The sequence below is a fragment of the Amblyomma maculatum genome, chromosome 2 (assembly GCF_055883805.1).
Source record: "Amblyomma maculatum isolate TAMU_Amacu chromosome 2, ASM5588380v1, whole genome shotgun sequence".
NCBI classification, from domain to species: domain Eukaryota; kingdom Metazoa; phylum Arthropoda; class Arachnida; order Ixodida; family Ixodidae; genus Amblyomma; species Amblyomma maculatum.
The window spans coordinates 120,384,759-120,445,706 of NC_139345.1; the positions used below are offsets into that span (position 1 = coordinate 120,384,759).

The 60,948-nt window shown below is 46.9% G+C and overlaps 2 protein-coding genes across 2 annotated transcripts; one reads left to right on the plus strand and one right to left on the minus strand.

Moving 5' to 3' along the window:
• Positions 1-30,162: 30,162 nt before the first annotated feature.
• Positions 30,163-50,284, plus strand: ORMDL (sphingolipid biosynthesis regulator orosomucoid 1-like). The gene is made up of 4 exons (XM_084595218.1): positions 30,163-30,476; positions 33,415-33,592; positions 41,691-41,842; positions 49,675-50,284. Exons 2-4 carry the CDS (start codon positions 33,425-33,427, stop codon positions 49,808-49,810), a joined length of 456 nt encoding a protein of 151 aa, XP_084451344.1. The 5' UTR covers positions 30,163-30,476; positions 33,415-33,424; the 3' UTR covers positions 49,811-50,284.
• A 168-nt stretch (positions 50,285-50,452) lies between these two features.
• On the minus strand, positions 50,453-59,448 carry LOC146199721 (uncharacterized). Its single transcript, XM_084595217.1, has 3 exons — positions 59,132-59,448; positions 53,462-53,700; positions 50,453-50,838 (listed from the first exon to the last, which is right to left on the minus strand). The coding sequence occupies exons 1-3, from the start codon at positions 59,213-59,215 to the stop codon at positions 50,691-50,693; spliced, it is 471 nt and encodes a 156-aa protein (XP_084451343.1). The 5' UTR covers positions 59,216-59,448; the 3' UTR covers positions 50,453-50,690.
• Positions 59,449-60,948: the final 1,500 nt, after the last annotated feature.

Below are 60,948 nucleotides of genomic sequence, written 5' to 3' on the forward strand. Positions count from 1 at the left end.
CATGTGAGCGGCTTCCTAGCCCCAAGCTTGTTCTTTGTGTTCTGCGCGTTGGTCACTTCCCCACTTTTCTCACTGCCGTCCTTTCTAGGGCGTTTGCCTGAAGAAGCCTTCGTTTCTTCGTTTGCAAATCTAGCAAAGTGCCTTTTCTGACGGTTATTTACACTCAACTTGGGATTGCGGAGCCTATCCACTGCTGGGTTGCTGAATTGTCGGCGCGAAGCGTACTCCTCAATGACTTCGGCAGCTTCAGTTGCCGACTTAATGTCGCCTCGGTCCTGTAACCAATTTCTTTCTTTTTCTGGGAGGCAGCCATAAAACTGCTCCAAAAGAATTCGCTCGACTACAGCGTCCCTATCACTGTAGGAATCAGTGCTCTTTAGCCACTCGCCCAAATTAACTCTTAAATTGTACAGGAATTCAGGGTAACTCTCGTCCCTGGACTTAGTAGCGTTCCGAAAACGTTGTCTGAACACCTCGGCGCTAAGCCTATACTTTCTCAGAAGGCAAGCTTTGACCTTCTCGTAGTTGTCCGCGTCCTCCTTGCTTAGCCGCGCGACAACCTCCGCTGCCTCGCAGGGCAGAACCGTCAATAATCTCTGAGACCACGTGTCTCGCTGGAAGGACAGTTTTTCGCAAGTTCGCTCAAAGTTAGCCAGATACAGACCGATATCCCCTGATATCACATATGGCTGCATGTACTTTGACATCTTGAAATCTGCCTCCTTGTTGAGACGAGGTACCGCTAGCTGGGGACAATCGCCCGACCTCTTGCTCAACTCTAGTTCTAATTTCCGGAGCTCAATTTCTAGCTCCAGCTTTTTTGCTTCTCTTTCAATTTCACGCTCTTTCTGCTGTCTGAGCTGTTCCTTTTTTTGACCGATGAGGTTCCATGCTTCACTGAGCTCCTCATCATCGGTTCCCAGATCAGTGATTGCCTTTATAATCAAGGGTTTTCGTGCCAAACCACTTGTATCAATTCCCAATTCCTCACACAATAGCAACAGGTCCGGTTTCTGCAGCTTTTGTAGGTCCATGATCGCTCCGAGTGTCGGCTACTTCCAAAACAACTGTGCAAACTACCAACCTAAAGGCGTTTCCACACTCTCTTTACCAGTTCTAAAATCTAACCCTGTTCTAGAACCTGGTCCACATCAGAAGAAAAGCCAAGCACTCACCCACACATGCGATCGATGTTCCGAGCTGCCCTCTTGGCCGATTGTTGCTCCTGCTTGTTGCTTGAGATGCCACCTCCGATCACAAGGTGTTGTGGCTTGTAGCTTCAGATCCACCTCCAATCACCAGATGTTGTGGCTTGTAGATTCAGATCCCACCGCTGGGCACCAGTCGTTGTGCTGCTGGGGCTACGTCGACCCGGCCTTCACTTGGTAGCGTGCAGAGACTCGGGGTTGAAGTAGGATTGAATCTTCGAAGTTGGTGAAATATGTACAAGCAGGTTTAATGGCACTTTGAGAAACTTATTTACAAGATTATTTACACGAAAAAGAAGGGTACATCAGCAAAATGGCAAGCGTTAAGAGTTCATAGCGAGAAGCGACTGGATGAGCCGTTTACCCAGGGCCCAGAGCGACATTTCGTGCTCTGCAGCGTCCTTAAAACCCCCTATGTCCAGCCCCTCTCTGAAGATGCTGACCAACCAAATCCAGGGCACGCCCCTCAGGTATCGGCATCCAATCGAACACATCACTGCACTGATGGTCTGAAGCACTGACTGGTCCGGCATTCATTCGTTGGGCGTGATCACTTGTTGGCGGGAAAAGCTTGGGAACGGCGAGGAGAGGAGGTACATTTCTATTCTTCAGCAAAGAAACCACAGGCTGGTTCTGACAAGGGGTTTTACTTCTCAGAAACCCGAGTGCACGTGGCGCCGCATCCGCTCCCAGCATTGTCCGTTTTCGACAATTGCAAATCTTTCCTGCATTCCTGGGAAATCACTTAATGGCTGTATGCGTCATGCTCCTTTCTTGTCCTGCACGTCAGCGGACATGTCACTCTGTCGTCTCCTTTGAAAAGTAGACATTCCTCACTGGACGATAGCCCTTCTCGACTGGAAGGGTGAACAAAAGAAAGCACTTCCTGCTATTTCCCGCAGGGGGACGTTTCTTTGTGTTTTTCCAGACGTTCTCTTGACAGGGTCAATTTGGCATTTGCAGGTTGTCCACAAAGCAAAACAGGCTTACAAAACAGGATTCCTGGAAACAGGCTCACTTAGAGCCATTGGACCATCACCACATATTCACAATACTTTTCCATGCCCACAGGCGAACAATAGAGCGCGCAAATGCGGATGCACGGTCGTAACAATGCTGAGAATGAACACCAATGCTTGATGGTGCTAATTATGAAAATTTAGAGTGTGTTATTCATCAATCAGCTGACATATGAAAAAAAAATGGAAATTGAAAAAAGTGGGTTAAAAGATGTTAAAATACCCAGAATTAAAAGCCAATGCTTGATGGTGCTAATTGAGAAAATTTAGAGTTCGTAATTGATAAATCAATTTTTTGAAATAATTGAAAAAAAAAAGAAAATGCGTTCGAAATTGCCAAACTGCTCAGAATTGAAGCCAATGCTAGCTGATTAAGTACCTTGTATGAAATTCAAAATTTAAGAAAAATTATAAATAAATATACACCTCCTTGTGTGTCAAACTACCGTCGCTCTCGACACTCCCTTCCTCTTCCCACCTCCCGGAGCCATGGATTAGTTAATCCATGCCTACCGAATTACATCCACAGCCCAGGATTACTTTGACTTTGTAAAGAAGATGAAGAACGGAAAACGCTGCGGCATCGCCATCACCATCGCTTGGCTCCGGCGCCCATCTCTCGTGCTGAGGCTGTGCCCTGCGGCTGGCAATTCGACCCTGTTTTGCCCGAATTACTGGCAGCGCTAGACGTTCAAACCAAATATTAAATCCACATCTCACTTGGTGGAGGTCTATGTGGAGGACGACCCGCTACTCAGCCGGAAAACTAACCGCCGCAGTTCGCGAGGCACGAACTGCGTATTCGACAGAATTTCAAAGTCCTCGTCTTAATCCCGCGAATGTTACTGCTGTCATCGTTGAAGGTGTTCATACTCTTGCGCTCGTCGACACCGGTGCCGCTGTATCAGTTATCAGCCAAAAACTCTGCCGCTCCCTCCGAAAAGTGACTACGCCTCTCGAGGGACTATCGCTTCGTACCGCATCCGCTCACAGCATACAGCCGACAGCTATCTGCACTGCTCGCGTCGTCATTGCTGCAGCCTTGTACATCATCAAATTCGTCGTTCTCTCGACATGTTCTCATGACGTCATTCTCGGCTGGGATTTCCTGTCCCAGCATCATGCTATCATTGACTGCGCCAGTCCTCAAGTAGAGCTCATTGAATCGAGTGATGCACCGTCTGATACCCTGCTCCACGAGCCGTGTCCTCGTTTTGCGACCAAGCTCCTCGTAGCTCATGACACAACCATCCCACCCGTTAGCGCTGTTCTGGTTCCCCTCACTGCCTCTTTTACCACCGCCGCGACAGTCCTCTTCGTGCCCTCTAATGTTGTCTGCCGCCGCCGCCACTTACCGCTGCCGTTTGCCGTCCTTGACATGAACAACTTGACATGAACAACGGCGCTAGCACACTTCTGGTAGCCAATCCTCTTGCGTCTCCCGCTATGTTGATCGAAGGGGAGTGCCTTGGCCGCATCGAGCCCGTGGACCTTCTGTTCGCCTTTGATGATGAGTCATTTTCTGTTTGCCAAGTTGATGCCTTGACCCCAACTCGTGTGGCTTCCGATCCGCTACAGCGGGACCTTTTTGACCATTCTGTGGACAGCGCTCTAGAGCCGCGCCACCGCGAGCAACTTCTTGACCTTCTACACCAATTCCGCTCCTCCTTCGACATCCCGCAATCTTCCTTGGGCCGCACGACGGCCATTTCCCACCTCATCGACACTGGCGCTAATCCACCTCTCCATCAGCGGCCGTATCACGTGTCCCCGACTGAGCGCCGTGTTATTGCCCAACAAGTCGATGACATGCTCCAACGCGGAGTAATTAGAGAATCTTGTAGCCCATGGTCGTCTCCTGTGGTCCTAGTTAAAAAGAAGGATGGCTCCATACGATTTTGTGTTGATTATCGCCGTCTCAACAAAATCACTCGTCGTGATGTGTACCCCCTCCCACGATTCGACGATGCCCTAGACTGCTTGCAAGGCGCAGAATTCTTTTCCTCACTCGATTTACGCTCCGGGTATTGGCAGGTGCCCATGGCAGAGGCGGATCGTCCTAAGACCGCCTTTATTACTCCAGACGGATTATACGAATTTAATGTTATGCCATTCGGACTCTGTAACGCCCCAGCCACATTTGAAAGAATGATGGACACTGTACTGCGCGGCCTGAAATGGAACATCTGTTTATGCTACCTTGATGATATCGTCGTCTTTTCAACCGACTTCCCGACCCACCTGACTCGACTTCGCCAGGTCTTCACCTGCCTAACCCGCGCCGGTCTTCAACTGAACCTCAAAAAGTGCCGCTTTGGTGCCCGCCAGCTCACAATACTCGGACATGTTGTGTGTAAAGATGGAGTTCTGCCTGATCCTGAGAAGCTGCGCGCCGTCGCTGACTTTCCGAAACCGACCACTTTGAAACAACTGCGAAGCTTCGTGGGCCTCTGCTCGTACTTTCGTCGTTTTGTTCGGAATTTCGCAACCATCATAGCCCCCCTTACACAGCTCTTGAAAGGCACCCCTAACCTCTCCTGTTGGTCGCCAGCCTGCGATGATGCATTCGCGACACTGCGCAATGTTCTAACGTCGCCGCCAATCCTTTGCCATTACGACCCTACTGCACCTACAGAACTTCACACCGATGCCAGTGGTGTCGGCCTCGGCGCCGTCCTCGCCCAGCGCAAGCCTGGCTTCTCCGAATATGTTGTCGCCTACGCCAGCCGTGCTCTCACCAAAGCAGAGTCCAACTACTCCGTTACCGAAAAGGAGTGCTTAGCAATCGTGTGGGCTGTAACGAGGTTCCGCCCTTACTTATACGGCCACTCCTTCGAGGTAGTTACAGATCATCACGCTCTCTGCTGGCTCGCGTCTCTCAAGGATCCGTCTGGCCGTCTCGGGCGCTGGGCTCTCAGGCTTCAGGAATACGACATCCGTGTAGTGTACCGCTCTGGCCGCAAGCACTCTGACGCCGACGCTCTTTCTCGGTCACCGGTGTGCTCGCCTAACTCATCGTCCCCTCCTCAAACACTCTTGTCAGCACTCACCATTGAGGATATGCCTTTCGAGCAACGACAAGATCCTTGGGTTTCTAACCTGCTAGATATCCTTGGCACTACTTCCGCGGCTACGCATCCTCGGGCACTCCGCCGACAGGCCTCCCATTTCGCCATTCGGGACGGCCTTCTCTACCGAAGGAACTACAACTCAGACGGCAGAACGTGGCTTCTTGTCATTCCGCGCCACCTCCGCTCCGAGGTTTGTGCCCACCATCATAGTGATCCGCAAAGCGCTCATGCCGGCGTCCTCAAAACCTATGATCGAATTCGTCAAAGGTACTACTGGCGGGGAATGTACAATTTCGTACGTCGCTACATTCGCTCTTGTACCGCCTGTCAACAACGCAAGATTTCACGCCACCCTGCTGGCCCTCTTCAGCCTTTACCGTGTCCAGCTCGCCCGTTTGATCGCGTGGGAATCGACCTTTATGGTCCGCTACCATGCAGTGCCGCTGGTAATCGATGGGTCATCGTCGCCGTCGACCACCTGACCCGTTACACCGAGACTGCTGCACTTCCCGCGGCGACAGCCCGATAGGTAGCCCATTTTCTTCTGCACCACTTCATTCTTCGACACGGCGCCCCCCGCGAGCTACTGAGTGATAGAGGTCGTGTCTTTCTTTCCGAAGTAGTCCAAGAGCTCCTGTCGTCTTGTAAATCGATACATCGAGCTACAACTGCGTACCACCCGCAAACAAATGGCCTCACGGAGCGCTTCAACCGTACGCTTGGGGACATGCTCGCAATGTATGTTACATCTGAATCTGGAAGCTCCAACTGGGACCAAGTACTGCCATTCGTAACGTTCGCGTACAACACTGCCACCCAAGCAGCAACTGGTTTTTCGCCCTTCTTTCTCTTATACGGCCGTGAACCATCTTGTACTCTGGACACAATTTTGCCATACCATCCAGATGCCTCTGAGTACAGTGCTTTGTCAGACATTGTACAGAAGGCCGAGGAATGCCGTCAGCTAGCTCGCACGTTTACCTCCAACACTCAAGGCTATCGCAAAGATCAGCATGATACCGATACTCCTGCTCCCACGTTCCAGGCCGACAGCTTCGTTTGGCTATGCGTTCCTGCCACCAACAAACTAGACACCAAATACCACGGACCTTATCGCGTCTTGGAACGCACATCCCCTGTGAACTACGTCATCGAGCCAGTCACCCCTTCTTCCGACCACCGCCGTCGCGGCCGCGAGATTGTCCACGTTAGCCGCCTCAAGCCATATTACAACCCTCTGGTCGTCTCTTCTCCCTGAGTCGCCAGGATGGCGACTTCTTCACGTGGGGGAAATGTAAAGAAGATGAAGAACGGAAAATGCTGCGGCATCGCCATCACCATCGCTTGGCTCCGGCGCCCATCTCTCGTGCTGAGGCCGGCTGGCAATTCGACCCTGCTTTGCCCGAATTACTGGCAGCGCTAGACGTTCAAACCAAATATTAAATCCACATCTCAACTTTTTTTTTTTTTTTGACAATTTGATATAACTTCTCGCGCACGGTCTGCTGAATGCTGTCCCCCCTCCTCCAGGATTAAACAGAGCGATGTCCCATTAGTTACAAAAAAAAAAATGCTCGTTCGCAGGACTCTCATTCACTGCATTCAATGCAAAGAACGCTCAAGCGTTCGTGCGGTGTGCGAAGGCGCACCGGACATACAGTTACGTGAAACTTACGGTTACAGCCTCTTATTTCATCCTGCATGGCTTTCCGTTGGCAACGTCCTCAAAGTATACGTTGCTTTAGAAAAAAAAAAAAACTTAGGTTCACCTAGGATTTGAAACCAATCTTTTACTTCTTCTCATAGCACGTTATTTGCTGGCGTTCGCTGTAAGGCTCTTGCGAGTGCAGAATTGAAATCAGCTTTTTTTCTTCTTCTCATAGCACGTTAATTGCTGGTGTTCGCAAAAACCTGTTTCCTGCATCCTTTGCTGTATCCGATCATTTCTATACCCAATCAGAGACCTTTCCCTCTCTACTATAACCATTACAACGGTCATGCTCGGCTTGCGCGGGCAGAGCAGAACCACGGAGCGAGGAAGACACACCTGTTGTTCACACAACTGCGACCTGGCGACTGCTAGCTGGTTTATTAGCTTGGCTCAAGATGGATGGATGTCTGGTCACTGTTGCCAGACTAGCTGCCCGTTGCATTCACTAAAGTATAACTAAAGTATCGCGGGCGGCCTGCAGGTATATAATTGCGTAACTTATCAATGATGCCAGTTCATAATCACACGCAATCATTCATTTTCATGCAACATTCACGCTGCCCCTAACAACGTAACTTACAGCGGTGACTGGAGCACAAATGGCATGGGCTTAACATCACCAAAGTGAGTCGCATACATTTCACAACTGCCAGTTATTGATGCTGACTGAGATGCGCCACGGGTAGTCGCATCTCTGCGGCGGCTTTGACTGGACAAGCGTATAAGCGCACGAGATTAATTATCCAGAGCTATCGCAACCAGCCTTCCCCCGAATTCCTTATGCCATTTTCTTTATTATTTTGTTCTTACCGATTCAACCTGTTTGCGAGCGTTATGAGCCATCAAGTAAGGATTGACATGGACGCTTATAGATGACCTCAGGAGGAAGGGCTAGATAGTGAACTTAATCAAAATATTGGTTTAAGCTCGATTCTCTCACACCTCCCAATACATCAGATCTGTCTTGAACCCTTTCCACGGCACTCGTGGAGCGGGGAGTCCTCTTCTATCGTTCTCTACTGTCTTGGTCCCCCTTTGGTACGCGTAGAGTTGTTACGGGAGGAAAAACCAGGGAAGTTGTAGTCACACACACACACACACACACACACACACACACACACACACACACACACACACACACACACACACACACACACACACACACACACACACACACACACACACACACACACACACACACACACACACACACACACACACACACACACACACACACACACACACACACACACACACACACACACACACACACACACACACACACACACACACACACACACACACACACACACACACACACACACACACACACACACACACACACACACACACACACACACACACACACACACACACACACACACACACACACACACACACACACACACACACACACACACACACACACACACACACACACACACACACACACACACACACACACACACACACACACACACACACACACACACACACACACACACACACACACACACACACACACACACACACACACACACACACATGTAGTATGTTCATAGTCACATTTAAAACCTTAAATCAAGGTCGTGCTATCTATGACCGAAACGTCGAAATAAATATGTTTTAATTTTTTTAATGTGAGTCTCTGAACATACTACTTTTAATCAGTTGCCTTGAAAACATTTAATATTTCTTATATATATATATATATATATATATATATATATATATATATATATATATATATATATATATATATATATATATATATATATATATAAGACGCTTGCTGAACCGGAGTACCCTGGTTCGAAACCAACCGCGGCGCGGCCGGGTTTCGATGGAGGCGAAACGCAAAAGGTGTCCGTGGGCGGTGTGCTGTCGGAGCACGTTTAAGATCCCCAGGTGGTCTAAATTATCCGTATAGGCCTCCACTGTTGCACCTTTCTCTCTCTCTTCCTTCTTTAATTCCCTCAATTTACGGCACGGTTCATTTGTCCACCATGAAGTGTGACCGATATATACCCCACCTTTTCTATGAATTCCAATTTAGAATTTTACTTTGGGAATGTAAGACTGTAACATAGTGTATTATAGTTTCATATGTTTCCCCCTGTCGTTTCTCCCTCTTGCTCCTCTGACGGAGCCCCGGGCGCGCTCAATGCTTGGACGGCACCGGGAAAAAGACTGTATGCTCTCCTTGTCCAGGCAGGCCTGAAAAGGAGCTATACTCCGTTTCATACATCAGGTGTAACGCAGCGAAAGCTTAGTAGTCCGCAAGAAAAAAAAAAGAGAAAAAAGGAGGCGTATCACTACGGGCTCGTTTTGTGGCAGAATGGTTCCTGCGGAAACGTGCTCTATCCGAGCACGCATGTTTGCAATAACTTGCTTCGCATGCCTAGACATCTTCGCAGTGCGGATCTTATAAAAAAATGCGTACCAAAAAGAACCTTTTTCTCAAAGAGAGATGCGCAGCGCTGATGACTGATGCTGATGATAGTGTTAGCTAGCCCCTTTGTAACGGGGGGACACCAGATTGGCGTCCCAGCTAAAAAAAAAAAAGAATACCCCCCCCCCCCCCACACACACACACGCACACACACAATCGTCGAAAGACACAGCAACTAAGAAGTTCACACGCAGCACTTCACCCTGGCACACCCCACGACTGCGCCTACCCACACCACACACACACCCCCACACCCGGCCCAAACTTCATCACAGTTGGCGAACTATAGAGACATTAGTCTGCCAACCAAGATCCGTATAACTTGTGCCACGGCCGCTCGATGGAAGCGCACTGGGTGCGGCCTGCTGCGTCGCGCCGCCGTCAGTGGGAAAGCGCGTCCTTGGGGAGTTTACAGTTGCGCCCGCTATTTCTGCTGAGGGCGCCACTGTTCGGGGACATGTCGCCGCCGGGGTTGCCGGCTCTGAGCGCGTGGTTTGCTTCCTTTCTGGACGCATTCGCCTCGCGTCTGCCTGGTAAACGCAAACTTTTTTGTGTGCGCGTGTGCAAGCACGTTAATGATGAGACGGGATGCGTTTGTTTTTTAAGGCGAAAGCCGTTCTAGGCTCATGGAGCGAAAATCTGTCCGCAGGATCTGTGCCTGTATTCTGTGCGTCGCATCAGTGCACTGGTGTGTCAGACGCAAAAGCGGACGTACAAGGAGGGAGATTAAAAATGAAAATGATTGATGGTGATAGGTAATCTATAAAAGTTATAAATAGACATTGATAGAGGTAATGACTAATGCTAATGACTAATAATGGTTAATAATAATGACTAAAATGATTTATAATGACCAGCATATCAAACTACATGTAATGACCGCAATAGATTAGAAATGAGTAGAAGTGCTTAGCGATGTGTGATAATGACTATAATAGCATGACTCATCATTACTGATAATGACTACGAAATGACCACTATGTGAAACGACAACATGTAATGACCACTGCTGATTCTAAATCACTAACCTTCTTAGTTATCAGGTGTAAGGGCTACAATGACTACGCAGGCAGACTCATCATGACTGGAAAACGACCAATATATCAAACGACGACTTGAAATGACGAACTGTGGCAAACAATGAGAGGCAAATAATAGGAGAAGGGTAGGCTTTCGCCGTCCTCCGCTTAAGAGACATCTAAGAGACCCTCTAATTTTATCTGCTGAGCACGCGTCAGGCAAAGGCAGCAACGAGGAGTGGAAATGCATTCGCTTTCTCTGAAATGAAAGCGGCGCTGAGGTTAAAAAATCCAGATGCTGAAGCATAATGCCCTATCAGCTGCCATTGAATTTGCTACAAGGGACAACAGTTTGGACTTGTTGGTGATTAATTATAGGTTAACAGTGCAAACAACGTGACGGAAACACAGGAGAAGAAGACGGCACAACCGCGCTAGTTGTGTCGTCCTCTCATCCTGCGATTCCGTCACGTTAACCTATTTAGTTATAAGGGAGCTGGCCAGTGAACTAGGATTTTTAACGTTGTGTTGTGAAGCAGATGAACACGATGAGGTAGCATCAGAAGCTTTTCTCGCAGGATATGTTGCGAGGACATACCAGAAAAAGGTACGAAGGTTTTTATATATATATATATATATATATATATATATATATATATATATATATATATATATATAAGTATACAATTTGTTCTAAATTTTGCCGCGCTAGTCTGAGCGGCCTTGCAAGCATATAGGTGCCTGTACATACAACATTTGTTTATACTCTTGAGACTGTTTTAGCCGATGCGATAAACTGAAAAGCCATGTTCCACAGAAAATCCGTCGCCCGCTCTGTCGGCCGAAAGTCGGAAAAATACTTCTCTGGTAAGAGGCATGTTCGTTGGTAATATGGCCAGACACCTTTGGCGCAATGAGAACACGACATGTTTAATGTGGCAGGAGCTGCCAATCCAGAGAGAGTCAATAAGATGTAAGGGTGAAATGGGAATTATTGAAAGTGGGACCCTTAGATCCCAACTCAGGCACACTATACTCCTATAAGGCACGTTCGTATGGCTTCGGTAAAGAGGGGCTTTATATAGCTATGTGTAAGGTGCTATTTCACATAATGCGGTGGCTTAAGGCTGCATTCTTATGACATGCGACAGAGGCAGCAATTGCGGGATGCGGTGAATAAGCAGGTAGCAAAGTGCGGGTACTCTAACGAGGCTCTGCAAGGAGACTTAGGAACCCCAAGTTTTGTTTATCACCACCAGGCTGTTGCCTAATTTATGCGATATTTAGTAATGTTTTTGAGGCGACATGTCAGTCGTGCAAGAGCCTGTTGCAGGAAATGTGAGTCAACTGGACCAGTTACAGGTTAATAAAAACCAAGGACAAAGGAGGCTTGATTTACCCCGCAAAGGAAGTAATCAAGCTTTGTCAGCTTACGAGCACTTTCATTAACAGGGTGATGAAGTATGAAGAGTTCCGGCGAAGTAGCAAGCTATGTAAACTTTTGATTTCATCATTGTTTTCTCACTGTACACAATACCTGCCGCTAATCTATGAAAACAATGATCGTACCCATGCTGAGACGCTGATATCGTTAAGTTGCTGCACCCACTGATAGTGAGCTGTGCTGGAAATGTCAACTCAACAGTGGAGCGACGTTTATGGCTATGGCATAAACTTCTCTCAAGAAAGGTTTTCCGTCTACGATTGGTATTTTTTTTTCTTTTTTTTTTTTTGTGTGGCCATTTAGTTAGCGCACTCGGCTGCTCGCTGAATCTCAGCTGCAGTTGCGCTCTGAAGCGTGAACATTCTTGTGATCGCAGCTAAGAGTTTCACAGCAGAAACACTCGATGAGCGTTCTTCCATTGAAAATTGCAAACCAGTGAAATTGTATTGGTTTGCGAGCAACCAATAAAAACAGTAATAAGAACTTGCGGCGCATATACGTAGCACCTTGAGGCAGACCGGCTCTATGAAGCGCGCTTAGTTTGTCCGGTCATGCAAAATGCGGGAAGCCATGATAGCATTCCGGTGTACAAAGTTCAAGGTCCCCAACTGAGTCGAAGATCCCAGGTTATCATCTAGATTTAACCTAATAAACATCTTCATATTTCCACCGTAACATTTGTCACAATGAGATAGAAGGTTGGTTACATGTTGCATTTTCGCAGAGGTTGCTCATAGTAGGACATTTTTTTATTTGAGAGCGCTGGCAGCTTAGAACAGGTTGACATCAATTTGTGTATAAAAGCTGTATGCAGGAGTGAGTAAATGGTATGAAAATGACACACGGAATTAGCGACATAGTTAAGTGGTTATGCATTAGGCTTCCATGGCAGCTGAACAGCTTCGAATTGTTCATAGCCGGGTGACATTTTCATGTGACAAACAACTTGGACCGAATGCAACATCACGATAATGCGAGCTCTCCAATCAAGTGGCCTTGAACCACCGTCACATTAGGTTTTTCGGGGTACACTTCAGTATATATCCTTGTTGAGCAAGCGCTAAGTGCTGACATGGTCACACTAGACATGACAGTATATGCTAATTCGTGTTGCCAAACTGTGTGAAGCGGAGCTCTTATATCCTTAAAATAAAAGGCTTCTACCACACCGACGTCTCCCTCAAAACGCAGCCAGGTGCAGCTCTCCGCGCGTGGCTGTCCCCGAACGGTGGCGCCGCGGCGGTGGCGACGGGAAGTAGGCGCCTCCCGCCGGTTTCGGGCGACGTAGCAGGCCGCACCTAGCGTGCTTTAATCGAGAGGCCGTGCTTGTGCCATGGAGGAAGGAAACAACTTAGGAGAGGCCCTTGCCATTCCCTATGCATTGGAGAAAGTGTGGCGGAAGTGAGGTCAAAATTTAGGGTTAGCCAATTGTCGGGCCATTAGCAACGGCGACGCTGTTGCTATGAAAACTCGGACCACTAGCAACAGCGTTGCTAAGGGCCCTAGGTTGCCTAGGTGCGGGAGCGTCGCGGAGAAAGAGAATGCGGAGGTTAAAGGAGGAGAGAGACGTTGCAGCATCCGGTCGCGGCGCGGCCGCGCCGGCTTCAAAAAAATGACGTCAGGGCCTCTCCTAAGTTCTTTCTTTCCTCCATTACTTGTGCTATGGTCTTTCCAGTTGTGATGTATGGATGTGAGAGTTGGACTCTGAAGAAGGCTGACCGCCGAAGAACTGACGCTTTTGAATTGCGGTGCCGGCGGAAACTCTTGAGAGTTCCTTGGACTGCCAAAAGATCAAATCAGTCGATATTGTCGACCATAAACCCTGACTGCTAACTGAAGGGTTACTTTGGTCATCTGATGAGAAGAGAGGACTCGCTGGGGAAAGATTTGATGTTGGGAAAGGTTGAGGGTCACCGAAGAAGGGGTAGGTAGCGAACGCGATGGTTAGATGGCATCCTCGAGGCACTGCAGATGAAGTTATATGATGTTAGGAAGATAGTGAGAGACCGGAAAGCGTGGCGTGATATGGTTCATAGGGTCATGAAGAGTCGGACACGACTGAACGACTGAACTGAACTCCACCATTCGGCGAGCCTTCTCTTCGTCGTCGCAGTTGTCAGCAGCCGCGCTGTCTCCGGCGGCGACGTCCAGTGCTGCGGGTGGGGTTGAGGGAGTGTGGCGCCCTCTATGGCCAGCATGGAGAGACGAGGGCAGCGCAAGGCTATGTGCTCCACCGATTCGTCTTCAGTGCCGTACACCCTGCATAGAGTACACGACACTGCAGGATCGAAACGGCGCCGGTACAGCGAAGTTCGCAAGGCACCAGCTCGTGCCTCAAGCAGGAGGCCGCTGCCAATGCTATTGTCGTAGAACCGTACCGGGCCGATGCTCTGCTTGTGCTCCCGGTACAGCGCCAGCGTGGACTTGGCTTCCATAGCACTGGCCCACCTGACACCCTCAGCCTCCCCGACTCGCAGTCGCACTTCAGCAGCCCATCTGGATGGAGAGTCAACCGCCATAGGGTGGGTGAGAAAGCCAAACTTCTTCTCAAGTTGATAAACTCGCCTGGCCCAGTCCGTCCGCATGCAAGTGGCAGCCAAATACTCGAACACGCGCCTCGCCCAGCGCTCCCGTGGCAAGAAGAGCAGTCGGCCGCGATAGGCCAACTTACTGGCCGCCTCCCGTGCCTCGAAGGTGCACCAGCCTATGTCGCCCTGAATAGTCTCGATGGCAGCCTGGCCATGGCAGCCAAGGGCAATGCGCCCAACCTCATGTTGTCGCCTCTCAAGCCATCCGCGCGTAGCAGCCGACAGGCAAACCACAGAGTTGGCAAACGACAGCGTCGGCACGTGAACCAACTTCCAGAGGTCGCGCACCATCGAATAACGGCTGCAACCCCACAGGCACCGGCGGCAGAGGATGCACTGAGCCCGGAGAGCACTCTGGCGTGGCGCCGCTTAGTGCACAGAGTACATGTCCGCCCCATCGGAGAGGTGTAACACCGAGGTATTTATAAGATGTGCAGGTGGTCAGTTGGTGCCCGCCCAGCGTGACCTCGTCCTCGCCAGCGCGCTCACCAGCCAGCCGGACAACCGCCGTTTTCTTAGTATTGAACCGCAGCCCGAGCACGGAGATTTCAGCGTGGCAGATATCGACGAGCCGCTGAAGGTCCCTCGCCGATTCTGCCATCACGACCAGGTCGTCGGCGAAAGCAAGTCCTGGCAGTCGGCAGCCCTCGTCGACTCCGCTTGTGCTGAGCCGCAGGCAAAATCCCAGGCTTGATGCAAGCAGGGCCCGCTCCACGCTTGACACATACACCAGGTACAAGAGCGGCGACAGTGGGCAGCCCTGCCGAAGGCCTTTCGTCACCACTATGCGCTCTGAATGCACATCGCCAAAGCACACAGTGATGTAGTTCCGCCTGTAGAGGCGCCGGATGGTCAACACGAGTGTGCTTGGGAGACCGCGCGATAGCAGGCACGCAAACAAGGCCTCATGGAGCACGTTGTCGTACGCTTTCTCGACCTCCATGAAGCAGCACAACGAGCGCCCCTCCTTCCGCGCGACGTCTGCACACTGCGTGATGACAAATAAGTTGTCATTCAACCGGCGGCCTGGCCGGAAGTCATTCTGTAGCTCTGTCACAGAATAGGCGGTTTCCATTAATTTGCCCATGTTACATTTATACACGCACGGAATTGTTGTTCTGTAAACCCCATATGTTCACGGGACCTGTATGTGTAGTGTGACCATCGGTCGGGCGCGCAAGAACGCATACGTGCACGCTGCCTCGGAACAGTGCAGCTTTCCTTGTGTTAGCTACAACTCTCTCCATGCTCGAGCAGAATTGTACGTGCTGCCTGTGTCGTGCGTCCCCCACTCAAAGTCACCCCTACTACTTCCTTTGTATATCTGTATATTCTTTTTTCCCTGGCAATGTGACCCTCAGAAGAACCGAAGTTAGGGGCGTACATGACTGTTGTTTTTGTTGTGCGTTATGTTTTCCAAACCTAAGACGGCGACCATGCAGTGCTGAAGTGTGGTGTGTCGTGCGCCTTCCTGTGAGTGAACTACTTTGTACGCTCTATGTGTGTGTTTTGTTTCGGACCCCGACCCTGCGCACAAGGCATCGTCGACAAGGGTTTAAAAAGGAGCCGCCCGCCCAGTTCGCTCCCGAAGAAGGAAACCCGAGCTGCCGCGTGCTCCCAGGGGGTACCGAGCGCCGCCGCCGGCACCCCATTCTCAGGCCGCAAGCTGCACCGGAAGGACCGTCGCCTTCGAGTGCCGCCCGTCTGCGTCGTCTCAGTGATGGACTGCCGCCGCGCTCACCGGTCAATTGTATGTTCGAAACTGCTATGAACTTTCTTTCCCTTACTGTTGCTTGAATTGTTACTTCCATCCAGGAAAAGCGTGACCCTGTATACGTAATTCGCAGTATTTAATTCGATTGCTTCTTCTTTCATGTTGTTGCCTTTTATAATGTTAATTGCTGCCCTCTAAATGTTTGTGTATTCCTTGTTCTGAGCTTATAAACGTCTTCTTATTGTTGTTTCAAGTCAACGCGTCTTCGTCTCATTCTCCACGTTTGCTTACCGGCTACGCCGGGCATCGAACGACCACCCCCCTCTTTTGTCATGTCTCGGTGATGACCTCCAGTGATTACCGAGCGCGCGACAAACTCGCTGAGCACACCGCGCACCCAGCTACTGAGCCACTCCTTGTAGTACCCTGGCAAAGAACCGGTACATGACACTGATGACTGTAATCGGGCGGTAGTCAGGCAGATTTCCCGTCACTTCTCTATTTGGAATGAGAACGGCTCGCCCCCGCCGCCAGACATCCGGGATTGGTGCTCCTTTGATAACAGCTCACAAGAGGCCAGCGAGCTGTTCTCTTGACTCAGGGCCGAGGTTCTCCACCAAACGAGCCAGCACATCATCAGGTCCCGGGGCTGTGCGAACACTTATGCGGGTGAGGGCGCGCTCCGCGGTCTTGCTGGAGACCTCCCACCGCGGCTCCATCTCTTCCGCAGTCCCCTCATCCATCTGCGAGGTCACAGTCTCCTCTTCGGGCTCCTCACAGGCTATACCGTCTGTCCATATATAAGGTGGCATAATATGCCGTCAGGTACTCCTGCTGATTTTCAGCTGGCTGTCCTGTCGTCGCATCGATGATTGGAGGCAGCGGGGGATCCCGCTGCCCCCCCCCCCCCTTCTACGCTGCCGTTATCCTCGCGCAGGGACCTCATGAGTCGAAGGTTGTGCTCCGCGAGTTTCGACTGCACCAGTGTTTGCACCTTGTGCTTTAGGTGCAGATAGCCTGCCCAAGCGGCCGCTATCACGTCCGGAACACCTTCCTTAATGGTCATCCGGTGGTTGCGATTGCCGCAAGCCGCTCCCGCCACGCCACTTCCACCTCTCGGTCCCACCACGGATTCCTCCTTCTACGAGGACGTGAGCTTTCACGAACCATGTGGTCCAGAATTGTTGCATGTAGCGCAGACATGTACTGGTCATAGGTCCGCGTCTCCATTCTCCCCGGGGACGCCTCGAACTCGTCGACCACTCGGTCAGTCGCCTAGCATGGAAGATACGCGCCAGCCCGATGAGGGGTACGCAAGCTGGTTCCATCTTTCTTGCAGGAGCTGCCAAAGACGAGTCGTAACCGGTTGGGGTCGCTTCCGAGGCTGAAAAGACCGACCTCGTCGACTGCTATCTCCCGCAGTGCAAGCATAAGGCTGGACGAAACCAACGTGTAATCAATAGTTGTTGAAATACCACGCGCGCACCATGTTGCCTGCCCCTCACACCGTGGCTCAAGGTTGGCGACCGTCAGGTCGAACTCCTTAGCCAACTACAGGAGAAGTTGCCCCTCCAGTTCGCTAAGGTGACCATTGAAGTCTCCGAGGATTAGTACTTGCCTGCTGGCGGCTAGGCGACGCACATTCCGGCGCACACAGTCCATCAACTGTACATTCTCGGCCTGATGTTGTGGGGACAAGTAGAGCACGCACACTACAGTGGAATGCCCCTTCACTTTACCATCCACCCTCAAGTGCTCCCTGCAGCCTTCTTCCACGCGTTTCCATTGAAGGTCCCGTCGCCACAATATTCCGACCCTGCCTCCTCTACGACTGTGGGCATCCATGTTGCACCCCGACCAGCACCACTCGGCATCGATGGGTGGTTCTTCCAGGTCTCTTAGGTTCGTTTCCACCACCCCATACACCGAAAACCGCTCCATGTCCAAAGCGCGGTACAGCTCGGCCCATTTCTGCTCCCGCCGAGCGCCCTGTAGGTTCAGGAAGCCCACCGAAAAACACAGCTGCTCCTTTCTCCGCCGGTGGACGCGAGCCCGCCTTCGGCCTGTTACTGTACTGGTCGAGGTACCTGTAGCGCCATGTGGCGACTGACCATCTCGGCCACTATGTGGTAGAGGTCGCGGCCTATTCCGGCGTTTATTTGGTGAGCTTGGGACCCGGACTGTCGGGCGAGCGTCGGATAATACTGGTTCTGCAGCACTCTGTGTCGGCCTGGGTTCATAAAACCGAGGGTCGGGCCACATTGGTAGGGGTGTGCGAATATTCGAAATTTTCGAATATCGAATCGAATATCATAATATTCGATTCGTTAAACGAATCAAATAGTGGAAATTGAGAATTATTCGAAACTGTTCGAATATCTTCGCAAATTTTCGAATAATTTTCGAATACTTTTCGAATGACTGGCACGAATTAACGTCTCGGTTACCTCCGACCATTCTCGCGAAGGCAGCGTCAGCTCCGAGCAGGCACAGCTTGCTGCCGCAATAAACCTACGCGAGAAGCAGAGATCACCGTTTAGGGAGCCTACATGCTTCAGCGTGGCCGCAACACGGTCCATTCGCATGCACTCTTAAAAAAAAGGTTGGTGAATTCACTAAGTTACTACTAACCTTTTACTTGTCACATAGATCACTACCTTCTTAGTAACTCGAGGTAGTAAAAATACAGCTAGTGAAATTTACTACCTCAGGAAGTTAGTGAACAGTACTAGCGGCAGTTAGTAGTAGGTTAGTGAACACCAACACCTTCGTGCATTATAGTTTGCCATTGATGGGTAGTGGAATATACTACCTTCTAGGTAGTACGCACTACTACCGCACCTAGAGATTCTTACTACATAGGACGTAGTGCTTATTACAACATATACCTAGTTCTTATTATGGGTTACCATTGAAAAGGTAGTATAATGTGCAACCTTTTCTTTAGTATAAAATACTACCTGGCCTAGAGGTTCTCACTACATAGGTACTAGTGCTTACTGCGGCAGAAACCTGGTATCAGTTGCTACCTGTATGGAGCCAATATATGCATCGATAGGTAAATTATTTTTGAACATATTGAATACCTTAATAAAGATTTGGTAAATAAAAATAATTGTATTATCCGTAATATGTGGTCAATTGTAATCGGCTTCAAGTTCGGTGCAACATTGAGCTGATCTACAAACAAGATGCTAACTAATTTTACCTTGTTCGCACCAGTCTTCAAGCAATGATGACGACAAAATTTCGGGACAACAAATACTCACTTTATTCGTATTTAAAGACAGTGTGGCTATGCCCTTTTTAATGGCAGAAATCGCCCTGAGAGCTAATGGGCATAGTGGCGATGAGCTTCTTAGGCTGCATAAATGCTCTAGCACTGCGCAAACGTTTTCGTTGCGCGTTGAATGCCTAAAATTAAATATCCAGTAGCTCTCAATGGCATGCGTGAGTCCCACGATGACGTCCAACATTCGATCTTGATATCTTCAAACCCAGCATATATTGCGTCAGCGTCATCAGGGTTCATCCGGACGCACTCCAATGCTGGGTAGATGTCCTAAAATGGAACATTGAAAGTAATGAAATTAGAACTTCATAAATTAATTTATAACAAATTTATACTTACTGGCCTCACCCGGAAATGTGGCTTTCAATTCTTTCACAACCATGCAGAGGCAAAAGTTCCACCATTCAGTAGCGAAGTGATCTGCAAGTATTACAGAATTCACATATATTAAAATCACTTCTTCAATGACAATAAAAGGGAGCAATAAAGACTTAGAACTTATGAAATTGATTTTTTTTTTCTCTCAAATAATGAAGTCCGCAGTTTATTGAACACGCCTAAATTCCACTGAAAATTATTACCTTTATTTCATATATTCCTGTGCTTTCAGATTTACAGGCTGTTTTGTTTTTGCTGAACACAAAACAACATTCATAGAATTATGATACCACACACAGATAAAAATTTTTGGGATGGGTATTTTATACAATCATTTCCAGAAAACAACAGATTTTCAGCGCTGACAAATACACACACATAGGACAGGCACTGAATATCTTTTTTTTTTTCGAAACACCACAATGAAACTTCTTTCAAAAAAAAAAAAAAAAAAAAGCATTTTATATGCAGTTCAAAAAATTGCTACACCTTGACGTGAACTGGAAATGATTTAGTCATGTAAAAACAATTGCTAGGCTAGTTGGTTCATTTCACAAAATGAAATTAAAAAAAAAATAAATATAGATTCGCAGATATACATTTTGGGATGGATATTTTATAGAATAATTTCCAGAGAAGGAGAGATTCACAGCGCTAACAAATAGACACTCACAAATACACACACATAAGAAAGGCGCCGACTCCATCTTCTGTTTCGAAAGGACACCAAAATGAAACTTCTTAAAAAAAAAAGAAAAGATCTGTATGCAGTTCAAAAACTTCCTACAACCTTGTCGCAAACTGGAAATTATTTAGTCAAGTAACACCAGATGCTAAGCTAGTAAGTGCCTTTCACCAAAACAAAGTTTCTCCCAAAAAGATCGATATAAACACACAGATATAAATTTTGGGATGGATATTTTATGCAATCATTTCCAGAAAAGGGAAGGTTCACAGCGCTAAAAAATACATACTCACAAATAGACACACACAGGACAGGCGCTGACTCCAAACTTCTTAAAAAAAAAACAAAACAAAAATACATACGTTTCATTTTGCTGTCGTTTTGAAAAAAAAAAAAAAAAAAGTTGGAGTCGGCGTCTATTTTTTGTGTGTCTATGAGTGCGTACTTGCTAGCGCTGTGAATCTTTCCTTTTCTGTGAAATGCACAAACTAGCCCAGCAATTGGTTTCACTTGACTAAATCATTTCCAGTTTGTGACAAGGCTGTAGGAATTTTTTGGACTGCGTACAGATTACAGAAACATATTTCTAAAGACCCGCGTAGCTCGAGCAGATGCACTAGGATCCAATAATTGTATGCAAAACAAAGCAGAAAAACTCAGCTTATACGGTCTTGAAGTAAGTTTGTGACCAAGTTATATGTTCCCGACAAATAACAAAAATGTCAGCAAAAGTTTGAATTTACTACAAACCTACAGTTTGCTACAAAAAATTCTAGGACTGCGGGTGCCAAAAAATAACAAAAATGTCCACAAGGTTTGGGTTTACTACAAACCTACAAATTACTACAAAAACACGATAGAACTGCGATGTAATCACGTGCGAAAAAACATGATTTAGTTAGACTTGTGCAAACCTTATTCCAAAAAATAATAAAAAAAAAAAAAAAGGACACATTGCTTCCTTCGCACGAGGCATAGTTTTTACTGTGTTAGGTTCGTTTTACTTTCAGCGGCGTTTATGCTCAACAAAAACAGCATGTTCACAGGACAAAGAAAGGCGACAACAGAACATGTGCTACTGTCCTCTTAAAACATGTCGTTTTCGTTGAGCTTAATGTTTGTAGCAAATGGCACTACAGCTTACTCTGTTCAATTTCACTTCAACAGAGGTGGCATTATTTCAACGGCATTTACTTCTTGTCAGGATCAGGAAACGCTCGGCCACAATTTATTAACAATGGCGATAAATAATTACTTTTGCAATACACAGGTCTTTGCATTCCAAGCAGTGAAGGTGAAAACGGGCAACTTACCTCGAAGCGCACGTTTTCTGCACCATCCCTAAATCGCCATCCAGCAAAGCATTTATCAGATCTTCCTGCCGATGCTGCCCGCTGGCTTGAATAACTCTTTCGGTCTTTCCAAATCACTAGACATGGGCGACGAACACAGCGCTTCGGCGTCACTCTTCCCGCCAAAATCAGTATCGGTGGCAGACGGCGAACACGAGTCGAAGCAGAACGAATGAAAATAAGCCAGTCTGACAAGTCAATGCTGGCCCAATGCGCGGCAAACGAGCGGCGGCGCTGCTGTCAAAAACGATGGGATCCTGGAGTCGATGTCTGCAAGAGCAACATTTACGTGGTGCTTGATGTGTGGACTTTCCGATGGTGCTCATGAACTTTGATATGTCGACCAGGACACGCAGACATTTACGAAAGTGCGAGACTCGACAACCAACATTCCAGCAGCACAACGACAACGCTCCCGTCCACAGCGCGCAGTTTCGCACAGCGGAAAGCATGCGTAAAGTGAGAGAAGAATATGCCCGAGTATTAGCCATCGCCCCACTGTTCTTTTTATAGCCGCGCGTGAAACCGTTTCATATTTCGGCGTCTACCGTCCGCCGAACTTCGGCCACCTGCAGCGCCGGCACGTTTGGATGCCTGGATCAAATGTCGACGGTACAGCCCCTGCCAGCCGTCCAGCCCACGCGCATTCCTCCCGGCACCTTTTTTTCTTTTGTGTGTGTGTGTGTGTGCGTGTGTGTGTGTGTGTGCGTGTGTGTGTGTGTGTGCGTGTGTGCGTGCGTGTGTGTGCGTGGGCGTGCGTGCGCGTGCGTGCGCGCGCGCGCGCGTGTGTGTGTGTGTGTGTGTGTGTGTGTGTGTGTGTGTGTGTGTGTGTGTGTGTGTGTGTGTGTGTGTGTGTGTGTGTGTGTGTGTGTGTGTGTTTACAGGATGTTGATGCTTGGACCATACGTAGAGAAAATGGAATAAATGTTGTTTGCAGGCAACTACATGCGAGGTGGAAAGGTATTAATTTCTGGCCGTTGTGCATTTCTGTTGCACTGGTGGAAAGCACAATGTTAAGATGAACAAAACAACAGCAGTAGACGCAAAAACCTTGTGCTATGCAACGTGAATACAAATTATTTTCAATTTTCTTTAAAAATGTGTTGCTTCTAAAATGACGCCATCCGCACTTGAGCGTTTGTCCGTGACTGACTGCAGGTCGTTCCCACAAAGCATCCCAGTTCACTATACTGCAGGCTTTTCCTGAAAGAGCTAAGTGTCGCTCTGACTTTTTTCGTCACTGCATTACGCTGTCAGGAGCTCGCATGGGGCAAGAAAACTCAAATTCTGTAATGTTTTTTCTTTAGCTTGAAGAGTGCACAAAAACTAGACTTAAAAAAAAAATAAAACGAACGCCATTAAATGATTGAAAGTAATGTATCTCGTTAATTCTGGAATAAGTTTTAATGTATGACTGGCAAGAACAGCCAAAGCATGAATTTCTGAAAATATTGGTAAAGTTACGCTAGCAAGATACTATGGTAAAGTTGCCCAGGGATTCTAGCACTTAACTCGTCAAAACTACTAACAGAAACTCACTTGTTAGTAATGGGAGCCGTTACTACCTCAAAAAGTTGCGAGTTAGTTCAAGGTTAGTAAAAAGGTAGTAAAACCTATTCGAAGTTAGTAACTGCTGCATTTACTAGCTTCTTACTAACCTTTTTTCTAAGAGTGTGGAAACATTCTTAAAGATTGGACATATCACGAATCGCGGAGGCAACTTCTCGTAGTCGTGTCATAGTTCACACGTCTCTAATCTGCCGGGAAGTAACGCTACATGTTTATTCCCTAAAAATTTCATTCACTTTCATCATCAATAGTTGAGGTTAAGTTTATTATGCGAGTGGCGCATGACATGAGAGTTGCATGAATGTTGTCAGCTCATGCTCATACAACTCTCCACTATATATCTCAGGTCGCCTAGCGCCAGTTGTAATCGCCTAGCGCCAGCTAGAGGGGAGCACGCGAGCTAATTGAGAAAGAACGAAAGCAACGAAAGTCACTGAAAAGAAGAGGAAGATGAGGAGATCACGCGCTCGGCGATAACTAGTTCGAAGAGCCAACAGCAGGGGAAGCGCAACTCTATGGCCTCGGGTTACTCGGACGCAAGTCGGACGAAAGCGTCGCTCAGCCATTCGTAATCTCTGATATATTGTATCATGCAATCTAGTTCACTAAATAAACTCGTTCAAACGTAATTGTTGTAGATAAAAACAACCAGCAACTGACAATGTGCGTAGAGATTAATAGTTGCGCCCCCTAGAGGAGATCAGCGTTTTCCCGTCAGATCTATTACTCCACGAGTTATAGCGCTCTACCGCAGCGCTATAACAGCACTATAACGAATAGTAGAGCGCTCTATAGCGCTCTACTATTCGATTCGTATTCGATTCGCTTTTTAGCTACATTATTCGTATTCGATTCGATAGCAAGAGTGCACTATTCGTATTCGATTCTGTTTGGAAAAAGTACTATTCGCACACCTCTACACATTGGGGTTGGCAGAAAAGGCAGCTGCGCGGAGGGCATGATGATGATGATGATGATGATAGTGTTAGATAGTCTTTTTGTAACGGGTGGGTGTCCCAGCTAATAATAAAAAAAACTACACACACACACACACACAAATGTCTAAAGAGACATCAACATAAGAAGGTCACACGCAGCACCTCACCTGGACACACCCCACAACCGCGCCTACCCTCACCATACACTCACACCCCCACACCCGGCCCAAACTTCATCACAGTTGGCGAACTACACTCCACCATTCGGCGAGCCTTCTCGTCGTCGCCGCAGTTGCTTTAAGCAATGCTTTGTCAGCGACCGCGCTGTCTCCGGCGGCGCCGTCCACTGTTGCGGGTGGGGTTGAGGGGAAACCGAGCGCCTGTGGGAGTGTGGCGCCCTCTATGGGCGGCATGGAGAGACGAGGGCAGCGCAAGGCTAAATGCTCCACCGATTCGTCCGCAGTGCCGCACACCCTGCATAGAGTACACGACACAGCAGGATCGAAACGGCGCCGGTAGAGCAAAGTCCGCAAGGCACCAGCCCGCGCCTCAAAAAGGAGGCCGCTGCCTATGCTGTTGTCGTAGAATCGCACCGGGCCGATGCCCTGCTTGTGCTCCCGGTACAGCGCCAACGTGGACTTGGCTTCCATATCCCTGGCCCACCTGACACCCTCAGCCTCCCCGACTCGCAGCCGCACTTCAGCAGCCCATTTGGATGGAGAGTCAGCCGCCGTAGGGTGGGTGAAAAAGCCAAACTTCTCAAGTTGGTAAACTCGCCTGGCCCAATCCGTCCGGATGCAAGTGGCAGCCAAATACTCGAACACGCGCCTCGCCCAACGCTCCCGTGGCAAGAAGAGCAGTCGGCCGCGAAAGGCCAACTTGCTGGCCGCCTCCCGTGCCTCGAAGGTGGACCAGCCTACGTCGCCCTGGATGGCCTCAATGGCAACCTGGCCATGGCAGCCAAGGGCAATGCGCCCAACCTCATGTTGTCGCCTCTCAAGCCATCCGCGCGTAACAGCCGACAGGCAAACCACAGAATTGGCGAACGACAGTGCCGGCACGTGCACCAACTTCCAAAGGTCGCGCACCATCAAATAACGGCTGCAGCCCCACAGGCACCGGCGGCGGAGGATGCACTGAGCCCGGAGAGCACTCTGGCGTAGCGCCGCTTCGTGCACAGAGTACATGTCCGCCCCGTCGGAGAGGTGTATTCCGAGGTATTTATATGCTGTGCAGGTGGTCAGATTGTGCCCGCCCAGCGTGATCTCGTCCTCGCCCGCGCGCTCACCAGCCAGCCGGACAACCGCCGTTTTCTTAGTGCTGAACCGCAGCCCCAGCACGGAGATTTCAGCGTGGCAGATATCGACGAGCCGCTGAAGGTCCCTCGCCGATTCTGCCATCACGACCAGGTCGTCGGCGAAAGCAAGTCCTGGCAGTCGGCAGCCCTCGTCGACTCCGCTTGTGCTGAGCCGCAGGCGAAATCCCAGGCTTGGTGCAAGCAGGGCCCGCTCCACGCTTGACACATACACCAGGTACAAGAGCGGCGACAGTGGGCAGCCCTACCGAAGGCCTTTCGTCACCACTATGCGCTCTGAATGCACATCGCCAAAGCACACAGTGATGTAGTTCCGCCTGTAGAGGCGCCGGATGGTCAACACGAGTGTCCTTGGGAGACCGCGCGATAGCAGGCACGCAAACAAGGCCTCATGGGGCACGTTGTCATACGCTTTCTCGACGTCCATGAAGCAGCACAACAACGAGCGCCCCTCCTTCCGCGCGATGCCTGCGCACTGCGTGATGACAAATAAGTTGTCATCTAACCGGCGGCCTGGCCGGAAGCCATTCTGCAGTTCGGTGAGCACACCGCGAGCCTCCACCCAGCCACTGAGCCACTCCTTTAGAACCCTGGCAAAGAGTCTGTACACGACACTGGTGACTGTAATCGGGCGGAAGTCCGGCAGGTTTCCCGTCACTTCTCTATTCTTTGGAATGAGAACGACTCGCCCCCGCCGCCATTCATCCGGGATTGGTGCTCCCTTGATAACAGCTGTCAAGAGGCCAGCGAGCTGTTCTCTTGACTCCGGGCCGAGGCTCTTCACCAAACGAGCCGGCACCTCATCAGGTCCCGGGGCTGTACGAGCACTTATGCGAGTGAGGGCGCGCTCCATGGTCTTGCTGGAGATCTCCCACCGCGGCCCCATCTCTTCCGGAGACCCCTCATCCATCGGCGAGGTTACGGTCTCCTCTTCGGGCTCCTCACATGCCACCGTCTGTCCATACAAGGTGGCATAGTATGCCGTCAGGTACTCTTGCTGATTTTCAGCTGGCTGCCCTGTCGTCGCATCGATGATGAGGGGCAGCGGGGGATCCCGCCGGTCCATTGAACGCACATAGCCCCAAAATTTCTGCGCTGCCGTCTTGCCCTCCTCGCGCAGGGACCTCATGAGCCGAAGGTTGTGCTCTGCGAGTTTCGCCTGCACCAGTGTTTGCACCTTGTGCTTAATGAGCACCATTAGCGCCATCTAGTGGGAAAACTAGCAAGGTTGCAGGCAGCGACACGGCCGGTCTCGAGAGAGCATACGAGGCAGAGAGCGCTTCTCTTCGCGTGCGCGCTCTCTCCCTCGAGACCGGCCGTGGCAGCGAAAACGCGACACGAACGAAAACGACATAAAAACATACAAATTCATTGAATCCGATCCTTTCTACCTAAAAAGGTGCTATTTATGAAGCTGATGGCAAATGTAAGATGTATTACGCTTGCAGACAAAATAACTATTATTTCCTCTCGTCAAGAGCAGGCATAATTTTTCATCGCGAATGCGGAAAGCGCAAACAAGAGCTGTAGCCTTAGCAGCGTTGCACTTGAAGTATGAAACGGAGAGCCGGATGAGAAAAAAAGCTCGCTGTCCCGAGTTCCTTCCTACTTTCCGTTGTTGCGTAATACACGTCGCGCCCCGCCGGGATGGTGCAGTGGTAAGACGCCCACTACTGTGCCGGAGTACCCGGGTTCGCACCCGACCTCGGCGGCTGCGTTTCGATGGAGGCGAAACGAAGAGGCGTCCGTGTGCTGTGCGATGTCAGCGCACGTTAAATATCCCCAGGTGGTCGAATTACTCCATAGCCCTCCACTACGGCTCCTCTTTCTCTCTTTCCACTTTCACTCTCACCTTCATCCCTTCCCTTACGGCGCGGTTGAGGTGCCCACATAAAACCAAGTGAGGCAGTTACCGCGCCTTTCCCTTCCTATAAATCAATCAAATCAAAGACCACGTCGCTTCTGGTTATCCGAATTTCATCCCGCTACCCCCTAACGTTGCTACCTCCCTGGTATAGTGAACTAGAATATTGTATTCTAGTTCACTATGAACCGTTTCCGCGGCGAGGAGAAAAATAGCCTCGAACTGGAACGCGCTGCGCGGCTCCTCCTGTTTGGTATGTGGGGACGCGGGGATAGCAGCGGGGGCGGCAGGGCATTCTTCGGAGAAAGGGCACACGTTGCAGTCTTTTGCACAGAGAGTGTCTTGAATAGCCGCAAAGTATATAAGCCGATTAGCTGATGTGAGCGATGTGCTTTCTGGCCCTGTTCTTTATTCTTTCGCCCCTTTCTTTCCCTCATTTCCCTGATCGTTTCATATCCGCCGGCCGCATTTAGCTGCTAAGAGCTGCCGCGGTTAGCACAGTCTTTGTTTTACTCAATTGTTTGCATCAACAAAAATAGCAACCAAAAGGAGATGATTAACAGAAGATAAAAAATTAACAGCGGTGGTATGCGCGTGTGTCGCTCTACACTGTTCCACTTGCAACTTACTCAAATAGGCGATGACGAGCAGCTTCTGAATTTCAAGCCCCAACCGAAAACGTTTCGCTTTGGCAGCCTTTCGTGTGAGTTCCGAACACTGCGTTTGTAGGGTAGGGACCAGACAAACTGAATACCCGTGCAACAATGGTAGTCTTTGGGCAACAAGCGGATGGTATTCCTTGCAGCAAATATTTACGACATGCCGCCAGGTAAAGAACTATTTCGATTCAGTCACCTGAGGTTAATGCAAGTATGAAAGAACCTGCCCACTAGAAGACAACGATATACCAATAAATTGGTTCTCAACTTATGAAACCGCGCTAAAATATATATATATATATATATATATATATATATATATATATATATATATATATATATATATATATATATATATTTGAAAACACGCATCTCGTAAGGTTTTGCTGCCGATAATAAATAGGAATATGATCATAGGAATAGCAGCGATCGCTTGCAGTAAGCGAACCTTGCGACGAAAAATTAACTATATAATTGTTGACAAAAGCAACTTTCGATGAGGTCATTATGGGACATAATTTAAGGTCACTATTCCATAGGTATCAATTGTCCATTTTATCTTGTATTTGGATGTCAGCATGACGGCAGCGTCAGGCAAACGCAACTAACGCCCAGTCAGAGAAATTGTAGGGTAGCAGCTCCCGCCGTTGACAAGTCATCGCCACTCCCCGCACATATCGGCAAACAGGTGGTTGAGTCATGTAGGCAATGCTGAAATCCGATTGCCTGGTAGTGGACGCTTAACACCGTGCCTGATTGTCACCCAACAAAAGTAGCCAGGGTAGAGTAAATTGATCCGAATTGGATAATGGATACTTAAGAACAGAACCCCAGTGGAGGTGTGGGAACTTCCGCAGTAGCCGCTCAAGCAGTAAAGAGTATATGAATGATCGGTTGACCCAACAAATGTAGCGCGATTAGCATTGCTTCTAAACGTGACAAGAAACGGCTACATTCGCTTTCTTTCTTTCCTCAAATTGTTACGGTAAGCAGGAAATCATTTGAGAATAAAACGTAGATCGAAAGCTGCCCTCACGGCCAGTGGTGCGCCGCCGCCTCTCTGTTCCACATAAAAGTTACACACTAATTGTAATCAGGCTTGTAGCCTTCAGCCGACCTGATCAGGAGCATAATGTTTTGTCATTTCTGATCGAATGGCTTCGCTGCTACTGAATTTCCTTTTTCTTTCAGCTAGGTACTTCAAAAAAGCAAAAAGTTGCATGTGAAAGCTCCAAAATGCCGATTTGCGCTACTTGTCGCCTGTTCCGCGGATAGGACCCCACATACCAGCATGGCAGTTATTCATAACTCGACCGCTAGATGGCGTCACATACACAAAATGGCAGCTCCCATGATAAAACTAATAAAACGGTCTTCAGGGATGTACACGAGCCCGTTCCCCCCGCTGTGGGTCGCTGTAGTGGCAGTGGTAGCTTTTGCTTTTCTTTTTCTTTTTCACCTTCGGCAAACAAAAACAATTTTGTCCTCGGGACATCTTTTGGAATAGGCTTTAGGCCTGTAAAGTGGTACAGATCGCACTCTGCTTTTATGAACTTATTAGCAGTGTTTGTCTCCAAGTGCGTCCTCTAAATGCAAGATGTCCTAGCTATCACGGGTGTAAAAAAAAAAAAAGCTGTGTTAAAAAGCTCCCCTTTCGCTAGTTAACCTAGGACTATTAGTACGCATCCCATGACCTATTTGCTAGGGTGCTTCGCGCGCTCCATCGAGGCACCCTACTATTTGCGGGTGCGTGCTGCCATCTAGCAGCTAGTTTAGGAGACGTAGTGGTCAAAGGTTGATTTTCATCAACAGATGATGCAGCGGTCGCGTTTGTTACGTGGGCTTCGCGCCTCTTTCTCTGTGCGCCTACGTGCGCCAAGCAGCTGTGGTTTGTTACGCAAAAATAAGAAAGATCACGTGGTTCAAGGGATTTACACTGGCCGCGCATCCGTCCAACCTATTCAACGAGGCGCTCGAAGCGCTAAATGTCTCGAAGCGCGTACGTGCGCAAGTCGCTAAAGGTGCCAAAGCGTTTCCTCTTCGACGTTTTTTTTCCTCGTGCGATCGCGTGCCACTTCTGTTCGGTCGCTTGGTAAGGTGCCTCCGAAGCATAGATACCGTGTTGGAGTGTTTCGAGGACGCAGAACAGGACGCAGTAGACCTGCAACATTCGCCGTTCTGACTCATACTTTACAGTGGTGCGTATTCTTATTGCATAATTAGTGGAATCTGCCTTGGTTCGCCCCTAGGACATTTTTGTGTGCAAACAGGATTGTCTATTTCTTGCCGATTTCATGCTTGTTGGATGCGCCACACCTGTCAGGAGGAGCGATGGAGAAACCGTACCATTTTTAGGTGCGCTTCTCACTGGCAACAAAACTAAGTGATATTCAAGACTTGCGCCTTCACATTATGAGCGTCCCTGTTGTTTAGAAATTGTTCGTGCCCTACGTCATGAATCCATTTTTATTTTGAACCATCGCAGAAACATCTGTGCACCGCCCCTGTCCGGAAACTCCGAATCGCGTCTCAGAGGACGCACTAGTCTTGTTTACCACTGCGTATCTTATCAGCCTGCAGCCCCCTCCGGCGATTCCACATAATAGAACGCGCTCCATATAATAGACGCGGAGACTGGAATTCGTTTCAAGCGCACAGTAAGCGCGAGGCAGCTGCTGTCATTTTCAGTACAGAGTACACGTCTGCAACAACACAACTTCCTGCGATGTTTTGCTACGTTCACGACACCGGTTGCTTTAGCTTGACATAACAATGCCCAGCAGCGGCAAAGAACTTAGACTTGCGCTTGATGTTTTGTGGCCCAGTCCAGGGATGGTGCTTCCATTGTTACACGATGGCTTTGTTCCCGCCTATTTTATGATTGTTATTGGACTGATTTCAATGACACCGGAGCTTTCATGCAGCCGAAATATTTGCTGCTGCTGGCAATTGCCCCAGAGATTGCTGATTCTCTGACCTTTTATTAAACAAAGCATCTGATTGATAGTGTTTTTTTTATTATTATTATTTTACTGTCCGAAAGAAGTGCTGTTGAGATCCGGCTTCATAATCGGAGTTATTCCATATGTTTCCAAGTGCCGTAAGGATACAGTTCAAGTAGAGCACTACAGCTATGGCACAGACATTTGGTGGAGAACATAAGCTAGTTTAGGCATTAATTGTTGACTGCTGTGTCCTGTTGTAATTGTCACACTTGCCGCAGTTGTGTTTGTTTTCTTGCTTACTCATTTTTGCAGGTTTGGTGCCAAATATATGCGTCACTTTATGTGCCTTTGTATTCGTGTCCATGTTGGGGTTTGCATTATACAAGAAAATGGTAGATGCCCTACTGCCTGACAATGTAGAGATAAAAAGCCTTTTAGTCCGTCTGAAAGATGCATCTGCTTTTTATTGCTGGCTTTTTTTTTTTTTTTTTTTTTTTTTTTTTTTGCCGTTTCACTTGCCTGACATATTGTCCACACAGGTGTTGCCTCGTTGGATGAGCATTGTGAGACACATCATGGATACCTTAGCAGCTTGCGTAATTGTAATCTTTCTGCTGGCTGAACACGGTGCCTGCACATTTTCTATCTGTACTCATGCTTGTGACATGCTCTTCATCTCCACAAAGGACCAGCAAAATTCATAAAACAACTGTCACTGAAAAGCTTAGTGTGGAATTGCTTTATTCCCTGATTGTTCTATCTGTGTAGCCAGACCACAGAAACTAATATAATCCGAGTGGCACAATTGCTAAACAGGTTGCTAGGGCTGCAAGTAGTAAAACTGTATTGTGATTGTTTGGTCAGCATCAAGCAGGCTGCTAAAGAAAAAAATTCTAGGGGGCACTTTGGATCACTAAACTGTGATGAGATGAAAGCCTCTATCACGCGGTGGTCCGAAGCCCTCCACTACTGCACCTCTTTCTCTATTTTCACTCCCACCTTTGTGATGATGAGATAGTGTAAGCTACCAGCCAACATATAAAGCCCCGCTTTAACCGAGCCGTCGTATGAACGTGTCTGTGTGACCGAGGGATAATGTGAATGTAAGGATTTTGGCAGACTGCTTGTGATTTCACCCTCCCATATGAAAGGAGAGGCCCGAGTTGGCAGCTCCTGCCAAACGTAATGTCAGGAAGCCCTACGTCCAGTTAGTACTTGGCTATGTCAGCTGCCAGCTACTGCCTCCCACATCTACTTCTTCTCCTTTTCCTCCTTCTGAACAGCTGGACGGTCACTGCGAGTATGAGAGATTAAAGGCTTTCGTCTTAAGATTAGATGTTGACTTTGTGAACGTTTCAGTTTTGGGATCAATGACTGTTTTATAATAAGCAGTGATGTGAATTCCTTTCAGGACTGATGTCAAGCAGCTGAGTGCCCAATTTTGAGAATGTGAATACAGTTGTTTTCACTTGTTTTGGATATTAAGGGTAACATACTACTTTAAAAAAAAAAAAAAAAACGTCTGCAATTTCTAGCATATTTTAAAATTGAAAACCGCTACTATTGCAAATCTGGCTTAACATGGGCAGTCTTGATATATGTGGCCTTTAAACCTGAATGGCACGACTTGATATCAGATTGCACTCTGGCAAGTAGTGTCAGGGTAAGCTAAGATGCATCTGCAGCAGGCTAAGATGTAGTTAGATGTAGAAGCAATAAATGTGGAGGGTAGGGAATTATTGTGGTCCAGAGTGACACCATGAGTTCGAGTTGAAATCTTGCCATAATGAAGAAGTCTAGATAATTTTTGACCGCTGCTGTTTTTTAAATGTAATAAAGCCTTGATGCTTAGCAGCTGAAAATATGATGTAGAATATAACTACTGCTCCTGCATTCTTGCTGAGTGTTGTACAATAAAGCCGGCTGAAGAAAAATAAGTGCTAAGAGGGGACAACATTATTAGCATTTGTAGATTGTGTCTGCTGGTAGTTAAAAAGGGCTTTTTTTTTTTCTTCTTTAAGTGAGGCATAGTACACGAGAAACAAAGTAAAAGATCTCCGGTAAAAGGATACTCGGGTCATTATGCCCCTTCTTGTGTGTTTTTCTCCCTCTGCATCATGTGCACCTTATTGTGTTTCTCCAACTAGACTGCCAACAAGCTGCAGTAGTGGGTTTTTGTATTCTTATGCAGACAGTTCGCCATGTTGGATGGTAGTGCCGCAGTGAACCCCAATGGCTCTTGGCTGAACAGTCGTGGGATCTGGCTGACCTATTGCCTCGGCATCCTGCTGCTGCATCTTCTGATCCTGAGCTTCCCTTTCCTTAGCGTCGCTTGGGCCTGGAGCCTCACAAACCTTGCGCACAATGTGGTCTGTCCCCTTCTTACATTCTCTTTTGTCTGCACACTCAGCAGTGGCATTCAGTAGTGTATACTGAAGCGGAGGTTTTCATTTGCTGCAGTATCTGTGCCACCACTGAAAGCGATGTCCAACGACGCAAGTTATTGATGTGGAGGCGCAGACTGTCTCCGATTAATTAGTGGCAGGCTTGAAATAAGCACACCAGAGCAGTGCACACAACTGATGGACAAGCTGCTTCCTCCCATGTGGTTGTAATGAAGAACAGAAATGTACAGTGGTTATTGTACAGAGAAAGTAAATAGCTTTGTAGCGGCTCTTGTAGCTACACGGGTGAGTTGCTAGGGTAAATGAAGTGACAAGTGACTAGTGGTAAAATTGTGCAAATGGCACCATATTAGGTTGTGCTATGATACAAGGTTAGGGTGTTTAGCTTTTGAGATCCTGTTTTGTAGGCATAATTGAGTAAATAAATAGGGCGGGTAAATTTTGAGCATAACTTACATGCCCTTGCTAATTGTTTTACGTTTTCTGTGTAATGTGTTGAAGCTTTGCAACCTAGTCGGGGTTCAGGATCATGCTATTCAGGATTGCCCAAAACAGGCATACTGTTTTGAACTTGTAATTGTCATTTATTCAGATTGAAACTGAGCATTAGAAGCTCATTGCTACGCATAGATGAGTTTGTGACTCTGGAAAATTTTTCGTGCCTGCAGTTCTAGTTGGGAACATCATACAGAAAGTGAATTTTGCAAGCATCCCATCTTGTAGTAAGCTTGCATTAAATGGAATAAAAGCAGATTTTATTTGATCTGGCCAGGATCGTTACGAGACATTCCTGCCATGTGTATCTAGTGCTCGCCTAACTTAGATGTGCACTCATATGCTGTGCTGAGTGCTGTGCCCAACACCCGTTCACAGCTCTGACTGGAGTGTGGACTCCGTAGACCTTCACAAGCTTCATTAGAGGGGCATACCTGTACAACATTGGCAAAGCATTGGCAACACTAGGAGTCATTGGAGGTACGAGGAATAAAATTCAAGTCAGCTATGTGTACGATGCCAAATGGAAGTGATCACTGTGCTTTTTGGTTACCTTGGCCACTGAAATGCTTCTTAGCTGGCAGCCAGGAAATCTGCAGAGATGCTGCTTTGGGGGCTGTTTGAGGTTGTGTTTATGTAGACGTGTGTAAGTCCTGCTGACAGTGTAGATAGAACCTCTGCTTTTTTGGCAAAGCGTGAATAATGTAAACACCATGTGAGCCTATTTACAAATATTTTGAGGGAGCCATAGTTCTTGAGGTATGTGTAAGTAATCTGGAATACTGGAGCTCAAACGAGAGCTTCAATGTGTATATAGCAGTTTTAAGGTGAAGTCTTTCTAGGCTCATGAAACAAAATCCTGTGCTCAAGATCTGTCATATTCAGTGAAATTCTTGTCTAGCGTTCCTGTCATTTGCAATGCGACACTTGAACGTGCGCCAAGGAACGCCACGCAACAGGAGCGATGGTGTACCGTCCAAAGTCACATTTGCCAGAGAAAGTGTGACAGATACTGCACCTTTCCTTTCCTGTAAACCAATTATAATTGTGTGTAGCACTGCAACGAACGCCATTGGGATACAATTGATAGGAGAGGAAGGGTAGGCTTTTGCTATTCTCCTCTTAAAAGACATATAAGAGGCCATCTAATTTTTTGTTACGCTATTTCTTATACCATGAAACATAGAATTGGCATATTTGGAATAATGGCTCTAATGTTCAACTTTTTACTGCCAGGTTTACTCTCTTCAGTGCTCAGAAAAAAAAAAAAGATTGTGCAGAGCTCCTGCCTAATGTGAACAGCATAGATAATTAACCTAATTGCTTCCATGTAGTTTCACACATACAGCCAGTACAGCTATTTTACACCACATCATTATTAAGCACACAGTCTGAAAGCGGAGAATGAATGGGCTGACCTTAATGCATCTGTTGTAAGTGTGGTGGCAGAAAGGAACTGGGAGGAAAGAATAAGACTCCCACAATGCATCCATCTTCGCTGCTTAATATTACTCAGTCTCTGTCAACACAAAGAATATAAGAGCATATCACAAACAGTGTTATTTACACAGAATGTCTAAACGCACTCACAGCTTTCTTTCTAGAAACATAGTTTTGCCGATACCATATATACTGTGGCAATGATCACAGCTTAAGGGCACGGCATAAAGTTCTGCTGGGTCCTAGGTCATGTCAGAATGAGAGAGCAGACGTGTGTACTGCTTACACTCATAACAATAAGAAAGTAATATGCCCCATACAGAATGCATGAAGCTGACGACACAAAATTAACTAAGGGAAAAATGGTAGTCTGCATAGAATAGTGTAATAAATAACAAATGACACTTAGCAAAGCCCGTTTTGGGAGAATGAAAATCATGCAGGGATCAGGAACGCTGCATAGAAGTTAATTTTATGCCATTTTCGCTCTTGGCATGCTCACCTGGCTTGAAATCTTTGTTGACAGAACAAGACAAGCTGTTATCCAAAAAATTTGAAGACAAGGTCTTGTTTTGTTTTCATGCGCAAAACTTGAAACCATGAAAAAAAAATAAAGAAAAATCAAACAATAAATGCAATCCTTTCATTCATCATTGCTTTCAGGCGACAATGCTCTTATTGATTTGTCGCACGTTCCCGAGTTTTGAAAGAGAGCAAGCGTTTTACAACAAAATGTAAGGTAAAAAAGGCACAGTTCATTAAAAACAAGGCATTTTTAACATTGTGCTTGCTGCGTGATAGCCTTAGATCGTTATGTACTGTAAAACACAACTCAGTACTGCGCATCTGAACAGGGCGTAATAATACAATTCATGCCACTGATTGAATTTTCTGCTGCTGCTGCTGCTTCTTTTCATACCTGCTTTGAACTCTGCACTCATTTTATGGGTTTCATTCCATTCTAAATTATAGGTTTGTCATAATTTTCACTCTGTCATTTGAGCTTCTCATGTGCCGGCACATGTTCGGATATCCTTCTACACTTTTCTCTACTGGCCTTGCATGTCGGTCTTGGCTGCTGGCTTATGTATTTGCAGCTCTTGCGTTTCATTAGCCATTCCCTGCCTTTCAGCTTTCACTTTGTCCTTTTTAAACATATTGTTTTCAGATGTCACGCACGTTCCATGTCTTGCGTAGGGTATAGTACTGGCACTAATTTATGCATGCGTATTGCAGTGTTACTGTCTTAATTGACTTAGATTCATACAGCTGTGCACACGAGGCTCACGCTTGGATGTAAACTGATGAAGGCACTTACGTTCAGTCAGTTTTCTTTTTCTTTCCTTAGTTTTGGTCACACAGTTAATGCACGTGTGCCAAATGCCAAACTCTCCCATCATGTGTAGGCACTAAGGCGACACTGTTGGCGCTTTTGTTCACATCATCGGAGAAGTGTGGAGAAGCTTGGCGATAACATTACATACAGTGAAGCTTCCGGTTTACAATTCTCTTTGCTGACTTGTTGCGATGTGCTGTTGGATGCCCCTTCCCTCCTTTCCTCTCAGCGAAAGTTTATGCACTGAAAGTGTGCTGCCATCATAGATGCATAAATGGCATCACCATGTGGCCCTACCTATACTCGGTGGCAGCTTTTATTGGAATTAAAAGAAAGGTTACAAGGACTGAGTGTCCATAAGTAGGTCATTCCACCAAATAATTCAGCTGCAGGTTGCTGTGCCTGGCGTGCTGCTTTCCCCATGATAACTTCATTTTGTCGCTGGAACTACTGGTACCATCCCTTGAATCTTCTCTTAACTAAACGTGCCTAACAGATTTGTTGCTATCATGAACATGTTCTTTTCTTTGACTTTTGGCTTGGTTTGCAGTTAGAAATATGACTTCAGTAAATACTACTGGCAATAGCCTGTGTTTCAGGAGAGAACTAATGAACAAGTGAAGACTATATTCTGCTGTGTGGGCAGAAGGACATGTTTCAAATCTGTGGCTTCCGCTCAACCGGCCAAAAAAAAAAAAACAATTTGTGGAGTATAGCACTGTGCACAGCGGAGTATTTTAAATCATTTTGCAGTCTCTGTAGCGGTTGAAAAAATTATGAAAGAAATTATAAAAAACAGTTATTTACTCTGACTCTTTAAGTGTAATTACAGCACTGCACCATAAAAATGCAACGGAGCCCTTAATTGGAGATACCATCCACAATGTCGTAAAAGCCAATAAGAAAGGACAGATTATAAAAATGTGCTGGGTCCCCAGCCACGTGGGGATCAGGGGGAATGAAAAAGTGGATGAATGTGCATCACGCGCACATAACACTGAAATAAATCATGTCAACATACCCCGTAAAGACTACACAAAATTTATAATTACTAAACTGAGAGCTAAATGGCAGGCTTCATGGGATAATGAAACAAATAACAAGCTACACTTAGTAAAGCCTATAGTTCAAGAATGGAAGTCATCTAGTCATAAAGAGCGCTTTTTTGAAGTGATCCTGTGTCGCCTCCACATTGGACATACACATCTCACACACAACTTCATACTCCTCGGACAACAAAAACCTACATGTGAGACATGCAATGAACAACTGACAGTAAACCACATTTTAATATCATGCACGAAATATGAGGAAATCAGAAGGAGACATTATGTGTTCCTATAATAAACACATTCCATTTCATCCAAGTCTTTTGCTAGCAGAGAATGCCATTGTCGAAATTTCTTCTATTTTTGATTCTTTTATAGAAGTAAAGCCAATAAACAAACTCTGAGTTATTTTAACAAGAACTGCTTTACCTTGAGTTTGGCGCATGATGGCCTTAGTTTCCTATGGGCCATAAAATCCAACACAACACACACACATTTTTGCTTTTTGCTGCAGAGAAGTGGTTCTGGGGACTGATGTGATTATCAACTCAAAATGTTAAAGAAACCTTTGGAGTCGCCCCTTGAGGGAGAGAATGAGAGAAGTGTGGGTCAGGAAGCGCAAATTAATGACGTCTTAGTCGAAAGCAAGAAAAAAAAACGGGCGCGTGCAGGGCATCAAACGAGAAGGCAAGATAAGAGATGGTCATTAAGGCTAATGGAGTGGATTGATTCTAAGAGAATGGAAGCATAGTCGAGGGTGGCAGGTAAGGTGGGCAGGTGTGGTAAGGAACACTATAGCCAATTGAAAGGCAAACAGCATGAATTATGAAGGTAGGAGCAGAAGAACTACAGGACTAGTGCTGTAAGGAAGCTTATGGGGATAAGGTGGCTTTATTTGTCACAAGACAGGATTAGATGGAGGAATGTGAGAGAGGCCTTAGTCTGGAAATGTGAGTTAGTTAATGATGGTGACAGTTTATCAGCATCGGGCTCAGCCTACAAAATGTGAAAAAACTGCTTCTTTCCATAAAGCTTAATCTAAAACACTCATGGCTGTTCTGACCATTGAAATTGACTGACATTTCTTTTTATGTTCATGTCTGGCACGTGAAAGCTGCTGTGCTTATCTTCTGGGCATTTTATTGTTAAAATGTTGTTTATATATTTGGATATTTATCACAGTTCTTGCATAGCAGAAGTGTATTGAAAGCTATTCTTGAGGTGACAGCACAGAAAAAAACACTATGCCAACTTGTTTCCTTTTGCGGCATTTTTGCATTTCATACTGCTTAACTATTGAACCATATGAACTCGTTCATTTTGCTGTTTTCTCACTAAAACTGGTTTGTTCTTGCAAGCTACTGTGCTTCGCAGGACATCAAATACAAAGCAAGCAAATGCTATTATATAGACTGGCAGTCTACATAATGGATATAATTGATGGAGGCTAACGAAAAGGGGTCTATTAAGTTAAGGATAGCACAGAGGGCTATGGAATGCGAAATGGTAGGTGTGATGTTAAGAGATGGGAAGTGTGCAGAGTGGGTCAAAGAAATAACTCGAGTTAATGACATTCTAGTGGAAATCAAGAAGAAATGGACATGAGCAGGGCATGTAGTGCAAAGAGAGGATAACCGATGGTCGCTAAGGGTAACAAACTGGATTCCTAGGGAAGGAAAGCGCATAGCGGGGGGGAAGGGGGGGGGGGGGGCAGAAATTTAGGCGGGCGGATGAGGTTAAAGGGACACTGAAGAGAAAAAGAAGTGGGCTTGCATCGATAGAATGCCAGTTCCTGGCCACAAAAAAGCCACTCTTACTGAAAATAGAGCTGTTATAAGGTAGTAAAGAGGAAGAACAGGAATACAGGTATCGCCGCCACAGCCGAAACGGCCGAGGCTCGCAACTACAAATCACATGACGCGCAAGGGATCCCGGAGGCGGACAAATGCGAATTACATTGACCGTTTGAATGCAGTAGTCGGCTTTGTCTCAAATATGATAACATCCTTTTATCACACATAAACAACGGTGAAAAGACGAAAAGACAATGTAAATGTTGCAAGGCAAATATAAAAATATACTCATTTAGTCCGCTTGTGGGTAGTTGCCGCTGGTCTCTCAGCTAACACGGCGCTACAGGTGTCCACTTCAGTTTCAATTATGTTCCTGCTCAAGTGGCACTTGGTGCGTGCTTGGATAGTTTGGTTTCGGACTACGGTGCCTGAAATACAAGCTCGGAGCAGCAGATGCCCTTACCCTAAGTACATATTGCATCATCCTACCCACTACGTAGTAGCAGAAAACAGTTTGAATACGACCGGTGTGAACAAAAAACACCTTAACTTCTTATCACAATATCTCAGTAATAATTCGATTTTTTGCTGCCGGATATGTGGCGACAGTGTCAGCAAATGCTGTTTATTAGATTTTGATCGCATATTTGGGTGTCCTTAGTGTCCCTTTAAGAAGTTCATAGGGGCCAAGTGGATGCAGCTAGCACAGGACTGGGATAATTGGAGAAATATGGGAGAGGCCTTCACCCTGTAGTGGGTATAGTCCTGCTGATGATGACTCTGCAGACATAGCTACGGATAAAGAGGTCAGAAAGGGCTTTGTGGTACTACCCCTAGCAGCATGTTTGGATTTTTCAGTACCACTTAAACGTTTTGCTCGGGCTCCTGACGTTGGGCATGTAGGCTTCATCTCATCATGCTGTGACGAGGAACTGTAGCAATGAACTATATAATCTGGTTATAAGACCTTATATTTACTCCTACTGTCGGGACAAAAAAAGAAATAGTGAATATTACGTGAACTTAGGTTAGGGTTGGCCATATTGTCGCACCATATTTTGGTAGCGCCTGCTGTTGAGAATGGCTAAGGGGAATCGTTTTTAGAATGATCACCAGTTTGCTCATTGAGTCTAAAGCATTACTGCCTGCAAAAAAAAAAAAAAAAAAAAAAAAACTGAAAGGAGCTGCAAGAGGACTGAGCCACGCAATAGTGTATAACCATTTTTTCTCCTGCTAGTACAAATATAAAACAAGCTGCTAGTACAAATATAAAATATAGCTTATTTATTCTTCGCATGTTTTGGCCAGTGAATTCGCCACTCAGAAGCAGAAATATGAATTGTAAACATAAAAATGCGAGACCAGTTTTGCTTTTATATAGTGGAACTTAAGTTAGGTTTTGGGGACATCAAAAGTGCATTTTATCAAAAACAGAAAATTTTAGAATAGAAAATGGCGTACACAGTCTGGTGGTATACCATACACGTTCCTTTTTTGCAGTACGCGTAGTAGTAGCATTGCTACAGAAAAGCTCATTGGTAGCAGCCTGTTGCTTGCGAGAAATAATAGCACGTGTGAAACATTATAACACAAACTATTTTGTATCTTAAGGCAGCAGTCCTTAGTGCAGCTCATGAAAATCATAAAAAAAGGTGGCTGCAATAGCGCTTTAATACACTCCTGTGCAAATTAAGGCACATGAATTCACTCTGTGAAGTTTGACATCGCAAACTCAGCTACTGTAAGTGTGGAATACAAACTGGTTGTTGAGTGAAGAAGCAGCCTTTTATGTCACGTAAATTTGGAAGTAATTCCGAGAGGCTCAACTCTCTAGTCGCACTGCAAAGATAAAGCTTGTTGAGCTTATATAGATGTTTTAATTGGTGCAGCAATGCTGAATGGCACACACTACTGTTAAGCACTTGCTCACTTTTTTCTCCCTTTTGCAGGCAATGTTCTTCTTCCTCCACACCCTCAAGGGAGTGCCCTGGGAGTCAGCGGACCAGGGAAAATCTCGATACCTGACGCAGTGGGAGCAGATTGATGATGAAATGCAGTTTACTGCGACGAGAAAGTTCCTCACTGTGGTTCCTGTTTTTCTGTAAGTGCATTGTTCATTATTTGGCCAGTCCGACTACTGATTGGTCAGTTAGAAGTTTTGTGTTTTTTAGTTGCTTTGTTATGTGAACCATTTTGGGTTAACCGCATTGAATATGCATTGAAAAATTCACTGTAAATTAATGCTCACTGCACATGCCTTTCATACTTTGTGGAGAATGCATCTCTGCGGAAGTCAGGTATACATTTGCAAAGAATAGATGAATACTGCCATAATGGACTACCTCCTTAAAAGCTTGTTTAGGCATAGCTGGGTTCATTTCGTACTTATTCTACGTAGCTGTTTCAAATTCTTTCGAAATGACTATGATATGACCGTTGCTAGTTTGGTGCTTTGTGGCATTTGGCTGACGCATCATTTTTTGGGGGGCACAGCATTGGGAAGACATTAATGACTTTCGAAGCTCGTAGGACACAATCATGTGTTCCCTTACGTACAGCATCTTCATGCCATAATTTGAAGACTGAAGAATACAAAAGGTGTGCTTCAGTTTTGCATATTCCTAAGTGATAACACATGCATCATAGTTGGAACTTTGACACCGCGACGGTGGCTCGGGGCAGGGCACTCAACTGCCAAGCCCGAGGTTGCTGGTTCAGTTATGGCGTTTAGGGCTGCATTTCAATGAAGATGATACGCAAGGCCCCCGTGTGCCTTGTGATCTCGGAGCAAGGTAAAAGACCTCAAGCTCATGTGAATTTAGGATATTAAACTCTGGTTCTAACTTTAGTTATTCTTGCTAAAGTGGCTACAGAACGTGCTAACTCTGGTGGTCAGGGTTCAGATAATTCAGTTGTTAGTCGCTTTCTTTGGCTGTGGCTTTTGGTCCAGTTGTGAGATGTTCTTCCATTGCACGAAAAACACACGGACAAAGGTAGAAGAGGCACACACGAACACCGGACTTCAATTGAGGTTTATTTTGCAGACAGAGGTATATGCACAAAAAAAGGGCCAAGGCCATAAATGTATACTGCAACCAGATAACAATATTGGATCCATACATATCAGGCACAAATGCCGTGTCACTATTTTTTTCTCTCTTCTTTTCTGCCTTCTCTCTTCACATCAGCACACCTATTGCCTACCTGCTGACCCATCACATTTGCCTTGAGAAAATTCATTCTTTTACTTTGCACAGCGCAACAGAAGGGCCGCTGACGCAATTCTCTCCTGCATTTACTGAAGGCTTCAAAAATTTCTTGGCTCTTTTGATTGTTAAACTTGCGCAACACACATATTTCATTCAAAAACGCCTTGCATGCTGGCTTGTGTGAGCAACGGCGAATGTGGTCAGCTAGGTGACCTGCGCCAGTTAACGAATGAGCTGTCCCTGTGATGCTCAAGCAAGCGTTCGTTAGTGCAGTGTACCGTCTGTGTGATGTACCGTCTGCCATGGGCAAGAGAAATGCTGTACGCCACTCCAACCTCACATTTAACTGGATGTTTGGTGTGCTTAATTTTGCATATAGGCCTCTTCCTAGTGTCATTTACTAGGCGGCACATGCATCCCAGTTTTTCAGAGGCTGAAAACGCAACACGCACGCTGCACTTGTCGCCGACCTTCTTGAGGTGGTGCGACACCTGATGCTAGTAGGGCACAACTACATGTCACTGTTGCAAACGTGCATTTTTAGCTTGCTTGCGCCGCTCATCAGACCTTGCAAACCTAGATTTCCACCACAGAGGCTACAATTTCAGTTGAGAACCCAGCCTTCTCCAATCGCCTTAGCTGGGAATAGTCGCTGTCGCGCACCTGATGCTCACACGACTTAGCGAGAGCAGAGCGGACGCAATTTTTTGCTGTTGCTTCATCGCCACCCAAAATCCCGTTTTCTGGAAGGAATGAGCAAACTTGTGGTCTGTTGGAACAAGGGCATTGAAGAGAGAGGAGACTGTGCTGAAAAATTACGTACATGTTGTATAGCTTGCTACCTTGGTTAAATGAGCTGCACAGTGAGAGATGTAGATAATATTTTCCTTACCCTTGTGTTTGCTGGGAGGGCCATCATTCCTGGGTGAAGAGCTGATTGTCTGCACATGGCCATGCATTTCAACGTATATAGTTGTGTTGCGTATTTTAGAATGTGCATGAGCAGTATTTGCTGATCACTGCCTGACAGCTTGTAATGTTGGGACATCATTACAGTTTGCTATGAGAAGAAATATATACCAGAGTCATCCTTTCGTAATTTTATGAGAGTCTGCGGTTAGGTTGTTTGAAAGGACGTTTTTTTTTTTCTGCTTGTTCCTTTGGTGCTTCACAGAGTAAAGTTAATGTTTTGCACTGCAGCGTTAGTATACAGTAGCATTTTTTTTATATTACAGTGAAAGCTCGTTAATTCACAACTCGTTAATTCGAAATTTTGGATAATTCGAAATAGTCATCGTGGTCCGGTCCGCAGTGCATAGAAGTCTATGCGCGTAACAGCTCGTTAATTCACTCAAAAATTGGCGCCGCCACCCATAATTCGAACTGCGCGCCGCCAAGCGGCGCTGTTAAAAACCATCGTTGGAAGCTTTCACGGCAGAACGATAGATGGCACAACCATCGGGGCGCCGCTAGGGTGCTGGAACAAGTACTAAACAGTCTTTCCTGCCGCGACTCCTTCGAGGAACGACGTTTTAGTGTTATCGACCACGGTTTCGTGTTGCATTTCGTGAGCCCTCGTTTTGCACGCCGCTTGTTGTGAGCTTGTGTCCGCGAGATGTGTTCGCGTGGGAAATACTGTGCCAAGACGGTGAAGGAGAAAGTGGCTATTTTACGCGAGGTGGATGAACGGAAGGCCAGCAAAGTGGAAATCGCGAAAAAGCACGGGATTCCACCAAGCACGTTGTCGACGTACGTCCGAAATAGGAAGGCCATCGAGGATGCCTATGAAGCCGAAGATTTCGCCAGCAACAGAAAAAGGCTTCGGTTAGCCAAGTATCCGCAAATTGAGACCGCTGTGATCACGTGGGTGAAAGAAATGAGAAGCGCTGACATTCCACTGAGCGGCCCAATTATCATGGCGAAGGCGGCCGATTTCGCCCTGCGCTTGAATGTGGAAGATTTTGTCGCCTCCGAAGGATGTTTTCACCGCTTTAGAGACAGACATAATCTTGTCTTCCGGGTGTTGTCTGGAGAAGCCAAAGAAGTGGATGCAGAAACTTGTGCCACGTGGCGAAGCGGTGCTCTGCAGTAGTACTTAGAAAGCTACTCGGCACATAATATATTCAGTGCTGATGAGACGGCTTTGTTTTATAAGCTCCAGCCCGACAGAACAGTAACATTTAAAGGGGACAGCTGCGCTGGCGGCAAGCGAAGCAAAGAGCGGATTACTGTTCTGGTTGCCGCTAATATGACCGGGACGGAGAAGGTCCCTCTTTTTGTTGTCGGCAAGGCACATAAGCCTAGATGTTTCAAGAACATTAGGACGCAGCCGACGGAATACTCCGCCAACAGCAAGGCGTGGATGACGGGCGAATTGTTTAAAAAATGGCTCTTGAAATTCGATCGGAGGATGGAGCTAGGGAAGCGTCAAGTTCTCCTCATTGTGGATAACTGCTCGGCACACAAAGTCGACGCCGAGCTGAAAGCCACAAGGCTCGTCTTTTTGCCCGCCAACACGACTGCGGCCTTGCAGCCGATGGATCAGGGGGTGATCAGAAACATCAAATGTTTCTATAGGCGCCACATGATCGAGCGCATGACTTTGTGCACTGGAAACCAGAAGACCAGCACCATCACATTGCTCACAGCAATGCACATGTTGGTGCGTGCATGGGAGCAGGTCACGCCGTCCACAATTGCAAACTGCTTCCACCACTGTGGCTTTGCTGCCGGAAGTATGAAAGAAAGTGGCTACGATGGGAGTCCGGAGCCTCTGCCTGCGGCTGTGCGTGCTGTGCTGCAGGACGTCAGTTTTGATGATTACGTTGGAGTAGACAGCGATGCAGCAGTGTGCGGTGCCCTAAGGGATGAGGACATTGTCGCTGAAATTGTTGGGGAGCAGTCTGTCCCAGAAGAGGCAGAAGACGAGGACGACGACGAGGAGCAAGAGCCCGTGCGTCCATCCGCGGCAGAAGTTAGGGGAGCGCTGAATGTCGTGCGCCTTTTCTTCAGCTTTGAAGAGGGGGAAGAAGACTCCCTGCGTCGCATTCGCATGCTAGAAGACCGAGTGAGTGCGGTAGCCCTCAGAGAGAAGAAGCAGAAGATGATAACAGACTTTTTTGCTAAATAAATTTTTCGTGCCCTCCGGGCATCAAACGCCTTCATTTTTGCTCACTTTCGTTAGTTCGAATTTTGGTTAATTCGAACTGGCCTGGCGGCCCCGTGGAATTTGAATTAACGAGCTTTTACTGTATCAGTTATATTGTTGGGCGTTCTGTTTTGCTTTTGTTGTATGTTTGTTCATGCCATTGTCTTCAAAGCGCATGCCTACGAACTAGCCCCAGTTTCTGCATACAGTCGAACCTCGTTATAACGAACACGGATGCAGCGAATTATTGGATATAACGAAGTAAAAGCAAAGTTTGGTTGGCTGTGCTTTATTTCTATGGGAGTTCTATCTGTATAACGAAATGAAAAACTGAAAATTTGACACTAAATCGGTTATAACGAAGCATATTTCGTATTCACACGACTCAAAATCCGCAAAGAAGCAAAAAAAAAATTTTTCAAAGCGCTAAATTTCGGTTTTATCAATCGCCTCCACTTAAAATGTGTTTGAATCACCTGCGCTTTCGCACGCCACGCTATCTAGGGACCGCGAATGAATCTAGCATCAACGGCTGCCTGGCATGTGACCGGCACGTGATCGAACCACCGCCCGCGTCGCCTCCACCTAAAATGTGTTTGAATCACCCGCGCTTTCGCACGCCACGCCATCTAGGGACCGCGAGTGAATCTAGCATCAACGGCTGCCTGGCATGTGACCTGCACGTGATCGAACCACCGCCCGCGTGCCCCTGCCCCTACTTTTTGCCGACCCGCGCGTGTGCTCACTTTCCTCGAGCTCGTGCCGTCGTCTTGCAGCATGGCGGCGCCGAAACGCAAAACAGGTTCTCTTGAAACAAAGATAAAAATATTCAGGGCAGTCGACAGCGGGCGCAAGAAAAAAGAGATTGCCGCAGACTTCGGCGTTGCGCCTAGCACTCTGTCAACCATACTGAGCGCAAGGCAGAAGATAGAAAACATGCACTCTGCAGGTGCCGTGAAGAACGACAGGAAGCGCGTCAGGTATTGTCACCACCAGGATGTTGAAGATGCCTTGTTCGCGTGGTTCAAGGACGTTAGAGCGTGCAACCTGCCTGTGTCTGGTGCCGTGCTTCAAATGAAGGCAAGAAGTCTTGCTTGTGTTTTAGGCCATGATGACTTCTATGCAAACAGTGGCTAGCTGCAGCGATTTAAAGACCGCCACCAGATTGTTTGCCACACCTTGTCGGGCGAAGAAGCAGCCGTCGATGTGGAGAACTGCGAGAAGTGGGCAGAAAGCTTCCGCATGCAACTGGATGGCTACGAGATGCGCGATGTCTACAACGTGGACGAGACTGCACTTTTTTTAAGCTGCTCCCGGAAAGGTCACTCGTTGCGAAGAACGAACTGTGCCGAGGAGGCAAGAAAAGCAAAGACCGCGTCACCGTTGTTGTTTGTGTCAACATGGATGGATCAGATAAAAGACGGCTAACTGTTATTGGTAACTGTTGTTGTAATTCGCCCCAGGTGCCTGCGCAACGCCCGGAATGTCCAAACGGACTATCGCTCGAACAAAAAGGCGTGGATGACGTCGTCACTCTTTGAAGCATGGCTGAAGGCCTTCAACAAAGACATGGCAGAGCAGCGCAGGAAAGTGCTCCTTATATTGGACAACTGCTCTGCCCATAAGGTGTCTGTACCACTTGAAGCGGTCCGCCTAGTTTTTTTGCTGCCAAATTCGACCTCAGTGCTGCAGCCATTAGACAGGGGCATCATTCGCTCACTAAAATGCTGCTACCGAAAGCGATTGGTTACACAGCTCGTATTTGACACAGACAGGGGCATATCAACGGCCATAAACCTCAAAACTACGCTGGACATGCTGTACGGTGCATGGAACGAAGTGGCACAGTCGACAATAAGAAATTGCTTTGTTGATGCTGGCCTAGCCCCATCCACCAGCGAGACTGAGCCCAACGACGCCCACGATTCTGAAGGTGAAGCGGACAATTTCGACGAGACGACATGGCGTCAACTGGCGGTTCCGAATGTTACGTTCGAGGACTTTATTGCTGCCGATGACAACTTGGCTGTGGCGCCCGAATTGACCGACCAAGAAATTGTCAATCAGCTGCTTCCTACAGATGATGCTATGAGCAGCGATGAGAGTGAAGAAGAAGGCGAAGAGCGAGCTCTCAGCAGCACCGAGGCCGCCGATATGGCGAGGAAATTGAGAAGGTACCTTGAGAACCTACCTGTGGCCAAATCAGCTGACATTGGGAAAGCGCTGCACAGTGTCGATTTCGTTGAGAAATTTATTCTATCGAATAGTGTGAAGTGTCGCCAAATGAAGATTACGTCCTTTTTTAAATAAATCAGTTCTGCGTGGCCTAAATCCCGATTTGTGTGCTCATTTTTGCTTGGCAGTGCAAAATGAAAGGTAAGGTTTCGCATGCTTATACCATGCTTTAAAGAAAAAAAACCTGTGCTTTCCATTTTAGGGTAGCCTTTACTTAGGTTTATGAACAGAACTTTTTTTTGTAGGAATTTGTGTGTACTTTTACAACGAATATCGGATATAACGAACAAATTTTCGTGCAAAATGAGACTTCGTTATAACGAGGTTTGACTTTACTTCTCGTAACATTCTTGTATAAGGAGGTACTCAAACGAGGTCTTCAGCCCAAATGAGGTCTTCAGCCACACTACCAGCGCACGAGGTGTGGCAGCATTTTGAATGTTGGCTTCGTCACTTCTGAAAATGCTGGTGTTGGATTTGATGTCACAGATGCGCCTAGTTTGCAAAGGCCAGGCTACTACTAGTGGTGGCTGTCTTAAGCTACCAGCATCATCATACAGTTGTTTCATGTCAGGCAAGGCCATTAGTGATGTACGGCTTCAGGCTAACTGGGGAGCGTTAATCTTCTCAGATAAACAATATATGTTCTAATCCTGAGAAAAATATAAAATTTTGTGTTTGTATACTTAGAAGCTCCTACTTCACAGAAACAACATTCATGGGCAAAAAAAAAATCCATTCATGAATTTTACACTCCTCCATACTCGCGGTTCGGTTTCGTAGCCTTATTCTTCCGTCGAACACATTCGTGCCTCATCAGTTTTGTTTCTGAATTCAGAGCTGTTTTCACAGCAAAACCTCAGCTCCAGTATCCTTTAATGAAACATTTCATCATGTCAAGAGAAGAAATAAGTGACAGCATAAAATTGAACTTTCTAGGTTCCTCACAGAACTTTGCATCAATCTGTTTATTATTTTTCAAAAGGAATTTCATTTTCTGGACTCGAAATGGCCCTGACGTTCTGTTCAAAAGAAATTTCGGAAGTAGCCGGCATCACTGACTTTGTGAGAACTTTAGGTGCTTAAGAAAGAAACATTCTGAAAACTCGCGTGCTCAAATGTAGGCTATGCCACAAAATTATGAACTTTGCTGCATTTTAAGGCTTTCAAGAAACACTATAAAAGGCAAGCCCAGATCTACATTACCTCTGACGCATTTTCATCGCCACTAAGATAAAGAGTGTGTAAAATGTCTGATGAAGCTTTTTGCTAAGAATGAACATATGAGCAAGTCTCACAATGTATGTGTAATTCCTGCTTTATTCTTTCAATGCTTTCCAGATTCTTTCTCACAAGCTTCTATACCAAATATGACTCTGTCCACTTTGCCATAAACTTCTGCTCCCTGATGTTCGTGCTTATTCCCAAGTTGCCACAGTTTCACAAGGTTCGACTTTTTGGCATCAACAAGTACTAAGGGCCAGGCAAGGATGGGACTGTGTATTGATGCTGCAGTATTTACGTAAAGTTTTGGATGTAGAGCTATGTTCTACAGTATTGCTTCATTTTAGCCCCTATTAATGTCATTAAGGCAGCGTCAGTCCTGGTACACTTTTTTTATTGAAGCGTTTAACTTTGTGTCCCATGCTGCCATTCAATCAATGCAATGATGTTGATATTATGCTGAAAAACATTCTTGTTGCTGTTTTGTTACGAAATAAAACGGTAGTCATAGATTTTATTTGTAGATAAAAGCGTTAGCTGTTTTTCAGCTGTAGCAAATTTGCAATTTCTTGTCATTGATATATTTGTGCAGTTTTTGTGTTGTTATGGTACTCTCCAATATTACAACTGTAGTGTACTTGATAAAAATTGCTTCTGTGTATAGTTGGAGTACCCTGACATTTGTGATACAAAGTGCCTTTATTATTTAATAAACTCTCTCATCCCATGTTCTGTCGTGCCGATTTCCTTGCACGCTTACTGCGGTCATTTGTTTGGGATGCCATTGGAGGCCGATTCCTACCTTGGAGGAATGTTTTGGATAGAGGCAATCACCCCCACCTTCCGGAGTACCTGTACCTGCTTTCTTGTAAAAGCCACTAGTATGCATCTCAAATTCTTTGGGTGTTATAGCAATTGCCACACTAACGATTTTGTGCTCTATACCTTTTTTGCTGCAGGTGGTATATTTTCTTTCCCTTGACCATGTCTCACTCTGTTATTTCACTGTAGCAGAATTGTAGAGAGCTTTATTTTGTGATACACATTCCAGTACAAAAAAGCATGAATAAGCAGCAAGGTTTCCGAAATGGCCTGCAATACGTGAAAAAGTAGAAAAAAAACTGCAGGTGTTACTAATTCACACTAGCTAGTTTCGGAAACTTCGCATCCTTTTCCTTGGCATTGCAGTTCTGCCGATGCCTAGACGACTTTTCAGCCAAGTTGAGGGCAGTGAGCTTCCTTTCAAGCATCGTCTTTTCACTCTCCAGGACTTGCATCAGCCTGTTTATGGTGGAAAACAAACGGCACATTTTTACAGAAGAATTTGCAAATTTCTTTGAGCACTGTTGAATTGCACTTTCATTGTCTACTTCACTTATTTTTGCTATGCTATTTGGATTTAACAGAATCTAAAAGTTGACTGAGCAGTTTATTTGCTGATCTCGTTTGTTGGCTTTGCGGTCCTGATCATTGGGCAACACACTGAACTCCAAGCCACTGCTTTTCAATAACCATCTCAAGTCTCAGTTACATCTGGCAAAAAATAAGGTAATCACTTGGATAATGATATGTGAAACACAAGATAGACTTGTGTAGTTGCTGCAAATGGTAATAATTTCATTAAAGTAATAGTAAAATTTATGAAATGAGATATGTGCTGTGCAGTATCTTAGAGATATATATGTGCATCCAACAACTGATATGTGGCTGAAGGAAATTGAGGGGGAGGGCACATATATAGAGAAAATGGTGCCGAGCGGTGGGAAATGACTGAAAATGCAGTGGAAGAATAACTGATTTTCAGCACACATTCACAATTGCTCATGCAAATGAAATATATAGTGTTTCAGTAGACTTCAGCCAAACATTACAGAAAATATTATGCACGCTCCTCATTTACTTACACGGATGCGGGATCGAATCCCGGGCGCGACGGCCACTTTTCGATGGAAGCGAAAAGCAAGGCGCCTGTGTGCTGTGCAATGCCAGTGTATGTTAAAGAACCCCAGGTGGTCGAAATTTCTAGAGCCCTTCACTACGGCGTCTCTCGTAGCCTTTGGGACGTTAAACACCATAAACAAACCTCATTTACTTAGCAGATAAACTCGGCAGCCCTCGCGGGCATTATATTATGCGGTACGTCGAAGGAATTGGTTATGCAAAGTCTCGGTGAAGAAGCAGGCCATATATCGTTTGTCTCGCTCCATTGCGCGCACAGCTCTTCGCTAGGATCATGATGCTAGAGCTAAACGCTACCGTGCCAGCGCCACCCAATATGATAGTGAGAACTAGCGAAGCGCAGTGCCCACCACGCTGGTCGGGATGTCAGCCTGCAACTGCTGCAATCACTGCACTGTAGTTGTATACATACAACTCAAGAAAACGGCAAACATCTCTGAAAGGGCCACTGTAAAGGAGCCCAATGCTTCGATCAGGTACCGGAGACAGTCTGTGCAAAATGCTAAAGCGATACGCGTGCCGCGAAGCAGTAAAAATACAAATCGAACCTCTTTAATCCTCTCCTTCGGAAACCAGCTTCCCCGTTCTCTACGCTGGTCCGTCGAGCCGCGAGTCTGACGTCAAAGTTGCAATATGACATCCATTGGTTCGTCTCGCTGACTGAGGGGTGAAGGGTGAGCGTACACCACTAATTATGTCCGCCGCTCGCTGCGCGCTTTTCTCGTTCGTTTCGTTTTCGCGCACGCAGAGTATCACCATCACCACCGCCACCCTGCTCCGAGTCCGTTCTGTGGGCTGTGCGTCCTACGCAAAATAGGATGGCAGATCAAGCCAATACCCATCAAGGCGGCCCTTCCGAAAGACTGGAAGACGACCATTCAGATCAAACCCCTTCCCCAGAACATGACGCCGGACAAAGACGACGAGAGGCGCACCGCCCGGCCCAAAGCCATAGCCCGAAAGCTGGAAGAGAACCCCAGGGTCCTCTACACCGACGCCTCGCTCCGAAAACAGTGACCGTGCAGCGGTGGTGGTTACGTCAAAAGACAAGCTAATTCTCAGCGCGTCCATGAAGACAACAGACCGCGCAGTTGCAGAAGAAGCGGGCCGTGGCCCTCGCACTCGCACAGCCGAGCGTGGACACTGGTCACCGACTCAAAGACAGCCTACAGAAGCTTCCGCAGGGGGGTAATCTCCTCCTCGGCTCTAGCCATTCTATCAAAGTGCAAGCCTCCGGGAAGAGCCATAGAGCTCGCGTGGGTCCGGGCTCACTCGCAGGTAGCAGGCAACACCATTGCCAACTATGATGCCCGAGAATGTCAATCCGGGCCGAGCACGAGCCGGAAGAGCTACCGCACCCGGTTACCAGCTTTCGGGACATTACCCGGATGTGTCCCAGAGGAAAGGTGCAGACTGCCAGAACCGCACCCCAAACTCACCAGGCAACAACAGACAATCCTGCGTCGAGCGCAGGAGGAATCGCTTGCACATCCCGTACGGATGAACCGCATTTACCCTGCGGAACACGATACGTTCTGTCCTTTTTGCAAAAGAGAAAAGGGCACCCTGCCGCACGTTTTAGTAAAATGCACAGAACTCAAGACCCCCCTCCTCCCCTCCAGGTTATAACCACAAGCTAAACCACAGCTAATTTTTAATGACTCTTTTCAAAATCTTTGTGCGGTCTTGCGTTCTGGGGGCGAAGCCTCACTGTCACCGGGAAGAAAATAGTTTATACCGTTAGGGTGGACAGTGGGTCTTGAAAGGGGAGTCCCCTGGCCAATTGCACCTGCAAAGCAGTGTGCTATATGCCACGCAATATCAGCATTTAAAAGCCGCAGGGCGCCATTTCTAAATAGGAATTTGAACAGAAACTCACATTTACTGCATTTGGCGCAGTTTCAGGTGGGTAAAACCTAGCGGGCGTATGATGTCATCCACGTACCTACTGCGCCTGTCGTGCAGCTGCCTGTCGGCCTGCTCCTGCTGTCGCTCTTGCTGCAGGCGCAGCTGGTTCTGGAGGAACTTCCTGTCCGTCTTGCGCTCCCACTCGCAGCGCAGGCCTACCATCTCCTCGTCATGAAGCGAAGAGCGCACCGAGTCCCGGTAGCTGCAGGTCCGCGCCGGCCATCCGCCAGGCTCGGGCCAGCAGTATAGCGACTGGCACCTGCTGCTGCTACTGGCCTGCGCGGCTCGCATGTCATCGCCACAAAGGAAAAATTTAATTACTGCACTTTCTTGGTTGAATCCCGGCGCAGCGTGTATGCATATAGGCCAGGGTTATATGACGGCAAATTTTTTTACTATGGCCCGTGATGTTGCGTCCAAGAATTGCTTGTCACCTTTACCCCTGGAAAGCTTATGAATCGTTGTGAGAAGCGCGTCGTCGCGTCATTTTCAGTTCTGCATCCATGCAAGGCGAAGCTTGCTCTTTTTTTAAACGCACAATATTTTGTATACGTTGTAATTTCATCACATTAAAATAAATTTTTTGTAACCATTCTTCATATTTGCGCTGAGTTTTGGCCTCAGGGCCCTTTGGAAGGGAGCTAGGGGGGACGACGCTGCGGTAAAACTTGGCTACCTCTGAGATTATGACGGCAATACGCAAAAACGTTAATGGGGAAAAAAATAAAACTACGAGCCTACTGAAGTGAGATTTGCGAAAAAAAAAAAAATGCGTTCGTCAACAGTTTACTGCTGTAAAGTGCATGCGGATGATTCTCTTTAGCCTCGTGCTATATATCGCATCTGGTCGTCTCGTGGTCGCGGCTATTGCTCTTTCATAAGCGTTTAAGATTGCCACGCACGCAGTGTTTTAAGGCGAAAGCCTTTAATGGCTTATGCTGTCGTGGACAAAATGTGTCCTGCTTTTGCGGCGTTCCGATTAGCCGAGGCGGGATGACGTCACAGAAATCTCTGTCAATCACAGAGCACCACCACAGTATGCACGAATGCGTGCCTTATACGGCCATGTGTAAAATCAATGATTAATTACAAAGTAATTAATAAACTAGCTAATTAACACTGGGTAACTAATTAATGATTAATTATTCATGCAATTGTCTACTTAATTGCTAATTAGTTTATTAATTACTGATTAGTACCAGTTGCGTAGCAGAATGCGGCACTCGGGCTTTCGCCTTTCACTACTTTAGTCGCTAAAGTCCCTCGTCGCTTTTTTTTTATAGTTCCCTTCTTTTCTCCCTGTACGTCATGGGTACGAACTTACAACCACATAAGCTCCTGTTGTCAAACTGTTTATGAGTAAATTATATACAGGACACGTAGGCATGGCAGCGACTGAATTTTTCTAGCAACTGAATTTTTATTCCTTGAAAAGTATAGTTATATATGAACCAAACACACAGATAAAATCAAAACGAAACTCGTGAAAACACCGCGACCCTTTTAAAAACAATACGCGTGCGCAAAGTGAGGATTGAACACGTAAACACAACTAACAAAACTATCAACCTCCCACATGGCAAGCACCCGGTAACACCTAGTCGCCAAATATTCACCGAGAGCATGAACCTCTTTTTCTACAAGATTAACGGAAGGTGTAGCTACGCACGCGTCTATCTCTTTACTTATCAGAAACACCTCGACCAGCTCTCTGGATATCCGAACAGGGTGACTGAACAAGATATTGGTCCTGTCAAAATGGGGGAAACAACTATGATCTGCTTGTGAGATGACAGGTACTGGAGTTACCTTTAGTTTTCCTGCAGGCATATCGAGAACACTAGCTAGCTGCAGCTCCAGAAATAATTGAATTTCTTAATTTATTGCATTGCAAGAGTGACATCTTGAAAATGGACTGTGCTTCGAATACTGCTGTAATTCGGATGTGCGTCCAGGACTGCGCTGGGCACACTAACCACGTTGACTCACAGACAACTTTCTGCGGGTCTGTAGTGAAAGCTAGGCAGGATTAGTGATGTGAACGACGTCGGGAAAAACGAAAAAAAAAATTAATTTTTTTCTTTTTTTCACTTTTTTCAGTGGATAAAAAAAGGTGGAACGTTCGTAATGGGGTTTCACGGCTTTATAAGTGCTTGTTTTCAGTTTTGGATTATTGAGAGATCAACCTAAAGCATGTCCGTGACAGCTTTCAATCAACATCAGAAGGATTTAGATGGTTTCAGTACTGATAGTTAATCACTGGTGTATTGTAATAGGTGCATAATAAACATTAGTTTCAGGTAATTAGTTAATTATCCAGCTAATTATGACAATAATTAGTTAATGATTAAGCTTTGAGACATAAACGCACGCACTGCGCATCCGCAGTCGAGTACATCTAGAACCATTTTTCTCGGACCACGAAGGAATGTGCAGATGTCGACCCCATACATCGTCTTCCAATATAGACACTTGTCAATAAAATTGTCTCGAAACAGGTCTCGTTAATGAATTCCAGCTCAGCTACAGGGGCCGTTGGCGCCCGGAATGTCCCAAACAGAGTCAGCAGCAAGAGTCACCAAACAAAACTAAGCAGTGGCCAAACAGGGCAGTGACAGTGGTGGCTAAATGCTTTCGCCTTTGCGCACTTAAGATCGTCAAAGTGCCCCTGATTTTCTCGCTCCACGGAGCGGGGATTGAACGCGCATCCTAGACGGAGTACTTCATTACAGATGCATTACATTACAGCCTTTACTAGGGAGCCCCTGTCGCATACTTGCCCTCAAGCTGGGACGCCGCTCACTTTTTATCGTATGGCTGAAAGGGAGTTAAAGGGAGAGCCTCAGTGTGCGCAACTAAAGACAGTATTAGACCTACTGACCCCACCTCTACCGAATCATCTACACAGAGGTCTAATGTCCGACGAGTGTCCCATGTGGCAATAAATCTCCGTGCACTTCCTGGATGCGCGACGCGCATCATTCATGTGGCGCTACGCTCGCGGCATTCTACCGCCGAGCTTTTGTGCTGGCACTCTATGGATTTAACGATGCATGTCTTTTCTGTGGAGCGCGGGAGACCATGGAAAAAAATTTTCTTGAGTGTATCCTTTCTATCTCACTCCTGGATCGCCTAAAAGAACTGTTTAAATTAGCAGGAATACCATACCGTCCGGTATCTCAATCAGCTGCCCAGCGAAGCACGAAAGCAGTTCGTCCTGACTTTTGTTGAAATAAATTATCAAATCTGGATCGCGAGATGCCGAGCAGCGATCTGCAGCGCCAAAACCCCGTCTCTCGAGGTGAAGAAGAAAGTTAGGAAGAAGCTGTGGTTCCATATTGAACGCGAAAGACGCCACTTCGGCAAGAAAAAGTTGTATGAAGAATAGGGACACCCCATGATAATTTTCAAGAAATAAAATCGAAGCATCGAAGTATATTAGAAGATCTGCACTCGCGTCAGGCTTTGACCCGCCGGGGTGGCGCGGACGTGGTGCACTGGCACTGTGACCCCGCCCGGGCTGGGATAAGCAAGATTGCATGAGCCCCTAGACTGGGAAAAGCCTGCTCCCCCCCCCCCCCCCCCCCCCCCCCACCCCTGTGGTGCGGGAGGCCTTGCTTGGGGTTGCCGTAGGATGATGATGGTCGCTGGTTGAGGTCTGTACCCTCACAGGAGGACTGTACCTGGTGCATCTTCCCTTGCATCTGACAAGGCGGGGACGTGCGCTAAAGCGCGCATTGAGTAAAGGATGTGCGTGGACGGCGCCTGCCCTCGCAGTCAAAAAAAGAGCTCCGTGCGGAAGGCCACAGAGGCTTTTTAGTTACCTTTGAAATTAGGTAATTATATAACTTTATTAGAAGCAAACGGGCACGGTCAGTGTCATTCTTCAACAGAAACTTTCTCAGACGTTCGAGGAGAGGGGTCTCTCTACCCCATCCCGCTCCTCCCAATCAAATCCTTGCAGTGAAGTCTGAAGGGTACCTGAGAAAGGGGGGGGGGGGGGGGAGGGGGGGGGGATTTCTGGTATAGTGCGCTGTAGAATGTAGATTGTTATTTTCAAACTTATCGGCGCCGTGGTCGCCGCAGACACCTTGTGACAGTGAAAACTAGTGCGGAAGAGAATGAGATGGAACAGCAAGGTCTTACTGTGCTATGGGCAGGAAAAAGGGAACTTTCGGTAAAAATTCATAAAAGACATTTTCCTTCCACTCGCCTAAAATAACCTGACGATAACAGAGTGTTCGCGCCGCGAAAATCTTCATCGTTGGTATGTAAGATAGTCCTTAATTTACGCCATAATCTCAAGGAAAGGACGACGCACGAACGTATTGGTGGCATACGTTTTTTTGCCGCGCAGACGCGTATACGAGCACACACCGCAACCGAGACCGAACTAAGTTGTTTTCAGCTCGGCGGTGCGCAATCTGAATAAGGGTAGGACGCATTCACCAGTATTCCATGGGCGTAAATTTAGATTTCTTGGCAGAGAATACATTTAAGCCCTAAAAAAAAAACGAGTTTTATACGTGATTGCGGAGGCTTAGCGCAGCATTATAATCAGTGCTTGCTGCGTAATTGCAAGTTTAATTCTAGTCGCTTTCTTGCACAGCGGCAGTCTTTTCCTTTCGAAATAAATTATGTTTGACCTTCCCTTGATTAGGGTGATGCTTGCCCGTTGATGCTTGCTTACCCCACCTAGAGCTTGCTCATTTCTCTATTTCTGATTTCAAGAACCCACAATACCCCATCTGTGGCATATGGCTCTGCCACGACACCTGCCGCTCACGCCCTGCGTCCTGTGGAATTTGTATTATATAGCTACCTATTTTCCTTACATATTCAGAATCTTTCTTCTCTGTTGAATCTTATACCTTTACTTAGCTGCAAATATTGATGATATTATCGTGTTTTGTGGCACTCTGTGCCAGCCATCGGCTGAATAAAGCGCAACGGGATGACTGGGCCACTGCCTCCAGAGCTGTTGCTATGAGTTACCTATATTTTTATGGCATCATGGTCACTTGTCACGTGTTCTCAGGTTCATATAGCCCCGTTTGTGAAGGTCTGAGCTCATTTTTGTAGAAGAAAACCGAATACTTCCGTCATGAGTAGAACGAGATCAGCTTTCCAACCTGCTCTGTCAACTGTCGGTTCACTGAAAAGCACCACTTGATTATTGCCGGATAATTTCTGACCTGCAGGCACTCCCTAAAATATTTGCATAGGGTGAAAGTGATCCTACACAATTCTGGCAGTCCTGTTTGAAATGACGAATGAAGATAAAATGAGGCAAAAGACAAAACCTGCCGTGAAGGCAAGTATTGTTAATTTTTAGACAAAATGAATTCGCTTACAGTGATGCTGAAGTCCTCGCTGTACAACTGTCGTGAGACGATAATGAACCCCGGCCTCGTTAGGACGCTTACAGGCAAGGTATTCTCACAAGTAAATGATACAAAGTTTATCACGAGTCTGGTTTACCGGCCTCTGGTATATAACACCGCGGATAGCTTTCTGTGCCTCTGCAGCAAAGGGAAGGAGACAGGCCTCTGTCCCCGTCGCGTAGTGTGAGTACAATGAAGTGAACGGGGGAGTTGGAGTGACATTCTCCGCGGGACAGGGACAAAACCTGTCGCCTTCCTTCTGCTACCTAGCCTACGGTAGCGCCAAAGGGAGTTTTCCGAGAGTACAGTGAGTGCGCACTTACCTCCTTTTGCATCCAACTCTTTGCAGAGTTCATCACCTCTTCAGAAGACCTGCAATAGCTCATCCTGCGCAGCTGATTAGCCATAGCGACAGTAGGAAACGAGACGGCCACTCCACCAGCGCAAGGCAGAGGTTATAATGTATATTCAGGCGATATACGCGTTTCGGCCGCGCTGCAGGTTTGGCGTTGGCGCCGACTGTGGTGTCACGTCGCGCGGTGGGCTCACTGCGCGCGGGACAGAAAAAGGTTCCGGTCGTTCTCGCTCTACTTCCTGTTAGCGATCTCCATGGCAACACTCGCTGGGACGGCTCGTCTCGCCTCAGCCACCCCTCAGATAGGAGGCGTGATCGGGGAGCAAATGCTGAGACGAAATAAAACTAGACAAAACAAAATTGCCCAGGGTTGGGGGAGAGGGATGAAAGGGGAAAGAAAACGCATCGTAGCTATCATGTCTGGTACGCCACGCACGCGCCTGCGCCGCCATACCTGCACTGCTGCTGCATATCAGAGCGTCGTTTATACGTCTAGGTGCCAGCTTTAACGCCACGTACGCTGCAGGAACGGGCCAATTTTGGAAAGAAGCCCGCTGGATTGGTGCATTAACCGTTTATCTGTTGCGGTCTATCTTCAGAGGTTGCGGCCTTCAAGCGGTGGCTCGGTTATGTGCTGGGAATTCTAGAGGTTTCTAACGTCAATGGCATTTTTATTTTACATGTTCTGTGCATTTTCTTCTCTTCACCTGACTCTCACCCGCCTGTTTAAGGTCTGTGTGTGTTTTTTTTTCTTTCTTTTCATTCGTTCTCCTCGCTGGCTGCCCGTGTAAAGGGTGTCCGCAATGGTAACGTGATGGTAAGTCGAATAATGCAGGGATCCATATTTTGTGTTAATATAGCGCTTCGAGCTTTTAATGCTTGCCAGAAAAAAGAAAACAACTGTTTCTGTTCAGTTCGTCTCAGTTAATTCAGTGACGAATTGTTGCTTGAAAGTGAAAATAGTGCTAATCATGAAGTAGTAAACCATCGAAAGCAAGCAAGCAAAGAAACAAACACAGAAGCACAAAACAGAGACAGCTCTACGCCGTAAGTTTCTGATCATGTATTACATTCCACAGTCATAAGCACTTTTTCGTTGGCTATAAGCATTTTTGCAAGCCTTGCTTTGCGACGGTTTTCAAGAAACGTTCAAGTAACGGGTCGTATGAATCCCTTGTTCCCTGCTAGTGCGTGTATTTTTATTATTTTTATCTATTAGCGACCAGCTCATGTCAGCTGTGATATGACTGAGCACGTTTCGTTAAATAGTTCGTTTACCAAACGAGATAAAAGTTTATTTATTTATTTTTTATTTTGGTGAGGAGATAAACTTCACAGCAATACGACCCTCCCTGCGGAGAAGCCACATGTAACGAATAAGGCTGAGAAGCATGTTCGATGGACCCCGTTCGCCGAAAATTCGGTTCCGGCTTCGACGAAAAACCACGAGCACGGAGCTGTCAGCTGGCAGCTGATAGCAGCTGACGTGACCGAGCACTAACTGGACGCATGCAGGGTTGCCTGACATCACGTTGGGCAGGAACTGCCAACTCTTGCCTCTCCTTTCATATGTGAGGGTGATATCAGAACCAGTCTGTCAGATCCCTCGCATTCACGTTACCCCATTGGCGAGTACGCCAGCGAGCGAGCGCGCGGCAACCGGAAGTTCGTCGAAGGGACGTTTGGGCGGAGCTTTGAACTTGCTTGTATTCTTTTTTTTTTTTTTTTTTTATGGCTCCCTTCGGCGTACGAGTTGAGAGGGAAAATTGGAAGGGTCATTTTTAA

Excerpts from the sequence above, each read along its gene's own strand:
- ORMDL (XM_084595218.1), top strand. The coding sequence starts at position 33,425 with ATGTTGGATGGTAGTGCCGCAGTGAACCCCAATGGCTCTTGGCTGAAC. Across the intron at positions 33,593-41,690 it reads CAAACCTTGCGCACAATGTG|GCAATGTTCTTCTTCCTCCA; the intron begins GTCTGTCCCCTT and ends TCCCTTTTGCAG. Across the intron at positions 41,843-49,674 it reads ACTGTGGTTCCTGTTTTTCT|ATTCTTTCTCACAAGCTTCT; the intron begins GTAAGTGCATTG and ends AATGCTTTCCAG.
- LOC146199721 (XM_084595217.1), bottom strand. The coding sequence starts at position 59,215 with ATGGCTAATCAGCTGCGCAGGATGAGCTATTGCAGGTCTTCTGAAGAG. Across the intron at positions 53,701-59,131 it reads AGAGTTGGATGCAAAAGGAG|GCCAGTAGCAGCAGCAGGTG; the intron begins GTAAGTGCGCAC and ends CGAGCCGCGCAG. Across the intron at positions 50,839-53,461 it reads CTGCACGACAGGCGCAGTAG|GCTGATGCAAGTCCTGGAGA; the intron begins GTACGTGGATGA and ends CACCATAAACAG.